Genomic DNA, 72,089 nt, shown 5'->3' on the forward strand with positions numbered 1-72,089 from the left:
AAATAAGTGGTATACATACACAACAGAATATTATTCAGCCATAAAAAAAGAGTAAGATGTTGCCATTTGCAACAACACAGATGGACCTAGAGGGCATTTCACTAAGTAAGAGAAGTCAAATAAAGACAAATGCCATATGATTTCACTTAAATGTGGAATCTAAAAAAATGAAACAACCAAAACAGCAGAAACAGACCCATAAACACATAGAAAAACTGGTGGTTGCCAGAGAACAAGGGGCAAAGGGACGGGCAGAATGAGTGAAGGAGAGTGGTAGGTACAGGCTTCCAGTTACAGAATTAATAAGTCACAAGACAGAAAGGTACAGCATAGGGAATATAGTCAATGGTATTATAATAGCATTGCATGGTGACAGATGGTAGCTACATTTGTAGTAAGCAAAGTATAATGTTGTCAAATCACTATGTTGTAAACCTGAAACTAATGTCACGTTGTGTGTTAACTGTGTTAACTATATCTCAATTTTTAAGGGTAAAAAAAATTAAATTGTAAATAAAAACAAAACAGCCAAAATGTATTAAATGCTAAACAAAACAGCTAAAATGTATTAAGCACAGTGTGCCAAGTTTTGTGCTAATACCTTTTCCATCATACTCTTAAGTGACCCTCTCACAACAATCTTATAAGGCAGCTTAAAATTATTTTACAGATAAGACCTTTAACGTGGTAGCCCCATTTTACAGATGAGAAAACTAACAAAATGAGTGGTACAAACATGAAACATTGCTTTGATATCTCAGTTTAAACCTTGAAAATAGGACACATATTTTGTCACTGAAAAGTTGATATAAAATATCTGAAAACCATGGAAAAAATCACCCCTACCCACAAACTAAAGATTCATTAACTTAGTTTCAACTGGACTTAGGACTTTGGGTTATCCCGATGCTCCAAATTCAGCTTTTCTTGTAATCAACTCTGATGATTATTGAAGATCTTGCACTTTTCTTAGTAACTCCTCTACTTTTGAACTTCAGCTCCTTGCTACAAACAGACTATTTCCTCTGAGTCCTGATATGCCATCTGGGTTTAAGATTTGTGGGGAGGGGTGCTTGTACAATTTGGTCCTTAGTTTTCTTTGAAGCAGAAGCAAACTGCCCAGGGACTGTCTCAGTCCTTGATGCACTCCCTTTAGCCATGCAAGCCTCTTTCTGAGTTCAGCGACTGAGCTTCCAGGAAAGCATAGCGCAGCTGACATCTTGTGGGCATAAACAATAATTACATCATTTCACCTAGATTCCAAGATTCTGAACTTGGCTACATTATCCAGAACACAATAGGCTCAGATCCCATCCTCAACCTCGGACACTTCACCTTTAAATCTGTGCAAAATTCTTAAATTTCTTCTGAAGTTTCATTTAGTCTTCTTTCACAGTGTTACAAGATATGTTTTTAATATAAGTCTGGTGAAAATTTTTTAAAATTCATTTTAATGTTTAAAAGAAAAAAATCACTTTCACAGATGTTTTTAATGACTGAAATATTGCTTCAAAAAATACAAAAAAAAACTCAGCTCTACCTCTTAGCATCTTTTCATATCCCCCTATATGTATCAATTTGAAGATAACAAGGCATAAAGAAAAAGCATTTCTTAACCATTCAACACATTTACTAGGTGCTTACCATGTCCCAAGCAATATGCTAGAACCAGGATAGAAACATGATAGACGATGTGGATCCAAATCTCAGAATATAATGCATATGAACCCATTCATCTCAAATAGTACATTACACAGTCATGCATTACTAATTCACATGTCACTCTCAATTCTATTCCCAATATCATCTGGGCCACCTACTAGTGTTATTGCATTAATATAACATTTGTAGTATAATTGGTAAAAACCATATGCTACATCCCATATTTTCCTAAAAGCTCCTGGCTGATGTGATTTCCCCAATCTCCTTGATTCACCTAAATATCATTCTCTTTCCAAATTAATTTCCTTCTCTGGAGAGAGCACTGATTTTACATATATATGGATAAGGGACAGAGGAAGAAGGGGAAAGAGAATTTTATGCAGGCTCCATGCTCAGCATAGAGCCTGATCAGGGTTCCATTTCACAACCCTGAGATCATTATCTGAGCCAAAATTAAGAGTCAGACACTTAACAGACTGAGCCATGCAGATGCCAATTTTTTAAACATTTTACCACTTTTTCCTCACATTAAAAAAATAAAGGTGGGGATCCCTGGGTGGCGCAGCGGTTTGGCGCCTGCCTTTGGCCCAGGGCCCGATCCTGGAGACCCAGGATCAAATCCCACGTCGGGCTCCCGGTGCATGGAGCCTGCTTCTCCCTCTGCCTGTGTCTCTGCCTCTCTCTCTCACTGTGTGCCTATCATAAATAAATAATAAAAAAATTAAAAAAATAAATAAATAAAGGTGTAATAAAAATAGCTTTGATTTTCAAGCACAAAGGTCTGGGTTCAAATTCTGACATGATACTGTGCACCACTGATGAAAGTGCTTTACCTCCCTTACTCTAGGTTCTGTCACCTATAAAAAGGGAGTATAGCAAAGCCAAACTCTGTGTCTTTATGAGGAAAGATTACACGTAATCAATCTGTAAGACTACCATAGACCCTACTATAAAATAGGCACAAAATTAACATTAATTATCCATCTTCTATTATTTCTCCACAATTTTAGCCCTTTTATTTGAACAAAATTCTCATTGGTCATTACAGAAGCTTACATAACATAGCAATCTCTACTTTTCAATGAGAAAATCCTATCACTTAATGTAGAAAAAGCATATTCTACATAGAGATAGGCTTCATCTGGTGAAATAAATAGCAACTCATAGTTTTTTATGAATTTATGCCTCATGCAGAGCTGAAACCAAAGGTATTTTTTATGTAATTACTTACCTTTAGTTACTCAATGCCAAATTTAAGTTATTTTAGCACCTCCGTATGTGGCTCAAAAACACCATTAATTGTTCTACTTTGAGGCAGTTCCACACAAGAAACATAGATTTCAATGTTTTATTTTTTTTTATTTTTTTTTATTTCAATGTTTTATAAAACTTGTTTCTAGGGAATCCTGGACGGCTGAGTGGTTGAGTGTCCGCATTTGGCCCAGGGCATGATCCTGGAGTCCCAGGATCGGGTCCCATGTCGGGCTCCCTGCATGGAGCCTGCCTCTCTCTACGTCCCTCTATGTCTCTCATGAATAAATGAATAAAATCTTTTTAAAACAAATGTGTTTCTGTACTATCATATAGTCATGAAGTGAAAGGAATCTTAAAAGGTTCCCTGGATAATCCCAAGCAAAATACCTCAAGTATTCAAAAGAGGCAATTTATAGTCTAATCAAATTTATTTATCCTTCTAGGCAACGTGTTTTTATATCTAATTGCAGTTAAAACATTAAAAAATGTCAAGTTTCTCTTCATAGCAGTTCTTTTCCAATTTTGAGAATTTTAAGTTTTAAATTTTCTTTCCCAAGTTAAAACATTCCAGCTCCTTTTGCTTCCCTGAGCTGCCCTAAGTTTTTCCTCTTTTTTATTCTGACCTATTCGGATTTCTTACCATTTTACTACTGTTTAAAAAATTATATTTTCTAGGCAAAGTACTAGAGAGACAGCTTAGTAGTAAAGCATTTTTTTTTAATTGTGAAAAGAACTGGTGAATCCTGTCCTCTGGAAATACTTGTGAGTTCATTAGACGTTCTGAGGAAACCAGATTCAACACTTGTGGAACAAGAAATAGGAGATTGTTGTGAGATCTTACCTTCATGCCTTTATTAAATCAGCAGTTAAAATTAATAAATGAAGTACACTTTGAGACTATGTCTATTCTATTTATTCATCAATATATTTTATTCACCAATACACATTTTGCACTAAAGTAAACAACATAAAAGGAGAGAAAAAATATCTAATTCCTGTCCTTAGGGCTTTTGTGATGTCCTGAAAGAAGAATCAGTTCTAGGAAGTTACATATGTTCAGGGAAAAACAAACACAAAAATTTCAAAAATAATACAATAAAAACTGAGTCTCTAATTTTTGGAAAAATGAAGAACAGCAGAATAATGAAAGTCAAATCAGATTATCCAAGTGCAAGCTTCTAGAATAAGCTCATTTTAAAGAAGTGGGAAATTTTTAAAGGTTATCTCGTCTATGCCCATTCTAGATGTTTCATCTCATTATGAGGAAAAAATGTATTGATTTTAAAAGTCTGTGCTGATATTAAAATTATAAATCTTCATCATTGCTTTCAAGATCAAATTGGCTTTCCTCTTCCCAAATAAAAAGATTTTCATCCTCAAATACATAAAATATTTCTACTGTATTTCTGTTACTAATATTTAAGGATGTTTCAACTTGGTAAAATAGGCAAGTCTGACCATGCATTTCAAAAAAGAAGTCACTACATTCTCTTACTACTTGGTTGAGATTTGTTCTTGAGTTCTGAAATCTGCTATTCAAGAAATTATTATTCTCATCAACTACTTCAAAGATTTCATTTGTCTGATTAATGGAGTCACGTGTATCTGAATTCCTATTATCCACAATCAACAATGATGTGTGCAAGAAATTCACACAAAACTTTTTCTTTAAATATAATTGAAATTTCTTTAAATTATTTTCTTCCTCTAAGCCCAATGAACTAATTCCTTTTAAATTTCTTAATTTTCTTTTATCCATCAAGTCAAATGTATCATCAAAGGCATTATCAATAAATGCTTTTCTAAAATTTGCTTTATTGTTAGCATCTCTAAATATGGTTTTGTTTGATGGTAGTAAATATGGATGTACTTTCATCCATAAATGGAGGCCCAAGAAATTTTCAATATCAGAATTTTTGCAATATGCAAATCCTCGGTCTTCCTCATTTATAGGCTGGATGATAACAGTTAGTATCGGGCAATGCTGTCCACAGATAGCATAGAGTTTATCCAGAGAGTCGCCTTCCTGAAGTGCACCATGAATTGCATTATTAACAGGCAAAGGTTGATTTTTAATAGTATCATCAGAGACAGGATGAACTTTGTTACCAGCAGATGTAAAGCCATGAGTTACTGATGTGCATACTCTTTCTGATTTATGATTAGCCTTCTCCTCTGCATGATGAACTGGTATTCTCTCCCTGGCACAAGTTTTATTTTGAACATCTAGCAAATCCTCACAAAAAGGCTCAGAATCACTACAATGAGGCATATTAAAATAACTGCATTTCAGTTCAAGGGGTTGACTCAATTCCTCCAATTCTGAAGAGGACAGCTCAGCCATGGTTGGGTCTGGGGCCAAATTTCCGAAATGGGAATATGGTACTTCATTGTCATTATTAAGTAGAGTATCCACTGATATGGTGTCTGCATTGCCATATAAGCCTGAATTTTCAGGAGATGATATTCTTAACAAATGATTTTCTTTCAGGAGCCACTTTCCTTTATCAATCAGTACTCCTTCTTCTATGTCTCTGATGATTCTGTTATGATCGTTTTGTTTTGTACCATGTCCTAAAATGTCTCCTCCATGATAATTGGCCCTCACATCATTAAAGTCACATTTATCTTGTCCTTCTTCTAGAAATTTCTGCAACATATATGAATTACTAGAGAGCTGTTCAGAAGAGCCAAATGACTGACCTTCAGAATCATAAAGATCTACTTTCCTAGCACACTGAAATTCAACAGAATTATAAGGACAAACCTGAGATCTGTGTATAGACCCAGAAAAAAAAGATGGTTTAATAATTTCCCCTTTACTGTAAAGTTTTTCTATTGTCCTTTTAACAAATCCTTTATTATAGTCCTTGTCTTGAACAATTTCCTCACAACTGCCATTGGGGCCATCACTGGATGTTTTATATGGCTGCTCATTCTCACTGCTTGGTCTAAATTCAGACCAATCAGAAGTCACTGGTCCTATGAAGTCATTTTTAAAATCAAGAGAGGACTCTGAATAACTTCCAATTTCCATGCTTTTCACCATCATTTTTACTCTCATTTTAGTTTCTCCTTCATTGAGGTCCTTTTCAGTATTTTGCTTAGAATCATAGCAAAACACTAAAGATGGTGGTGTTGCCAGCCTCCTTCGGGTTGCCTCGCAAATTATACCATTTCTTTCTTCTTCTTCTGTAATGTTCCTTCTGGAGCCATCGATCAATTGCAAATTTTTACTAGCCTCTAACTCTTTTTGGATCAATTCTTCAGCGGCCTGCTCTCTTGCATTTACCTTCATATGAAAGGTATCAGTGTCCTGGTTTTCTAATTCTTCAAAAGATTCCAATTCTGAAATGTTTCTTTCACTTGATGTCATGCTATTGGTTATTGAGCCTGGTTCTTCAGAAGTCTTGGAGTCTTCCTTATCAGAGGATGTATATGCATTTTTACCCTGAAATGTCTTTAATGAATAATTTTTCAATTCAGCTACAGAACTACGTTCCTTATCAAATTCTGGTTCAGTTTCATTTATGGGAAAGCTAGAGTAGCTTAAATTGCTGATATTCTGGTCTGATACCAATATATTAAAGCTATGTTTACACCCAGGGTCTGCCAAAACATTTAGATCTTTCTGAACTTTATTTATTCTTTCTAATTCTTCAGTCAATTCCAAATTATCAGTACATGTGTTTTCTTTAAAAATTAAAAAATCACTGGTGTTACAGATTTTGTTGGGAATGTAGGCCTCATCAATTGGGCAAGTTGCCTTACGACTATGGTTTTCTTCATGAGCACAAGCCCTGTGGGAAGATAGAGCATCAGTAAGTGAACAGACCTCTCCTTGGAAACAAGCCTTATTCATGGGGGTCTGATCAACAGTACAGCCATCACTAGGGCAAAAAATGTCACTGAGGTTACAAGTCTCTTTTGGAGGACAGGTCTTATTCACAATGCACATCTGACATGAACAAGTCAACTCTGAAACACAGGCTTCAGGGCCACAGTGCTCACTGGCAGAGTGGCCTCCACCTGAAGAGATTTTCTGTGTTTTTTCATTTTCAACGCACTTAGGAACTCTATGAAGGTTGGGTGTGGAACAATTTGCAGAAAGTCCTACTGGAACCATGTCTTGTTCTTTCTCAGTGAGTCCAAAGTGATTTGTGGTTGATTCCACTAAATTGGCAACAGCAGCCTTCAAATCATCAGCTTCCTCTGTGATGGCAGTATGCCTTAGGACCTCCAATAATCCAAGTATTTCTGAAGCTCTGTTGGTAGTCTTGTGAGCATCACCTTGACAGAAGCTATTTATACTTCCTTTTAAGGTTAGTACCAGAAGCCAAGCTAGAAGAACATTAGTATAAGACTTACATATTGGGGAAGAGAAGGGAATATCTGCAAGTGAACCTGGCATTTGAGTAATTCCATTCTGAGTCTTATGAATACTAGGAACTAAAGCTTGCAGTTGGCGAAGCAATAAGATTGGTAAAGGGTCTTTTGAAGTGTCTTCTTCTGTAAGATCTACTTGAATGGCAGCTTCTACGCTGTGCCTTTTTGTAGCTACATTTATCTCTTGGTAAACAAGGCTTATCTCTGGTCCTAATTTTTCAGCACATACCTGGATTTTAGTATTATGATCATCAATAGCTGACTGTGACAAAGCACAATTTTCATGCAAGGGAAGCAAGCAAGCATCATTCAGAGATTCAACCTGGTTCTCACAGAGATCTTTAGAAAGTTCTTCACTGTTAACTTTGTCAAAAAATTTACCTACCTTTTTACCTAGATTTTCTGTCAAACTGGCATTTTTAGTTATATACTTGTTACTTTCTCTAGCAAAATTATTTCCTTCTCCAGAACTTGTGTGGGACTTAGTTCCTGCAAAACCATTGTTGTTACAACTTACCACACTCCTATCCTTTTTGTATATTGGAGCTGATTTTCTAGATTGCAAAGCTGAATGTGGATTTGTGTTCTGCAACCATCTCTGTATATAATTTTGAACTGAATGATGGCTAATAGCCTCAGGAAAAACAGCTTTTTTCAAAGAACCTAAGGAATTTGCCCTGGTTGTAACTTGTTGTTTACTTACAGTAGTACTTGATTTTAACTTATCCCCTTTTTGTTTCTTCTGAGTTTTTAAAGTTATGTGTGAATTATTAACTTTTGAAACTAAATTTTTCTTAGTAATTCCTCCCAAATACCAAGATGCTATTTCTGCTTGGCCCTGTGGTCCACAAAAATCACTGGGTCTTTGCTCAAGGAAGTTAAACATAGGAAATACATTTTGATCTTCAAAATTATTTTTGCAATACCTAAAGTCATTATGGGGAAATACTTTATCTCCTTGACCAATTTCTCTTTTTGTAGGTCCTCCTAAACTTACTTTGGTTAGTGGTCTGGATTTTCTTTTAGCTAAAAGTCCTTGAAACTTCTTAGGATTCTGAAGAGTATTTAATTTATTTACATGGAAATTCTTGGAATTTACAGGATTGAGATCACTTTGGGAACAATAATTTGATTCAATTACCGTATCACTTACATGGAGGTCTTCCTCACAAACTACTCCTCCTTTAAGGGAACCATCTGAACCCTCCAATATGATTTCCTGTGCAATTCTACGTCCTGTGTTTATTCTCTTATTCTTACTAAGAATTCCTTTGGTTGCAATCTTCCGGATCTGATGCCTAGAATTTATCACTTGTTGCTGAGATTTCATCTTCTTTTTGCTGGCAACAGATAACGAAGTCTGCTTTTCATTTGCTGGAAATTTTGTTAAATCACACTGAGCAAATTCATTAATTAGTCTGTCAATTCTTGTGGTAACAGTGGAAGACTCTACCAAAGCTGGGATCTCAGAAACAGTTTTGTCAATTCCAGAGTCGTTACTTAAAGAATGAGTCGTATCTGCTAAAATAGGGCTGAATCTATCCCTGGTCCTACTATAAGGCCTTAAGATTTTGATATTAGTTTTGTTGTCTGATGTTAAACTATCAACTATAACTTCCCCCACAATTGAGTTTTCTGATATAGTCTGCGGCGAGCCATTATTATGAGACATCTCTAACATCTTCTGATTTGTAATTTCTACACCAGCACGTATTGCACCTGACTTGAGCAACCTGCTCTCCTTTTTCCTTTCTAAAGATGACTCCATCTGCTCATTGTTATTGATCTGAACAAGCAGTGGTTTGTTAGATACTGATGACATTTTACTGCAAGAATGTGTGAACATGTGATACTCAGATTTGTTTTCCCCATCTTCCCTTGCTTCACTATAGGAAAATTGTCTAATCATTTCCTCTTCAACTTCCGTTTCAGAAACCAAGGTCACACTCCCTCTCACAGATTTTTGTCTCACTCTCTTTGGTCCAGGTGTAGGGGGCCTATAAGAATGATGCTTTGCTTGATCCTGAGTCCCCTGGACAGTGTTTGTGTCCATAGCACCATTCTCCCAACTAACAGAAGTGCAAGTTTCAGTCTCTTGATCTGTTATTCGAGTGTTTATTTCCTCTGTCAAACTGACCTCTTGATTATTGTCTTTCTCCAGAGATGAGACATCTGCAGACAATGAGCATGCCGCAATCTTTAAATGAGATGACTGATCATCTGTTCTTCCTGGAAAACAGCCTACCTCACACTTTTCATTGTTATGAGAAAGACTAGCTCTACTGACAGTGGTCCACTTTATGGTTTCCTCCTCTTTTATCTTAAATCGAACTTTCATCTCAACTGTCATGGTGCCATCTTGATTAAAAATAATTGATTTCTCAATATCATCTTCAGAAGGGTATATCAGTAAATTCCGAGAATCATTTTTTTCCAAGGCCAAGTAATTTTCAGAAGCAAAAGAATGGTCTGAGTAGCAATCATTATTATGCATTTTGCCAGAAGAAACAGAATAAATCTGGGACCTTGGGCTTGAAGGCACATGTGTGCTCACTTTCAAGATTTTAAGAGTTAAAAGATGTCCCATGTCAAAATGCAGAAGACAGAGAAGTTATAAATATCCAATAGAAGAGGCAGCAAAGAAAGAAAAGAAAAAAATTAAGTTATTGGTAAGAAAAATATCATATTTTCTAAATTTCATAGTAAGATTTTTTTTTGAATACACTGTAAGTCTTTATTACAAACCAAACCTTCCTCACATTGATGCTAGGCAGCCCTAAATGCATGGATGTTTTATTTTCCAAATATCATCAGTAAATCAGCTGGTTTGAACTTGCAACACATTCTTCTGTAGAAACAATATTGTAAATCATGGTTTGTTTCAGAAACTTGTCTGAAAAACCCTATTGAAACTATAATGCAGCTCTATATCTGAAGTTAAAATCATACATAGTAAGATTACTAATATGTTTCTCACCTCTTATTCATTGGTTATTCAAATTCACTATAACATCTGGTACATTTCTACAAGCTACTCTCAAAAAGAAAACCTATAATCCTACTTTAATAATGAGATTCATAGAATTTTAATGAGTTTAATTAGGCAGTTTTAAGAAGGAAATTATAAAGTAGAAACTGACAAGGATTCTAGCAAAAATAAAGATTTTTGTGGAATTTTGTTTTGTTGTTTTGTTTACCAGTACTGAAACTGGAGTCTAAGTGCTGCTTACCTATGCAAACAAAGCAAATAATATAATTCAGTTATATTCATTTTCCTGCCTGTGCAAAGCCAAGAGAGACATCTATAGCATTATGAAAGCTAAAACATTTTTAGAATTTAAAAACATTAATTGAGTAATAATTACTAATTTAGCATTCACTTTGTATAATTAGTACATTTGACATAGGGCACAAAAAAAAAAACAGCTAGACAACAAGCCAACATATTTAGTTATTTTTTACTGTGTGTCTCTAAAGATAACTTTAGTATTCAAGCTTCTTTAATTCAATCAAACTCTTATTAACAGTTTGTATGGATTTACATATGTTTTGCATCAATCAAATACCTTCAACATTTCAGAGTATAAACCTAAAAATATTTTCTCTTATTTTTGTATGCATTTACCAAAATTGCCAATGAAAATGCCTCACTTAAAATTTTTTAAATTAAAACTTAACAAAACCCTCACATTCCCTAACACCATCAAAAATCATACTCAGCAGCCCATATCACAAAATAGTAAAATCACCTTAGTAAAATGAGCACAGTGAAATAGTACTACCATACACTTACCAGGTATTTGGCAGCTAATGCCTACAAAATAGAAACATTAAGAGATATCTATTGAATATATCATAACAGAGGAGTTTCACCCTCTTCAGCAGTAAGTAGAGAGATTAATACTACTCAAAGGGTTTATTATTCCACATCTAAATGAAAACCAAAATTTAAGTATAAATGGCAATAAATTCCTTAGCATAGAGCTAAAAAAGTGTGCACAATGAATAGAGATTAAAATATTGAGCACACTGAATAATAGAACTAACCATGCCTGCATAGAGAATTTACAGCTTATGCCACAGTTCTGAGCATCAACAAGCCCTCTTTCTCCCCAACCCAAAGGATTATGCTATATTGTGCAGCATTTCCTAAGGAATCATCAACCTAGATTATTATTAACCAGCATGAATGATCACATCAATTTTTTAAATAAAAAATGGATCCAAGGGCTGTGATTTTTACTGGAATAACTTCAGAAAGTGGAGTTGATATGTACTTAAGAGATTTTTAAAAACACAGTCACTCAATCTGCTGCGCTCAGCTATGATGCTGCATGGTACAATCTGGAGAAAACTCTACCAGATGTCACTTACACAAATTCCATAAAGCTCCTCTCCAAATCAAGAAATTCTGGCAATTTTTTTTATCTAGGTATTATATTACACACACACACACACACACACACACACACAAATAAAGGCTTACCACATCAACTTAATCACTGACTGATTTGGAAAAATCTAAAAAAAAAAAATCATACAATCTCTATGACTCTTTCCAACTATACATATAACCAATTTCAGTTTAGAATGTTTTTGATCCTCTCATTTTCTTTCACGTGATGAAGGAAATTGGTCATTTAAGCATAGACTGCTTTGGGTTTTGGGTTTGTTTTTGTTTTTTTGATGTTGTGGTTAAAAACAAAAGAAAAAAAAAACACAGAACTCAGGGCTAAAAATTTAAGTGACTTACTCTTTCTGCTTTCTGATCTAGTATTTCCCTTGATGTATACATGATGAGAGGTCCCTGGTAATCTTGCAGAAAGCAAGTACTTCTGGATGTCATAATTTCCTGGTTTAAATGGCTCCCTTCCTGCTGCCACCACAGCTCCAGAGCTCAGGATCACCGCCTGGAGACTGGGAACCTAGAAGAAACCAAAGAGTTAAGGTCCTTATATGAGCAACATGAAGCTTTGTTCTTTCCATATGGTAATTTTTTTAAAGATTTTATGATGTTTGGGAAGCCTGGGTGGCTCAGCGGTTGAGGTTTGCCTTCGGCTCAGGGCGTGATCCCAGAGTTCTGGGATTTAGTCCCCCAGTGGGCTCCCTGCGGGAAGCCTGCTTCTCCCTCTGCTTGTGTCTCTGCCTCTCCGTGTCTCTCATGAATAAATAAATAAAATCTTTAAAATAAAAAAGATTTTATGATTATTTTTTTTAAGTATCTCTACACCCAACGTGGGACTTTGAACTCACAACCCTGATATCAAGAGTGTGGTGGACTGAGCCAGCTATGGCCCCCTTTCCATGTCAATTTTATAGTGAATGGAATCAAAAACCTTCAGGGCTTTACAGAGATAATCACCAAGCATTCTTTTTTTTTTTTTTCCTTTTTTAAAGATTTTATTTATTTATGAGGGACAGAGAGAGAGAGAGAAAGACACAGGCAGAGGGAGAAGCAGGCTCCATGCAGGGAGCTCGATGTGGGACTCGATCCCGGGTCTCAAGAATCAAGCCCTGGGCTGAAGGCGGCGCTAAACCGCTGAGCCACCTGGGCTGCCCATCACCAAGCATTCTGTAGGCACCAATAATGTATACAAAATTACCAACTATCAAGGTGGGGGTGGTGAGACCAACATCATTACTCGGCCTGTACACTACCTGGTGACCAGTCTTCTGCCATAACTTAAAAAATATCTTTAAAAGTCAGTTCAGCCTCTGCCTTCCCCACCAAAATATCCAGCTGTAGCTAATTTCTACCATGAGCAAGCTGAGAAAGGGCCTGGTGGACAGGCTCACAGCTGCAGGGGGAGCTCTCCTCTGTTCCTCCACCTACCTACCTACCTACCCTCACACCAGCAGAGATGGCAGAAAAAAATGCTTTCTCTACCTAACAGTATCACTGGTGGCCACGGCTTTTCAAGAAATATTGTCGTGATAAGATTCTGTGCCAACCCATTATACAACTCGGTGCACAAGGAAGGCGAAAAAGGGGAGGGAGTGTGAGATTAAAAAGAGCCCCTCATGGCAATCGCTTCCTCGGATTCTGACCAGAGAACAGTAGAGCCACCCACACACGTGAGCCGGTACCCTCCCACCAGGGTGGGAACACGCACACACACACACACACACACACACACACACGTGCACGTGCACGTGAAGCCTTTCATTCTCCGGGGCCTCCACCCACATCCTACGTAACGCGAGCTCAGACGTGAGAAACGCCCAGAACACTCACCTTCCTTCCATCCGTGGCATACAGCTTGGTCACCGGGAACCGCATAACCTCTGTCAGGTGCTGCAGAAAAGCCTGGAAGCTCTGCGTGACCCTTCTGTTCATAATAACCACGCGCCTTATCTTCGGGTCGCCATTTCTAAAGACCAGAAGCCTTCGCGGGGCGCGTAGCATGCCGGGAGCCCCGGCGGCGCCTATGCTGGTCGGCGGGGAGCGCTGCGCATGCGCACTGATGGCCCGGCTGCTGAGCCAGGGTCGCGGGCGCCGGCGGGCCTTGTCGAGGTCGACCGGCTGCACTTTCCTACGGTGGGAGCACAGGTACGACGCGCCGTCCTCCAGCTCCTCCAGGCGTGTGATGCTGTGCCTTCCCCGAGGGGTGCTGATGTTCCTCACCCCGAAAGGTAAAGGCACCTTCCTTGATAAGTTATCGAGCAAAGCATCAAATGTCTTGAAGGAACGCGGGTTGACCACCACCTTGACCCCGCCAAACTGTGGGTCTCCACTCTTGTAGAAGCTGATTTTTTTGGCCACAACAGGATGCATGACACTCAGGTGGCGAGGAGGACCTTGACCTTCAAAAGACCGATGAACCATGGAAACACTAGTGGAAGAAGTTTCGCTCATTTTGGCTGCGAATGGGGGGGGGGGGGAGGATAATTATTCATCTCCGCAATGACGGCACCATAAAGAATACATGATAATGTAAATGCAATCTGATTATAGTTGTAGGTATCTTGGCTATTCCTAGCATTTCATTCATTCATTATTCCTGCCTATTTTGAAAGGGAACTTTAAGGGGCTTACAATAAAAAAAATAGAAACAATAAGGATATTTATAATTTGAAGATAAACTAAAGACACGAATAAAGGTGTCATTAAATAAATTATTATATATACACCCATGCCCTAGGAAGCTATGCAACCATTAAACATTACTTTAGAAGTCTATATTTATCAGCATAGAAAAATGATCATAAGAAAAAGGCAGTTTATAAAATACATATACCATGCCATTGCCAGCATATACATATTTATTATGCTAGTGGAAAAAAAATCCAGAAACACATATAGCCCTAATGTTGACGGTAATTATCACTGACTGGCAGAACTATGGATAAATACTTGTTTCTCATACATTGCTAAATTTTGCAAATCCTAAAAACTAAATAGGTATTATTGGACAATTAAAAAATAACAAAAGAGACACACATCAAAAGCCATCCAATGAGAAAAGAGTTTTGCAGTTGATCCCTTTAGTTCTGCATGTCCTGCCAGTGAAGGAAAAAAGGGGGAGACAGGAAAAGTTTATCCAGTTCGAATTGTTGGGTAGAACGAAATGAGTTCATCTGGAAGAAAATGTTTTCTGACATTAAATTCTAGAACAAATATATTATGTAAATCCTTAAATAAAGGCCATATTAAACTAATGTAAAATGTTTCCATTACAGATTATTAAAAATGCAGGTAGGGGCACCTGGGTGGCTCAGTGGTTAAGTGTCTGCCTTTGGCTCAGGTTGTGATCCTGGAATCCTGGGATCCAGTCCCGCATTAGGCTCTTCGCAGGGAGCCTTCTTCTCCCTCTGCCAATGTCTGCCTCTCTCTGTCTCTCATGAATAAGTAAGTTAAATCTTTTTTAAAGCATTCAGGTACACTGTTGGGGGCACTTGACGGAATGAGCACTGGGTGTTATGCTATATGTTGACAAATTGAACTCCAATATAAAAATATACCAAAAAAACGCAGGTAGATTATGCACCATTAATCCTTCTTTGGGAATCATTTCATTAAATATTTCGAATGAATGATAGCATTGCTATGAGCTATTGAAAGTGGAGGTACTGTTCCCATTGGTGGTTCTAAAGTTAAAACTTCAGGGCACCTGGGTAGCTCAGTGGGCTAAGTAAGCATCTGCCTTCAGCTCACTTAATGATCCCAGGGTCCTGGGATCAATCCCCACATCATGCTCTCTGCTCAGTGGGGAGCCTGCTTCTTCCTCTGCCTTTCCCCCTCCTTGTGCTCTCTCTCTGTCAAATAAATAAATTAAATCTTTTTAAAAATAATTAAATTAAAACTTCAGGAGGGGGACGCCTGGGTGGCTCAGCAGTTGAGCGTCTGCCTTCCGTTCCAGGCATGATCCCTGGATACAGGATCGAGTCCCACATCGGGCTCCTTGTGGGGAGCCTGCTTCTCCCTCTGCCTGTGTCTCTGCCTCTCTCTCTGTCTCTCATGAATAAATAAATAAAATCTTAAAAAAAAAAAAACTATTTCAGGAGGGAATTTAAGAGCCATTTTCAGCCACTCAGGTTTTTCCCCCCTACTTCATAAGTGAAACCAGAGTCTGACAAGTGACCAGCTCATGGAAAGGTTTGTCTGGTTCTGGATTCACTTCTCATTTGTAGCATACTGTGACTATTTTCTACTATATTTAAGTTGATGTAATTATTAGTGTCTTTTGATAGAGTAAAAATGCCCTGCAGCCTTAAGCACAAATTGAACAAACTAAATAAACGTGATCAGTATTAGATGAAAAAAGCATATTTGTCATTATAAATCAGCTATAAATTTGGCCCAAATCATCTACTTAACTGTTTGCAAACTGTTGCCTAAGATCCTTCGTGTATCTCCAATATGATTTGCAAATTTTATGTGTGATTTAGGAAAATACATTCAGAGATCAATCTAGAATTTATATATGTCTCCCCCACTCTCTTCGACAAGCAGTTTAAAGTAATTATAGTACTTAAGACAATAAAGGCAGCTGCAGCAGGTTTGTGCTTCAGAAGCTGGGAAATCCACCTTTGCAATGGAGTCAGCAAAACTGCACCTCTTATCCTCAGCTGATAAACTGTGGTCTGACCTTGGGCATGCTGCTTAATCCCCATGCCCTCACTAACTATAAGAGGGATGAATTCTTTCAATATTTAATAAAAACTTCAGGACTCTTTGCCTCCAAGTACTTTTTAGGTTGCTTTACTTACATACTTATTTTAAAATCATTTACATTAATAGTGTATGAATAAAACACATTTTCTCCTAATTTTGGAAAATTATATTTACCTACAAGCACATAGCAAGGCTTTTAATTGCAATAGTCTTCTGTCTGGATCTCACTATTTGGAGAGCCAATGACCTGGTTATCAAGTTAAGACACAGTTATGTAAGCTGATAGCCTAAGGGGTTTGCTTTTGGGAGGCTTCTTTTTTTTTCCCCCCTCAAATAAAAAAATTGAGATTTTGTGCTTGGACCAGGAAAGAGAACCTAGAAAATAAGGACAATTGGAGGGAAGAAGTGGCCCCCATTGTGCTATCCTAGCTGCCTGACCCCGAACTGAAGGTACCAGGTCCTGGGAAGATGCCATATGCCCAGCAATGGAGGGGCATTTATAGAGAAAGAACCTATAAGATGGTTACCGGGGTCCTTGAGAAGGAAGCTGTAGCAAAAAAAAAAAAAAAAAAAAAAAAAAAAGATATATATAGATAGATAGATAGATAGATAGATAGATATATATATATACACACACACACACACACACATAGGATCCTCACTGCATGTAAGAAGATCTCTGAAAATGCCTAGAAGTCATTGGTGGAAAGTGTTGACACTTTGTGTACATGCAAGTGAGGTTTAAGAGTCAATGGTAAGGTGGGCATTGTATGTGAAATACAGAACATGATGAATATTCAGTATCATTTTTGAATTAAAGGATCTGTGTGCATCCAGTGCACAATATCATTATTGAAGAAGAAAGGACAAAGCCAGATTCCTCCCAGAAGAAATGTTTCAATCTTTGCCTTGATATAATCATATATGTGTCCTACATTTTCTATGGGAAATTCACTGAGAAATTCAATAGCACAGTTAAGGAAGAGTAGGAGTGTCATGAGAATATCAAGGAGGGATCTCTCGTTGAGCCTGATAGATTGGCACTGAGGGTTGGAAGAAATGGCAGTTTCTTTTATTTATTTATTTATTTATTTATTTATTTATTTATTTATTCATGAGAGATGCAGAGAGAGAAAGAGAGGCAGAGACACAGGCAGAGGAGAAGCAGGGAGCCCGATGTGGGACTCGATCCCGGGACCCCAGGACCATGCCCTGGGCTGAAGGCAGGCGCCAAACCTCTGAGCCACCCAGGGATCCCCGAAATGGCAGTTTCTACAGGAGAGACTGCATAAAGCTGAGATGCCAGAGGCAGAATGATGGAGATGCCCTCCAGGAATTAGTACAGCTTCTGCCAAAGACCTGAGCAAGACCAAGAATGTGGTCAGTGAGTCTTGACAGTAGATTGTCCCTTTTTGTGAAACAGAGCTACCAGCCCCTTCACACCTTTTAGTTACCTTGTCTTACCCTTCTTAATTAGCTTTAAAAACTGATCAGAATGTAGATGGAAATTTTAAAATATCTCTTTTCATACTTTTTAAATAGTAAGGTTTATTCTATGCCCTCTAAAGTTGAATAAGGTAGTAATATACTTAGGGGAGGGAGATCTGGGGGGACAAAGTAGCCTGAAGTGGTCTAATTCTTCTCCCAGCAGGTTAGGCTGAAGGAAAAGTAGAGGTGCAAAGAAGTAATGAGGAAGCTAGATTCCTAAGGCCCTCCGTTTTTCTCACCGCTGACTTTTCCTAGAAGTAGCAAATGATCTGATAAAATCTCTTCCCCACAGCCCACATTATAGTGAAATCTACTTCCAGTGACTTGATAGCATGCTACCAGTATCTTTACCTCTTCTCTGCATTCTCTTCATTGCCAAAAGTCAAACTGCAGAACTATCATGATATTTGTATCAATTTTTAAGATTCAGCAGATGTTTTTAACACTATTTGGTTCACTGGTGGAAAGTGTTGGTTACCCATGATTATGCTTATCTGTGCCATCATTGTTCTCAATACCTGTACTGCTCAGATCTAAATAGTTGCTCTACCAAGAGGGCCATAGCTTCTTACCACCATTCACTTGACAAAACACACTGCAGAATTACAAGATGCACATGCATCATTTCACTAATTATAATTTTAATTTTCTACTATACACTAGGAATTCAGGCAGTTCAGAAAAAGAATTAAGTAGACTTCTACTTCATTGGTATATTCATAAAGTTAGTTCTATGGTGATTCAGAGATTTGACATTACAAGAAAAATTCATTCATTCCACAGTTTATCATAACTCTGTGAGGTGGGGTTAAGGATGGGAGTTCAAAAAGGAAATACACAAATTCTCCCCTATGGTGGTCACAGCATTATTGAATTAAAGCCAGCTTCCTTCTTTAATGGATTGCTCAGATTCCTCTAATGTGTAAATAGTGTTCTTATAACCAGGAAAAAAAAAAACCTACCCCTATTTGAATACACTAGAATTTCTTGATTTCTTGATACTGAAGTTCTCTCCTACTTCAATATCAGCAAATTATGAAGGTTTCTAGCCTATTTATTCTTTTTTCCTAATGGTTAAAGATAGAATACAAATATACAATCTAGATATAAAATGGAAAATAAAATACAGCTAAACACAGATTGCTTTCAAAATAAAGATTTCAAATAGTTTACTTACCAGAACTTGAAACGTCCCCTTTAAAGAAAAACCTGTTTTAAGTTGTTTATATAATTTATATAATGTTACTGGATATGTAACCTGCTCTTTTCATGCAAAGAAACTAATGTCTTTGGATTTATTCTTAGCGTATCCACCCAGGGATTGAGTAAGCCAATTAATTTAATCCAAAGTGATGCTAATCACCAGACAGAATTCACCTTAAGGAGACCACAGCCAGAAACAAACCAGTTCCTAGCACGCTCCACAGTCATGAAGTCTTCCTAATCAGTTTTTCTTGCCTTGTCTTGCTTACCCAGTATCACTCTCAGATCACCAATCCATGAGCTTTTCTCTCTCAGACAGTCTTAAATTCTCATTTATTTATGTTAAGGAGAAAAGACTGTTCTGCTGCTAAAAATGAAACAGTTTGACATTTTATCATTCTTTGACAAGTAACTCTGAGTCCGTATTTGCTCATGGTAGTCATTTAAGCACTCCTGTTTATTACTGCATCAATGCAGTTCTAATGAAAATGGCTGTAAATGTGAACAATTTGGCTGCTCAGCATAACACAAGACAAATAAAAGAGGCACCACATGACAAAGTGATTTTATGCTTCTGCATACATAGCACTCTTCCGCTTTGCTTAATCATGATGAGATTTGAGCATGTTTCAGGACTTTGTCACCTGAGGTGACACCTGCTGCCTCTAATGGCTACCTGTAGTCTAATCTGATTTGAAGTTACCCTACCTAATCAGATTTCCTATCAGGCTTCCTGCCTCAGCTCTGAACCACAAAAACAATGTAAGGGGTCCTCCAGGAAAAAAAGATCGGGTTCAAACATGTGCTCTCAAATGCTGTCTCCAAACAGATCACGAAAGGAAAAAGACTTTCGTGAAATGGCACACTCTGCCTGATAAATACCGACTTCATAACATGTCACCTACTAAAAAGTAAAAAAGAGGGCTCCCTGGGTGGCGCAGCGGTTTGGCGCCTACCTTTGGCCCAGGGCGCGATCCTGGAGACCCGGGATCGAGTCCCACGTCAGGCTCCCGGTGCATGGAGCCTGCTTCTCCCTCTGCCTGTGTCTCTGCTTCTCTCTCTCTCTGTGACTATCATCAATAAAAAAAAAAAAAAAAAAAAAGTAAAAAAGAGTAAGAGAGGGAAGGGAGAGAGAGAGTCACTGAGTGAAGGAAGGAAAGATGGAGGGAGAGAGGTGTAGATAAGAGAAACAATAGTGTTTAACTTTGATACGAACCTCCATTTATAATCATCACTGGGGATCCCTGGGTGGCGCAGCAGTTTAGCGCCTGCCTTTGGCCTGGGGCTGATCCTGGAGACCCAGGATCGAGTCCCACGTCGGGCTCCCGGTGCATGGAGCCTGCTTCTGTCTCTGCCTATGTCTCTGCCTCTCTCTCTCTCTCTCTCTCTCTCTCTCTCTCTGTGACTATCATAAATAAATGAAAATTTAAAAAAAAATAAAAAATATAATCATCACTGTTCACACAATGACATGGCTATTGACTCAATAAAGAAATTTATGTTTATATTTGTGTGGAATCAGAAAAGACCCTGAATAGCCAGGGGAATTTTAAAAAAGAAAACCATAGCTGGGGGCATCACAATGCCAGATTTCAGGTTGTACTACAAAGCTGTGGTCATCAAGACAGTGTGGTCCTGGCACAAAAACAGACACATAGATCAGTGGAACAGAATAGAGAATCCAGAAGTGGACCCTGAACTTTATGGGCAACTAATATTCGATAAAGGAGGAAAGACTATCCATTGGAAGAAAGACAGTCTCTTCAATAAATGGTGCTGGGAAAATTGGACATCCACATGCAGAAGAATGAAACTAGACCACTCTCTTTCACCATACACAAAGATAAACTCAAAATGGATGAAAGATCTAAATGTGAGACAAGATTCCATCAAAATCCTAGAGAAGAACACAGGCAACACCCTTTTTGAACTCGGCCATAGTAACTTCTTGCAATATACATCCACGAAGGCAAAAGAAACAAAAGCAAAAATGAACTATTGGGACTTCATCAAGATAAGAAGCTTTTGCACAGCAAAGGATACAGTCAACAAAACTCAAAGACAACCTACAGAATGGGAGAAGATATTTGCAAATGACATATCAGATAAAGGGCTAGTTTCCAAGATCTATAAAGAACTTATCAAACCCAACAGCAAAGAAACAAACAATCCAATCATGAAATGGGCAAAAGACATGAACAGAAATCTCACAGAGGAAGACATAGACATGGCCAACATGCACATGAGAAAATGCTCTGCATCACTTGCCATCAGGGAAATACAAATCAAAACCACAATGAGATACCACCTCACACCAGTGAGAATGGGGAAAATTAACAAGGCAGGAAACAACAAATGTTGGAGAGGATGCGGAGAAAAGGGAACCCTCATACACTGTTGGTGGGAATGTGAACTGGTGCAGCCACTCTGGAAAACTGTGTGGAGGTTCCTCAAAGAGTTAAAAATAGACCTGCCCTACGACCCAGCAATTGCACTGTTGGGGATTTACCCCAAAGAGACAAATGCAATGAAACGCCGGGACACCTGCACCCCGATGTTTATAGCAGCAATGGCCACGATAGCCAAACTGTGGAAGGAGCCTCGGTGTCCAACGAAAGATGAATGGATAAAGAAGATGTGGTTTATGTATACAATGGAATATTACTCAGCTATTAGAAATGACAAATACCCACCATTTGCTTCAACGTGGATGGAACTGGAGGGTATTATGCTGAGTGAAGTAAGCCAGTCGGAGAAGGACAAACATTATATGTTCTCATTCATTTGGGGAATATAAATAATAGTGAAAGGGAATATAAGGGAAGGGGGAAGAAATGTGTGGGAAATATCAGAAAGGGAGACAGAACGTAAAGACTGCTAACTCTGGGAAACAAACTAGGGGTGGTGGAAGGGGAGGAGGGCGGGGGGTGGGAGTGAATGGGTGACGGGCACTGGGGGTTATTCTGTATGTTAGTAAATTGAACACCAATAAAAAATAAATTAAAAAAATATAAATAAAAAAAAAGAAATTTATGTTTACAGGGTACCAATATACATGAATGGCATCATTACTAGCTTCAAATAAAAGGACACATTTTAAAAATTTGGCATGAGATACAACCTGCCCCTAAATAGTTACAGGCTAATGAGGCATTTCTGTTGACTTTATTTTGAATCCTACAATCCATGTCTGATAAACAACTCACATCTATCAGTTTTATTTCAACAGTGAAGGAATGTCAGCTAAAGGAAGTCTTTTGGGCACATTTAGGAAGAGTAAAATTTCATGCATCAGCAAGAAGGAACTCTCCTTCTCCAAGAATCTCCTGTAACACATGCTGCACTCCCAGGACTTCAGTTAAGAAGAGGGACCAAGTGCACCTGTTGCCCAATCATGCCATGATGCTATCTCCCTCGCATCACTTGTATTGGCACACAGCAGTGTGGGAAGTCCACACCACTGTTTCTCAAGCTTGAATTTGCAGATGAATCCCCTGAAGATCTTGCTGAACTGTAGTGGCTAAGTAGGTCTCGGGTGGAGCCTGAGAGCCTGCATTTCTAATCCCCTGTTGCTGATGCTGATGCTGCTGATGTTAGACCACACTTTGATTATATTAAGTCTGAGAAATACCAAAAGCCTCTATGGCACAGCTCATTTTAAGGTTCCTCCCTGTTAATGGATTTGATAGCCATGACCTCTGAGGCAACCTGCCTGACATGTCTAAACTGTTAAATTCTAGGTGGTCACTGCTGACAGAGTAGCCAGCTCGCGGGGAGTCCAATGCACAGTGGTTAAGCATACATGCTTTGAAGTAGGTCAGACTTCAGTTCACATCCTATCTGTTCCTTCCACTTAGCTGGATGGCCTCAGGCCATTTACTTAGTTTCTCTATGCCTATTTTCCTGGCCAGAAAATGTGAGAAAATACCTATCTTATAGTCTCATTGTGAGGCTTAAATAGGACAACACATATTATGTATTTGGCAGAGCACCTAAATGTCCTAAAAATTAATGGAAATTATTATTTTTTCCATGTTAATCTTTTAAAACACTCCCAAGGTCCTTGTAGCCTTTAGTAAAACATCACCACACCCTACCCTGCCACGCCATTTATGATCTGACACCAGCTTACCTTCCAATTTCATCTCAACCCATGTGTCTTACTCTATAGTTTGAATTACCTGATACTTCTTAAATGTGGCTCCAAACTTTTGCACATACTGCTTCTTGTACTTAGAATGCCTTCTCCTAGCCCAAACTCCCTGCCCTGCATCACCAACCACCTTTGCATCTCTTCCTCCAATACTCAGTTCATCTCAGAAACCCTTATGAACCCTTGTGTTCCCACTGCATAAAAATTCCCTGGTGAATAGATACGCTCCACTGTAATCTGTTATCTGTAAAAATATATGCCCTGCACATTTCATACTGCAATGCAATTGGTAGCTTCTTAGTCAATAAGCTCATTAAGCACCAGACATGCAACTTACTTATCACCTGAGAATTTCCAGAAACAGTTCAATGCCTTCTATATAGTAGACAATCAATAAATATTGACCAAACGAATGATCCTCTGCTTGTGTTTAATACAGTATGTTAATAGATATATATAGATACATAGATATACCTAAAGAACTCTGGCTAATCTTAACTGCTAGAATTTACCTCTCCAGGCAGGCCCAAGGAACCTAGGGCAGATATCAGACTTTATCAGGATGCATAATCATTTTATGCAGTTAGCATGGAATATAACCTTTGTCATTTCCATCCACTTCACATGGAACTCTGTATAGGGTCCATTCTGTTGAAATTAAATTACTGGTTGTTGAACCTGGTAGTCTCTGTCTTCGAAACCATTCCTCACATTACACTTATCCTGGACTTTGAAATTGAGATCTGTTTTAACCCACTGAGGCTACTATAACAGGATACTATAAATCGAGTGGGTTAAACAGACATTGCTTTCTCACAGTTCTGGAAACTGAGAAGTCCACGGTCAAAGTGCCAACAAATTCAGTTGCTAGTGAGGGCATTCTTCCTGGTTTGAAGACACCCAGCTTCTTACTATGTCCTCACATTGTGAGAGAGAGTGGAGAGAGAGTGTAAGAGTGCTCACACTTACCTGAGTGATAGAACTCACTTGTGTCTTTTCTTCTAAGGGCAGTAATCCCATTATGAGGGCTCCACCCACATGACCTATTTACTTCCCACAACCCCCATCTCCAAATACTATCACATTGTAAGATTAGGGCTTCAACATACAAATTTGGGGAGTACATCATTCAGTCCATAGGAGTACTGCCCTGTAGCCTTTGGGTTTCTCACATTATCTTCCTTATTCATTCATTTGTTCATTCATTCATTCTACACATATTTAATGCACACATTGTGCACTAAGCACACACAGAAGTGAATGCAACAGAAAATATCTTTGCCTTCATGGAGCTCACATTATCCATCAGACACAAACTATGAACAAACAAGTCTTCAGCATGTTACACAATGCTAGGTGCTATGAAGAAAAATGAAGCAAAGTAGGAATGGTAGTGCTGAAGGTCAGGGAAGACCTCCTTGAGAAGGTTATATATGAGCAGGAACCTTAAAGCAGTGGAGGAAAAGTATTTAGGAATCTGAGAGAAGAGTGTTCCTAGAGAGAAAGTAAATGCAAAGTCCTGAGTCAAAAATAGAGTGTGTGGGGGCGCCTGAGTGGCTCAGTCAGTTAAATGTCTGCCATTGACTCAGGTCACGATCCTAGTTCCAGGTTTGAGCCCATGTCGGACTCCCTGCTCAGTGGAGAGTCTGCTTCTCTCTCTGTTCATCACCCTGCTTGTGCGTGCGCACTCTCTTTCTCTCTCTCAAATAAATAAAATCTTAAAAAAAAAAAAATAGAGTGTGTGGGAAATATGTGAAGTACTTGGGAAGTGATAGGAAGGTCAGGATGGCTAGAGAAGTCAAGTTACATAAGGCCTGTACCCTTTGTAAAGACTTTGACTTAAACACAGTTTGTTTGACATGAGAAACTAAAGGAGGCTTTTGAGGGGTAATTTCAAAGATACTATGAAGTATTACTTTATTACTTTGAATATTGTATTAAAAACTGAATTTAAGGGGTGCCTGGGTGGCTCAGTCAGCTAAATGTATGCCTCTGGCTCAGGTCATGATCCTGGAGTCCCAGGTTCAAGCCCTGCATCGGGCTTCCTGCTCAGGGAAGTGTCTACTTTTCCCCCTCCCTCTATCCCTCCCCCTGGCTTGTGCTCTCTCTCAAATAAATAAATAAAATCTTAAAAAAAAAAATAAAACGGGAGTTAAACATAGGGGTAGATGAGAGGGAAGATAGTGGGGTAGAAAGTGCTAGGACTCTGAACACCTGAACAGCACATGCATTGGCAGAAACTGCCTGAAGCAACTATTTTGGAACTCTGCAGTCTGTTAGAATGCTTGCAGCTACCAGGGAAAGGTTTGGCTGGTAAAATTGTGGTCAATTTTTATCTGTTTCAGCTTAGCATGGTAGTAATTATCTATGTCTCATCCTCCAGCCCTGTATGGCAGCCAACTATGGGGGACAAGAGGCCGCATCCCTGAAGCAGCTTAGGGAAGCCAAGGTGGGTAATAATGACCTTGTCCTCCAAATAATGTGATTCTGTGTTCTAATGGCTGATTACTGCTTCTGGTCATGGAGGTGCACCCAGAGGTGGGTACCCATTGTTGCAACCCCTACTGGCTGAAGTGGCTAATAGGGTTTAAAGGAACAGCACCAGGACTTTTCCCCCTCCAGTCTTACTTTTTCCCCCTTTTAGGAGCAGGCATTCAAGGCCAGCATATTCAGAAGTAACTGTGTATGGGAAGATTTAGAAAGTCACCTTACATACTCTGGGAAAAACACGACCTCAGAAAAGACCTGAAAAGACCTTAAGCTCTCACCCTAGGCTGATCTTTGGCAAAGAGATGCTGTACAACAATTAAAAAAAAAAAAAAAACTAAAAATCCTGGAGGAGGAAAGAATTTGATTTCCAGAGTTATCAAAATATATGACTCATATGTCCAGGTTTCAACAATAAAAAAAAAATATGAGGCATACAAACAAACAGGAAAGTATAATCCATTTAAAGGAACAAAATAAATCAACAGAAACTATCCCTAAGGAAGTCCAGATACTAGACAAAGACTTTAAAACAACTGTCTGAAAGATGCTCAAAGAGCTAAAGAAAGACATCAACAAAGAAAGGAAATTGATACATGAACAAAATGAGAATATCTATTAAAAAGCAAAATAGAAAGGAAATAAAAAATTTTCGCACTGAAAAACACAATAACTGACATGAAAAATTCACTAGAGTGGTTCAGAAGCAGATTTGGGCAGGCAAAGGAAAGAACCAGTAGGTTTTAAAGATACGACAATTGAAATTATTGGGTCTGAGGAACAAAAAAATCAAGGAAAAGTGAACAAAACCTAAGGGACCTATAGCACATCAAACAGACAAATATATGCAGTGGGGAGTCCCAGAAGGAGAAAAGAGAGTGAGACAGACAGATAAAGAAAATATTTGAAGAGATAATGGCTGAAAAATTATTTTTTTAAAAGATTCTATTTATTTATTTGAGAACACAGGAGAGCAAGGCATGCAGGGGTGGAGTGCACATGAGCCTGACAAGTGTGAGCCAGTGGGAGGGGCAGAAGGGGGAATAATAAGGACAAGCAGACTCTATGTTGAGCCTGGATTCCCACACAGAGCTCAATAACAGGACCCTGCAATCACAACCTGAGCCAAAATGATAAGTCAGCCACTCAACCAACTGAGCCACCCAGGCACCCCGATAAACTTCTCAAAGTTTGTGAAAGACATAAATTTACAAATTGAAGAAACTCAATGAGCTCCATGTAAGATAAACTAAGAGACCCACAGCAAGACACATAATCAAAGTGTCAAAAGCCAAAACAAAGAGAATCTTAAAAGCAGCAAAAGAGAAGCAGTTTTTCACATTTAAGAGATCCTCAATAATTTTATCAACTGATTGTTCAACCCTGGAGGCTATAAGGCAGTGGGTCATGTATTCAAAGTGCTGAAAGAAAAAAAAGAAAACTCAACCAAGAATTCTATGTCTAGCAAAAACCACCCGTCAAAAATTAGATATTAGGACACTTCCAGAGTAACAAAAATTCAGGGAGTTAATTATCATTATATCTGCTCCATAAGAAATGCTAAAAGGAGTCCCTCCAGTTGAAATGAAAGGACACTAGACAGTAACTCAAAACCATGTGAAGAAATAAAGATCTCTAGAAAGGTAAAATGGGCAACTTATAAAAGCTAGTATTATTTTAATATTGGTTTGCAATTCCATTCTTTATTTTCTACATGATTTAAAATAAAAATGCATAAAAACTAGTATTAAGCAATATCACTGCACTCACAATGTATAAAAAACTAATTTGTGATGTCAATAACAGAAGAGAGGACAAAACTATAGAAGCAGAGATTTTGTGTGCTATTGAAATTAAGTTGGTATAAATTAGATTGTTAGATTACATAAATTAAATTATTAAAAAGAAATAAAAGTAAGGCCATTAATAGAGTGATTAATAATCCAAGCAAGAGATGAATGTGGCTCAGGTCAAGAGGGTTGCTGTGCAGGTGGTGGGTATGGTGAGATACTGGACATCTCCACTATAGCACTGACAGCATTTGCTGCTGGATTACATGTGGATTTTTACAGATCAACTGTGAGGAATGAGAGCAAAAGAACTATCAAAGATGACTAAGGTTCTTGTCCAATGAAACAGGAAGAATGAAATTATTGATTGTTCAATTAGAGAACACCTCAGAAGTATCAGTCTGGAGGGTGGGAGATGGTGATGAACATCATCTCAAAGAGCATATTAGACATCCAAGTAGAATTATCAAGTAGACAATCAGGTATATGTATACTAGAAGGTCAAGCTGATGGAAAAATTTGGAAGTCACTTACAATCTGATGGTATTTGATTAAGTCTAGATGAGAACTTCTAAGAAGTAAGTATAAACAGAGAAGAGAATGGTCAAGGTAAGAGGTTAGGACACTTGAGAGTATAACAGATACAGAGATGTGAAAGAAACCACAAAGGAGGTGTTGAAGAAATGGTTGCATCAACAGAGTAGTATCCTAGAAGCCATGGGAAGCAAGTGTTTAAAAAAAGAAGGTAGCAAGGAAGGAATTAAGAAGAGTACCAAGAATTAGGTATGGGCTTTAGCAGTGTAGAGTTTATCAGTAACCTTGACAAAAGCTGTTTTGGTGGAACAGAGTAGGTAAAAGCCTCACTGGAATAGGAGAAAGAGAAAACTGGAAGAAGAGGGATTTGAGCCAGAGTGTAGAGTTAATATTTTTGCTAATTTTGGTTTGATTTTCCTGTTCAATATCAGAAATACTATGCTGATGTACAAGAATGATCCAGTCAAAAGGGAAGATTCAATGCAGACGGCAAGAGGCAAGAACTGCTGGAGCAGTGTCCTTGAGGGATTAGCAGGGACATGGGATCTAATGCACAGTGGAGGTCACACCTTAGCAGGGTTTGCAGGGACGATCTTCCCTAGTAACAGTAATAGTGGGAAGTTTTACGTCTATCTGCAGGAAGGCATGCAGGGGTGGGGTGCACATGAGCCTGACAAGTGTGAGCCAGTGGGAGGGGCAGAAGGGGGAATAATAAGGACAAGCAGACTCTATGTTGAGCCTGGATTCCCACACAGAGCTGCAGGAAGGCAGGTAGACGTAAAACTTCCCACTGAGTACTTTTCTAGTATCAGCAACCTCTAATAAGAGGCTACCCATTGAGGGTGCAAGTGCGGAGGAAGTGCTATAATCTGGGAAGAATAGTGTGGAATAGTAATGGAGTAGAAGAGTAACTGAACAAAGAGGTATAGTAGGTTTGCAGGCTGCACCAGGGTTTGCACCAAGGTTTGGGAGTCACAAATGTAAAGTGATGCCAAGAGATGATAAAGCCTGGCTCACAGTGCACAGTACTAACCTGCTATGATCATAGAACAGGACCATTTCTTGGTCGGTACTCTTGATTTTTCCTGACGGATGGATGGATGGATGGATATATCCATCACAGCTCACTACCTGTATCCGGGCTGAACCTAGGCATTCCTGGCCCCAACTACAGAGCTTTCCCATACCTCAGCATACCTGTCTGTAACCTAGAGTCCTGCAAAACCAAGCAAAAGAGCCTGATCTCTGACCTGTGCTGGATCCTACAATGTGACGATAGACAAGGCAGGCCCAGCTTCTGTCCTCATGGTGCTTAGTGCCTAACAGGGAGACAAACTCAGCCCAAATATACTTAACTAACCAAAATGTTGTAGGATGGGATGCTTCTTGGAAGGGAGAGATAACTAGCAAAAACTTCAATACACACAGGTGTGGTATAGGTAGGGGGGCTAAGATAGTGGCATAGTAGGAAGATCCTAGGTTCATGTCATCCTTTGAACACAACTAGATAACTATCAATTCATTCCAAATACCCAGAAATCAACCTGAAGACTGATAAAACAAACTCCACAACTAAAAGGAGAGAAGAAGCCACAGTGAAGAAGATAGGGAGTATGGAGATGTGGTTTGGGGGAGAAATGGATCATGGGTGCGGTGGAGGGCAGGGAGCTCTGGTCATGGGGGAAGGGGAGAGACAGGAGAATGTACAAGGGATTACACAAGAACATTTCCCCAAAGCCATTGGCTGGGCAAACAAGAGGAACTGATTTTCGTGAGTTCTTGCAAGCAGCAGGGCTTGAAGACTGGAGTTTTAGCAGTAGCCTGACTTGGCTGGGATGGAGCCCTCAGGGTGCTGTCCTCCTCCTGGAGAGAAGGCAGGCAAACAACCCCAGAGAGGGGGGGCAGGGCAGACAGCCTGGAAACAAGGATCTGAAGAACACCTAGGGCACACAGCAGGGAGATTATTCCCTCTTCTTGGAACAGATTCTTCTCCAAGGACAAAGGAGCCAGCAGGAGCTATTTTCCTCTTCTGCCTCTCAGCATAAACACAGAGTCACCTGTGGTAGGTAAGCAGCATAGCATGGACACTAGATGCCTAACCTTTTTATACCAAGTCCCACAATCCTACACTGTGGTGGTGGCTGCCCTTCTCAGTAAATCTTGCCTCAGTCCCAGAGCAGCAGGCCCCTTCCCAAGATAACCACCAAAAACCCCTGCCCACATCATGTCTCCCCACCAGAGAGTTCTACAGGGCCTCAGCTCTAATGGAAGTAGTATCAGATCTCATTTAACAAGCAAACCAGAGCACACCTAGTTAAAACTCACCATATACTGACCAAGGACCAAACATTGCCCACTGCAGGCAAGGAGGGCCTCTGCCGATGACTTGACCAAGGGATAAAACAGCTAAAACACAACAGCAGAGTGCACAGAGCACATACCAGAGACACTTCCTGAAGCATCAGGCCCTGGACACCATATAACCTCTTCTTTATAAAGCCTTCACTCTCAGGGCCAGGAAACATAACAGGCTTTTCAAACATAATAGAAGAAGGCAGAGAGTTAGACAAAATGCCAAGGCAGCAAGTCATCCCAAATGAAAGAACAAGGTAAGGTCACTGCCAGAGATCTAAGTGAAACAGATATAAGTGATGTACCTGATGGAGAATTTAAAGCAGTAATCATTAAGATACTTGCTGGACTTGAGAAAATAATGGAAGACCTCAGAGTTAAAAAAGTTAAAAAACAATCAGAGATTTCAGTATACACAGATTATTGTTGTCATGATATTTGCGATTAACTTAGTAACTATGTATAAGACTTTCTAATTTTCGTTAAATTTCCCCCTATTATTTTTTTACCATTTTTTAATCAGATTTGCCTGTGCTGGACATTTCATATAAATGGAATCATATAATATGTGGTCGTTTGTGATATGTAGCTTCTTTCATGTAGCATAGTTTAGCAGTTTCTAAAGTTCATCCATGTTGTAGCATGTATTGGTACTTCATTCCCTATTATTGCCAAATAGTAATTCATATTATGGATTTTTAAATTTTGTTTTATTTTACTTATTCATTTACCAGTTGAAGGGCATTTGAGCTTTTAGACTTGGGTCTTTGTGGATAATACTGCTATGAACATTTATGTATAAGTTTTTGACGATACCATTTCTTTTTAAGAGAAGAAAATTATACATATCTACAATTTGAATATATTTTTGGTTTTATTTCTATTTATCTTACTTTCTTATGATGGGATTTCAAAGCTTAATTTTTTATAGTGAAAAGGATGTATCTTTAGTAAAACTCCATTATTTATCTTAGTAAACTCCATTATTTGCCTGTTTTATCATTATACTACTTCCTTATAGATCATGCAAATCAATACTCCTACATCCTAAAGCAGAGTGGCAAAAAAAAAAAAAAAAAAAAAGGTCAGATTACTTGATTAAAATGTATTATCCAGACCAGGAAAGCCTTGGCAAAGAAATAGAAGATATAAAGAACTAAATATAATCTTAGAACTGAAAATATATAATAACTGAAATTTAAAAGCCTAATAGATAGTCTCAACAGCATAATGGAGAAGACAGAAGCATCAGTGAACTTGCAGATAGAGCAATAGAAATTACCTAACCTGAACAATAAAGAGAAAATAGATTTTTAAAGAAATAAATAGAATCTCAGGGACCCACAGGATTTTAACAAAAGACTACTTCTTATTCCTCTTGCTAAGTACAACTAAACACCATGGTCATTATATATAAAACAAATACCTTGAAAGATACCAAGGAGGAGGCATAAGGCAAGGTATCTTAGGACCCAAGGACTGATATGACAATCTGTTTCCTGGTTTGTCTTTTTGCCTGATGCATCTAGACTGGTACTAGAGAAGCCAACAACCCAGAAACACCAATGGGAGCAGATTTAAAAAATGCTCCAACAGAAGCCAGCTCTCTCTAGCAAAAGTCCAGGAAAGGGGCAACCCTAGCAATGCAGAAACAATAGCTGCCAACCACAACCACACACCATGAGGGACAAAAAAACCTCCAACTGCCTTAGAAAGTCTTGACTTCTATCCCTTCCCAGCTTCAGTGTGGTATCCCTCCCTTTCCCATGCTGAGATGACATCAAGGAAGACCAATTAGGGACCCAGCACTTCCATCCCCAACTGGCAGTAAGGGATCCATACTGCTCCCCTCCTTGCAATGTCAGAGGAAGTGTCAGAAGGAATCCAAAAAAAAGCCAAAGTTTTCACCACCATTCTGGAGTAGTGAGGCCATTTCACCCTCCAGGGTCAGTGAGACCACACAGGAAACCTGAAATTCACCTCCACTCAGAAGTAATGAGGTTTCCCTTCCGCAGGGTGTCAAATGAGGCAATAGGGAACCTGGACTTCTATCTATACTTGTCAGTAAACAGAGGGTACTCCATTATGTCAAAGGAGATCTGCTAAAACACAAGTTTTATACAAGATCCACAATCTCATAACATAATACCCAAAATAAGATGAAAAAAAAAATTTCACCATACCAAGAACCAGGAAAATCTGAACTTGACTGAAAAAATACAGTCAACAGGATGGCTGGGTGCCTCAGTGGTTGAGCGCCTGCCTTTGGCCCAGGATGTGATTCTGTAGTCTAAGGATCGAGTCCCACGTCGGGCTCCCTGCATGGAGCTTGCTTCTCCCTCTGCCTGTGTTTCTGCCTCTTTGTCTCTCATGAATAAATAAATAAAATATTTTTTTAAAAAAGTGGAAATCCTAGAACTGAAAATATATAATAACTAAAATTTAAGAGCCCAATGGATAGTCTCAACAGCACAATAAAGAAGACAGAAGAAGAAAAAAAAAAAAAGAAGACAGAAGAAAGCATCAGTAAACTTGAAGATAAAACAATAGAAATTACCCAATCTGAACAAAAAATAGAAAATAGATTTTTTGAAAAATAAACAGAACCTTAGGGAACTCTAGGACTTTAACAAAATAGCTAACATTTGGGTCACCTGAGTTGCAAAAGGAAAAGAGAAAGAAAGTGGAGCTGAAAAAATATTCCCATAAATAATGGCTGAAAAATTCCCAAATTTTGTAAAACATAACTGCAGATTCAAGAAGCTGATTAAACCCCAAAGGCAATAAACTCAAAGACATTTACACCAAGATAATTCATTATCAAACTTAGAAAACTGAAGACAAAAATTTTTGCAAAGAGAAATGACACATTATCTGTTAAGAGAAAAACAATTTGAATAACAACAGATTTCTCATCAGAAACCAGAGAGGTCAAAAGGAAACTACAACTGTTTTTCAAGTGCTAAAATAAAAGAGCTGTCAGCTAGAGTTCTAATCCAGTGACAATATCCTTGAGGAATGAAAAGTAACCAAGATGTGCTCACAGGAAGGAAAGCTAAGAGAATTTATCATCAGCAGACTTACTTTAAAAGAATTAATAAAGGAAGCTATCTAATAGAAGGGAAATGATAAAAGAAGGAATATTGGAATATTAGGAAGGAAGAAAGAGCAACAGAGTACTGGGTGTTATCCTATATGTTGGCAAATTGAACTCCAATAAAAAAAATATTTAAAAGAGAAAGATCAAAAATATGAATAAATATAGTAGATTTTCCTTCTCTTGAATCCTTAAGTGATTTTTGACAGTTGAAGCAAAAAGTATACTATTGCCTTATATAATTCTCAATGTATGGAGAGGAAATATTAAAACAATTATAAATGGGGGAAGTTAAATGTAGCTTTCTACATTCAAACTGGTAAAATGTCTACATCAGTAAACTGATATATGTATAATGTAATACCTAAAGCAACCACTAACATACATAGAGAGATATGCTCAAAAATAATATATATAAATCAAAATGGAACTCTAAAAACTATTCAAGTATCCTACAAGAAGGCATGAAAGAGAAAATAGAAAAATGAAAAAACAGAATGGAAAATTAAAAAATAATATGGCATACCTAACCACTAAGATACCAAAAATTACATTAAATGGAAATGACTCACATACTGTATGATTTCATTTACATAAAATTATTGAAATGGTAAAGTTATAGAGATGGAGAATAGATTGATGGTTGTCAGGAGTAGAGATGGTATGGAGAAGTTGTTGCTGTTACCATAAAAGGGTAGCCCAAGGGAGATCTTTGTGGGAATTGAATAATCCTGTGTCTTAATTGTGATGATGGTTATACCTGTAATAAAATGACATATAACTATATATACACATTTCAGTCAACCCAGAAAGACACTTTGACCCCATTTACAGTTATTTCTCACTTCCACCCATAGCTCAAAGCAGCCAGTAATCTTTCTGTCTTCATAGATTTGCCTATTCTTGACATTTCATATAAACAGAATCATACAACATGGAGCCTTTTGTGTCTGGTTTCACTTATTTAGCATAATGTTTTTGAGGTTCGGTGATGTTTGAGCATATATCAGTACAACATTCCTTTGTATTCTAGTGTATGAACATACCATATATTTTTTTCCATTCACCAATTAGGGGACTTTTGGGTTTTATGACTAATGCTATTAGGGAAGTGGTCACAACAGTTTTCAGTGTGTCCATACAAGACAACAGGCAGAGCCCTTCACCTGGAAATAATTGCTAATGAGAAATACATGGGAACTAAATGGTGGGAAACCAGAATTCCCAGTGCTATAAGCAGACTCATGTCCCCATTTGTAAAACCTACAGAGTAGAACTGAACAGATACCAAGTTCCATGAATAGTATCTGTTTATCAACTCATCTAGCAGGGCTATAACAATGATAAAATGTATTGATTACTTATTTTGTGCCTGGCACCATGTTTAATTCCTTAAATAAATTATTTAATCCTCACGACAGCTCTATGAGGTATGTACTATTATTATCCCTGTTTTCCAGGTAGGAATACTGGGGTTGAGAAAGAAATAGTAATTTACCAAAAGACGGACAGTAAATAGTACAGCCTCTTAACCACCCTGCAGTAATGTTCTCCATTAAATGTTAAAACCTATCTGTGTGGAGGATCAAAAAATACCAGGCTAAGGAGTTTTGATTCTATTTTCTAGAACATGGAAATGCACTGAAGATTTTTGATCAGGGAAGTGACATCATCAGAACTGCACATTTCCCTGACGTTGCTAAGTCAGATAATTTGGAGGGAAGAGACTGTGATGACAGACCAGTGAGGTGGCTCTAAATATAGTTAAATCAAGAGTTCCTGAGAGCCTGACTTAGAGTAATGAAAATAGGAATTGAAAGGAAGGAAATTATTCCCCCCAAAATTTCAGAGGTAGACCCAAAATAACATAACAATAGGTTAATTGTGGAGGACAAGGAGATAGGTAATTTATTTAATCCTTTAAATGAATAATCTTTTGTAACTAAAGAATCCAGCACTGAGCACCATTCAGAAAAACTTGCATGAAGCAGGAAGAGCAAAAATGACGAGTTGGCTCTTACTAAGTGCTTGTGGTGGCCTTGCTTAAAGGAGCCACTCATATTTTTAAGCCTAGCAAAATTATAGTGTCATTAACAACAATTCTCACAAGAGGAGAGAATGCTAAGTCAGGAATTGCATGAATCCGTTCCATTTTAACATACTTACTAAGGTCATAGAAAGACATCCAGGTGGTGATGTTCAAAAAGCAGTTATTAATGATTGGAGATTAGGAGACAGAGGTCAGAATAAGCAAGAGATTTTAGAAGCATTCAAGTCCAGGATGTAGCCTGTGTCTTGGAATTGCTGAAAGAATTGTGATAAAAGAAGATTACTGCTCATGTAATGAAATGAGCAAACTTTAGAAATTATATATTTATAGTTGTGATATGGATATATTTAGAAATTATATATTTATAGTTGTGATATCTTGTCCTATAATGGACAAGATAATCTAGGTCATGTTAAGATAACAGAAAGATCCCAAATCACAGTGGAATTTCACATTTCCATTAGTGGCTGATCAGACGAAACTGATCTAAATGTACTCTAAATTAAAATTCAAATGATTCTGATTTAAATGTTTTGAAGTCTATTACAGTCTTATGGAGAAATAGTATTATTGAAGTAGAATCCTACATATCCCAAGAATTTAAGCTGTACTAAATTAAAATTTATCATCCCAAGAATTTAAGCTATTCTAAATTAAAATTTATCATTTGACAAAACTTATTTTTTAATTCAGGACAAATTATTAAGTTATAATCACTTGGTCAGAACTGAATGAAAAAAAAAATGGGCTTCTCTAAAAAATTTGCTTGTCGGAACACCTGGGTGGCTCAGTGGTTGGTCATCTGCCTTCAGCTCAGGGCATGATTCTGGGGTCCTGGAATTGAGTCCCACATTGGGTTCCCTTCATGGAGCCTGCTGCTCCCTCTGCCTATGTCTCTGCCTTTCTCTCACTCTCTCTGTGTCTCTCATGAATAAATAAATAAAATCTTTAAAAAAAAATTTGCTTGTCAGAGATAAATCACCTCTTCCATAAAGTCTTTAAGAGTGTTCAAAATATTGTTAAGGAATATATTTTATTTCCCATAAAAAGGAACAACTTCAGCATGAGTGAAAGAAAATGCAGTTATCCTCAAAATATGCATAACCAAGCTATGTTTAAGAGATGAATCAGTACACAAAATTATTCCTAAATACCTTGGCAGAACAATAAAGCAGTTTCTGCTTAAAATAATCAGGTAAGTAGACCCGAGGTTTATAATTTTCTCTCTCAATTGATAAGCAGTTCTTGGGATTTCAAATCAATTATTGGAAGCTGCCAGTGAAAAAGAGTGATTTGGTGTAAACTCCCCTGGTGCATTCTTAGCACCCTGCCACAGGAAGATATTTAGGTGCTTGAAGATTCCAATTTGCTATGAAACAATGACCCTGAAAAGTTTCAATCCATCCATGTGATCAGACTGTTAATTTTAAATGTTCAGAAGATCCTTATTGCTTAGAGGACACGGACATTTTTGAATAAAAGTACAATATGCAGAAGGATGTATTTAAGAGAGAAATAGGTTATTTTCTTAAGTGAGAAAAATACCTTGAAATTCTTTTAGACTGACTTGACATTTTTACCTTATGAAAAAAGGCATTTAGATATTGTCTCCAAATCGCAATTTTATTTTAATCCTTAGCACCAAATGCTATTATCAAGAACTTTCCTTTCCTATTAGAGAATATTTTTTAAAATCTCGAGCATGGTCTTTTTAACTCATTCTAAAAATGGAAATTTTTTAATTCAGTTTAAATTCCTAGTACACGTATCTTTAATGAACCACTTCCATAATGTTTAGTGTCTCTAGTGGCCCTTGATTTGTCTTAGAATTCTCTATTTCTGTTCTTTCCATCCTAGCACCCCTAATGAAATGAATGAATGTATAATCATAGACTGGAGTTTTAATCAAAGTTTGAAATTTAACTCTTAATTTTGCCTGAAAAACATCATGTCAAATTTATCTGTGTCTATACATGTCAAATTTATCTGTATCTATACTGTTTTATTGTAAAAATGGTTCAAATTACTTTTCATCAAATAAATTGAGATATATCATAATTGTCCCCCACAGTTTTCAAAATGTCCCTCTAAGCACACCAGAAGAGAATGTTTCTAACAAAAAGTGGAACATTTGTAAAGGTAAAGAAAAGAAGCAAGAGGGTGATGCTGCGAGTCCCTGCATGATCCAACACAATCTGGATGCCAACAGTGAGGTCCTATAAAGTATAGGCTCAGCCTCCCCAGTCTCAGACCAACAAGGGCCAAGGCTGACTGTCCATGGTCCTATCTGCTCTAGGGAGCCCTGGGACACCTGCATGCCCCTGAACTTCAGCCTTCCCTGTACTCTCTGCCCTGTAGACCAGTCTGTGTTTCAATCTGCTATTCTTGATCCATGCTCCATTTCTCATGTTCCACTTCTCAAAGACTCCACTTCTCAAAAAGGTTTATGCTTTACTTCCCCAAAAGACTGCCACAAGCACCCCATTGATTGGACTGAGCTAGCCCAGGCCTGCTTCAACCTGGTCAGACTCTGCCTGTTAAGAGTTCTACCAATGAGACTGTAGACTAAAGACAAGTTCAAAGTGAATAGTAACTGCCCTACCCCTTTCAACAAAACAGCAAGGAGGCCATCCTTTATTGAGAGCCTTCCCTGTATCTCACCTATTCCCTTCACAGTGAAGCCTCCTGCCTTTGCCCCATGAGCCCTGCAGTCTGTCACTCTGCATATAGTGGGTATGACAGCATGTACCAGATGGCCACAAGATTAGCTGGATTTGTGAGTGATTACCATTTAAGTTGCTGATGGGGAGAGGTAAACAGACAGCTAATGCAAGGAGCTGAATCCCAGGCTGAGAGATTGAGATTTACAAGAAAACTAATACAGATTTTTGAGAAGAAAAAAAGGACAAAAATGGCATTAAAGATGATACACTAGTAGCAGAATGTAATATAGACAGAGGATGGGAAAGACTAGAAAGAAATACAGCATGAAAACAGATCTGTAACAAACAAATCTTTAATAATTGGTCTGAATAAAATGGTAGTTCTGTAATGGAAACAAAAGATAAGATATATTTTAAAGAAAGAATCTCCCAATATTGCCACTCAATGAATTTTCCAAACACTGTTCTAAACACTGGAGAGAAAATGTATGAAGCAGGAACCATCTGATCTTCAGGAACCATCTCTATAAAGAGGATGATTAAGAATGTGAGGGGTATTGGTCATCACTTTATTCAACACACATTCTCTAGCTTCCTCCTTTTGTGCCTTCCTCAGAGAGATTAGATACTCACCTCCTAGTCTCTCAAGTTGGTAATCTAGGTGATCTTATTTAGGCTAAGACAGTGTAAGGGAAGATCTAAAGGGGTACTTCTAAACACTTTTCCTTTTTTTATAAAAGAAACAAACGCAGCTAGTGCCACCCCTTCCTGCCTGGAACATGAAAGCAATACATGGAGCTAGCAGGAGGCAACAGTGTGAAAAAAGAAGATAGAAGAATCCTTATAGCTGTATGAGCAGCTGGGCCAACCTGACAACCACCTAATTCTTGCTGTTACATGAGAAAAATTAACTTCATTCCTGATACCAACTGCTGGAAGAGAACTCTTTGTGGCAAAGCAACCAAATCTGACCCTGGAGGATTACAAAGAAAAGGAGTCTTTTAAAGAATATTGAGTAGGTCACAGGATCTATGAGAGGTCTAAAGAATGAGGTTCAAACTTAAGATTCCAGAAACAACATATAAAACCTTTCATAGAACTGGCCTAATGTTGGGGATCCCTGGGTGGCTCAGCGGCTCAGCACCTGCCTTTGGCCCAGGGCATGATCCTGGGGTTCTGGGATCGAGTCCTGCGTCAGGCTCCCGGCATGGAGCCTGCTTCTCCCTCTGCCTGTGTCTCTGCCTCTCTCTCTCTTTCTCTAAGTCTATCATAAATAAATAAATTAAAAAAAAAAAAAAAGAACTGGCCTAATGAGAGGCACCTGGGTGGCTCAGTCAGTTAAGCATCTGCCTTTGGCTCAGGTCATAATCTTGGAGTCCTGGGATCAAGCCCAATATCGGGCTCCCTGCTCAGCAAGAAGCCTGCTTCTCCCTCTCCCTTTGCAGCCCCCCCTTTCTCCTCCCCTTCCCTCCCCTCATGCATTAACGCTCTCTCTCGCTCTCTCTCTTGCTCTCTCTCTCTCCCTCTCTCTCTTGGTCTCTCTCTCTCTCTTTCTCTAAGAACTGGCCTGATGAAGAAATCACCTGCCTGCCACAGAGCCTGAATTGCCACAGCTTACATTCTTGCTGCTTTTCTACTAGGAGCACAACTATCCTGCAAATAAAACCAACCTAGGACAGTCACCTTTGCTGTCACTCTAACCAAAAAAATAAATTTCACAGGGAACCTGCTGGTCTACCTTGTTCACTTCCAACCTGTACAAGTGCCTGTGCCTTAAAGGGGGGAAAATGAAAAGAAACTATGTAGCTTGTTAGGTTCCACAGAAAGAAAGAATCTTTGCCCTATGAAGAGCCATAAAGTGGGTAATCTCCCAGATTCAAAAAGGGATTCAGATGCTAATAGGCTCGGATGCATTGCAAGTATACACTGTCTGGTGGGTTGTTTGCAAAAATGCTTACCAGCATGTATTCCTTCCCTATAGCCACACCCCATTACAATGTAATCTGTAAATCAAAAGGTGGTGTCTACTACCCACCCCTTGAATTTGGGCAGCTTTGATCAATAGAATGAGGCAGAAGTGACATTATCCCAACATCAAAACCTCAAGAGAACAGTTATACTCTGTTCTCCTGAGAATTCTATTATCCACTATATGAATAAACCTGGGCTGGCCTGCTAGATAATGAGAGAAACCTAGTCCAGGTGCTCTAGGCACCCCAGCCAACAGGCAACCAGCCCTCAGAAGCAGAGCCACCTACCTAACCATAGATGCATGAGTAAGCCCAGTCTAACCCAGAAGATCACTCACTTGAGCCCAGTCCAGCTGGCTCACCCAAAGATTTGTAAGTTCAGTAAGTGGCCATTTTAGCCACTAGCTTTGGGGTGATTATCTATGTAATGCAAAGCTAAAATAAGAAAAAAGAAGAAAATTATTAAATAAGATACTTTCAGGTGTAGAAGTGATTTGGAAAAGATAAAATAGGTTAATTTAGTAGAAGGTGATAAGGGTCACTCAATTTCTCAGGGAAGTCCTCTCTAAGAAGGGGACATTTAAGATGAAACTTAAATCTGAAGGACAAGAAAATACTATTCAAAGATATAGAAGAAATGTATTCCAAACAGAAAGGACAGCAAGTGCAAAGGCCCTGAGACAGAAATGAGGCTAATATGGCTGGAAAATATAAACAAAGTAGACAGTAAAGAAAGGTGACATCAGAGGAATAGAAAGAGATCAGATTGTTTACGTCTAGACCATGGTAAAGAGTTTGGAGTTTATTTACTAAGTAATCTTATTTACATTTTAGAGAATTCACTCTGGTTACTATGAGATGGATGTTAGAATTGCTGTAGAGTCTGAAGCCTTGTCAGGTAGTTACTACAGTAGTGATGGGAAGTCTTTGTACCTTCTGCTCAATTTTGTCATGAATCTTAAACTACTCTAAAAAATGAAGTCTACTTTTTAAGATTGGGGGAAAATGAAAGAATGGATCTTTAAGAGATCAGTAGGAGAAGGAGAAAGAGAAGCAGGCAGGGAGAAAGTCAACAGCACCTGACACTTAATGCCAAGCCCAGCCTCCAGAGTCATTGGGCCTCCGTAGGAAGCAGTGTTGTGGAATGGAAACAGTGGGGACTTCAGAATCATGCAGACCTGGAACTGGATCTAAAGGCTACCACATTTAACTGTGCACTACGGTGAATTACATACCCCTCTGAGCCTCCCTATCTTCTATAAAATAGAAATAAAAATAACTATGTCATAGGCTGCTGTCACAGTTCAATGAGTAGCATGTGAAAAATGCCTAGCCAAGTCCTTTTTAAATGGTAGACTTTTGAGAAATGTTTATTTAATTCCCTTACATTTTACTTCTCAGATGGAAGATCCAGTATCTGAATAAAAACTAAACACCAAGGGACATTGAAATCAAAGTAGACCTATGTTAGAGCTATTATAAAGTCGGCAACCTTCTTTCTTCCTGTAAATCTCACTTGATAGCCTGTCCCCCCGGTACTGTCAGTTACCTACACCTACAGGCTGTGACACTGACTTGAGACCTAACATTATAAAACTTCGGACTAAGCTGAAATGTCAGTTTGTGTCCTTTTCTGTCACCAAAGCCCATTATCCAGTTCCTTCTTGGGTCCTGCCTCCTGCCATTGTGAGATCCTAACACTGCAGCTACTTTCCTAAACTCCAGCCCAACTACTTGCTCTAATCTCCCGAAAGTGCTTCCTGTACCAGTCTGGATTCTGAGCCCACCCAGCTCTGAACCACAGTGCCATGATTAATGTTCTCTGGGTCCCTCTCAGTCCCATACTGGTCTCTCCTAATGCTTCTCCATTCTTGTATTTGCTTTTTCACACCCAACTTCCCACCATATGCTCAGAACCAATTGCACTCCTCTGTGACAGCCCATCCTGAAAGTCATGTCCACTGCAGATGCATTGTTTCTGGAAGAATGCTTCTTTAATCTTTACAGCACAAAGTATTCAGCATTGAATACTTTGGCTTTCCATCCCAGGGAATAATTTAAACTAAAAGATGCTCCATAATCTGCAGCTATATTCACAGCATAAAGTTACAAGCTGATCTGCCAATAGATATTAAATTCCTTATCAAAGGTGGATTAACTCTACTCTAAATGTAATTCAAAAATAGCAATGGCCATAACGCAACATGATGGGGACAGCTTTGCTTTGTAGGAGGAGAAGTTTGCAAGACAGGATTTAAAATGGACTAAACTTAACAGTATGAAATGGCATTTTTGCTGTAATTTTAAGCTTTGTAAGTAGAATTTATAAATGTATCTGAGGAGGAAAAAAAAAACCCTGAGAAGGCTAAAGAAAAAAAATACATTTGAAAATACAAAAAAGAAAGAGATCTTTCCATGGAGTCACAGAAATTAGAAATGGAAAACGTCCTTAGGCCAGCTTGTTCATTTCCCTGCCAGCATAGCTCACTCTCAAGGTTTGTCTAGTCTAATTTTAGATGACCTAAGAGTTTTGGCTTCAGGCACTTCATTTGGAAAACTATTCCACTAACAAACTTCCATAAGTTGTCTCCCCTTCCAGTTCTTCAGCCTAAATTTCCAACCTTCCAGGAGGTTCCAAAGGCTTTCCTTCCCTGGCTGCGCCATCTAGATAAAGTACTAGAAAGAGAATTTCTTCTTTCTTGTCAGGTCTACCTTTAAAATACCTGAGAAAGGTAAGAATGAGACCTCATCAAAACCAGGATCGGCATTCTCTAAAGATCCCTGTGCTAGAACAGGAGAACTCAAGTACTGGTTTCCCTGTTTTCATTATTACAAATCATACCAGAGGCTTAAGTATGTCTAAGTTACATTTTGCTTCCCACTGTCCAAATAGTTCATTGAAACATATAATAAACCCTATCAACTATTAAATGGCTAACACATACCAGTCATTAAGCTTTATATGAATTGGTTTATATGAATTGACTCTGACCTTACAACCATCCCTGCATGCACAGCAGTTAGTCCTCTCATTCTGCATACAAGGAAACTGAGACTTGTCTTGGGTCCCGTGGCCATTTAAACACACATTGGAGCCAATATTTCAGTTACCATCTGGCTCAAACCATTGCTTTTTCTGCAGCCCTCTGCTGTTACTGCTGCACCATTGTCAGAGAATATTAACAGCTGGTCTTGGGCTCTCCAAGTCTAAACAGAATCCAAGCAGAATGTGAAGATAAGAATGAAGCAGAACACTGCACTTCTCAGGAGATAGCCTGCCTCTAAGACTTCTGGAGACAGGCTCAGAGAGAAGTAGGTAAACATTGTAGGTCCATGTGTGCAGACCAATTTTAAGGAAGGGGTAAGTGAATGGAGTTAACTTGTTGGAACAAGGAACCTAGATTCAGAGGCTATGGGAATACCAGAGTATGGAGTGGCATCTAAAGTTCCCAGCTTCCCTAACTGGGGAGTGAGCAAGATCAAGGAGCAGCAGTTCCCGATACTTAGCAACCACACTTACATTGCTGATCATTCCATGGGGCTTCAGGATCCTGGATCTATCCAAGGCTTTGAATCAGAATCTGAACAGACTTATGGGACTGGGAAGCTGACCCAAACCCTAAGAGGAATAGTAGGATTCATTCCTGCAGCTGACTCAATAATCCCAAACACCCCAGATTAACAAAGAATGAAGATATGCCACGAGTCACCAAAGCCTTCCATAACCAAAGTGACAAGGGAGGAGCACATCTGCCCAAGAAGGTGAGTCAATAACATTTCCCTGCTCTTGGACCTTCAGAATTAGTCCTACATTTCAAATTATTGAATCTTTATGGGTAAAACCTGCTGACTAGACTCAACATTAGTTTTCTTAGTTTTCTCCTTCATTTGGAGGGAAACGTTGAGAATAATCAAAGAAGCCTGACTGTAACTACTGATTTGCAGCTGTGTGTCTACTGAGATAACACAAGTGGAAATCTGGACACTTCAAGCCCCTGACTTCACTTTCCTAGACAAAAGCTATGTTGATTAGATTGGCAGTTCTTGAAACAACACACCAACACAGCTCTTCAAACTTGCTGCAGATTTTGAATTAGAACTCTCATTAACTATATATCCAACCTTCAGAATAAAACATGGGAACAAAGAAAATTGGAAAGTTAATTAAAAATCTGTTTATTTGGGGAAATTATTTCATTTCCCTCACTTTTCAAGGGACAATAAATCTCTTCTAAGAAGCACATGAGCAGACATGAGTTGGAATCTCAGCCCTGTGGCTTATAGCATGTAAAACTTGTGTTGAGACATTTAACTTTGCTGGACTATTTGGTCGGCTGAAAAATGTCTACACTAATACCACACTCACAGTTTGCTGTGAGAATCAAAGGAGGTAATTTGCTTAGCACAGTGTCTCATGCTTAACAAATGCTAGAGTCCTTCGATTCATTAGGCAAAAGAACAGAGCAGCTCGTTTTGTGAAGCCATAACATAAGATACTTTTATTTGAAAGGAACCACAGTATCCTGGGACCCTTGTTAGAAATTTAAAAATACTTCACTTCCAGAGCAAAAATCCAAGGTAAAAGAAATGAAAACCAGAATTAGTTTTCTAAACTTTCAACTAATTTTTGTCAACTAATACTCTTTAAGAAAATATTTGATTCCTCTGAGCCATTTTTCACTCTGTATTTAGAAAATATTTCAATGCTTCCAACTTTTCCTTTCTGAAAATGTCTACCAACTTTCTCATCAATGGAATTTATCCAAGTCTGAGGTTATCAATGTACCATGTGAAAAGCCAATGGAGTACACTGACAAAAGTGCATAGTTTGACAATGGACACAACCTGGATTTGAGCCCCACCTCTGTGCTTTCCAGCTATGTGTCCTGAATAATTATACAGTCTAAGTCTCTACCACCTCATATACCATATGGTTATCATCATATCTATCTTATAGCTTTATTTTGAGGATTTATGAGATAAAATAGCATAACACTGAATAAGAAGAAATCATGTTAGCCTTAAGTAAGCAATTCATAACACATAGGACTGCTCCATAACATACTTACTATGTAAGAAGGAAATATGAAGTGCATAAATACTGTTTTATATCTGCTAAACTAAACTAGATAAAGCTATCAGAATTATAGCCATGATTGAAACAGAGATCTTATTATGAATATTGTTTTCATTATTAGATTCTAAAAGAGTACAGCAACTATAAGAGACAAAATGATGCTGGGCCATGAATCTCCTCAGGGTAATAAAATTCTATAGATTGACAAACATGCACACAGAAACACACATATATGAGTGCATGTAAAACTGGTGAACTATGATGAGCTCTGGGGATTGTACTCATGTCATTTTCCTGGTTTTGATATTGTACTCTAGCTATTTAAGATTTAAATGTTAAGTAACATTTAAGATGTTACTATTGGAGCACACTGGGAGAAGGGGACTTCTTTCTACTATTTTTGTAATTTTCTATGAATCTTTAATTATTTCAGATTAAAAGTTTTTAAAAAGGAAATGTGAGTTTAATAATACATTATTTGTTATTTTGCGTAAGCGAAAAAGTACTTATTTATATAAGGAAAACCACATAGACCATAAACTTGGAATGCAGATTCATTATTTCTAGCATTTATCTTTTAGTCACTCAAGGACAGTAACATTTTCTCCCTAACGTGGAAGTCATGTATGAAGGACTGACATTTTTTACACCAAAAATAAGCAGTTTTTCCCCATAACTCTGATAGTTTTCTTTTATTTAAAGTTTTCGTTTCATATTTAAAATTGTAGAATAGTAGATAGAGCAACTACAGCATTATAAAGAAATCTAAAACATATTCTGATTGATGAATGTAATCAAGACTGGATTTCAGAAGTGGCTATCAAATTTAGCTTTTGGCTATTGATAACACTGTCCACACCTAGGATTGCCTCACCACCTTATTCCTGTTGGCCAGAGCTGTAGGGACTCTTATCTAGGAACAAAGTCCATGAATTTCCGGACCCAAAGTGGAAAGAGATTAACTCTTGTTCTCAAATAAGTCACTTCCCCATGTTTTTACTTCCAGACTTTTAACATTTTCCCTGCAGTTTTGGATAGGACCAGACCTGTTGCATGTCTGTGACAAAGGTGATTTATTACATTCAGATTCAGTCAAAATGGGAACCCGCAGGTTGGAATCTCTTCCTTGTGACCTATATGACATCATTTTTTTTAATTTAGCTGACAATGATTCTGCTAATATCTAATATACTTTTGAAGAATGTCTTTAATGCATGAGAAGAGGACCAATGTAAATTAAATTGTCATTAAGTAACACGAGAGAAGTACAAATATACACTTCTGTGGCTGCTAATAAAGTTAAGTGAGCAGATGTTGCAAGGCTGATTATCAGCATTAATCAGTGGTAAGAGTCTAATGTATTCACTCATTTTACTTTTTTCCTTAGGACACATAAATAGCACATAGGCTGGGACCTCTCTAAGGCAGGAAAGAGTGATGGAGAAAATAGTGTCTTCCTTCTCCCTGCTTTTACCCTCGGGTGAAAAAGAACTCCTCTCCCACCAGTTAATCGTAATGCTATGGATTTGGACATTATCTATGCTTCCAGTGATCAAGTACCCTGCTGTTTCCAGACATCTCTATAGCTTTTCTGCATTTCAGTAGCTTTGTTATGTCAAGGAACAACTAATCGAGGACCCTTAAATTCCAAGTCATCATAAGACCATCGTCATGAAGTGAAGGAATTGCTTTTGCAGAATTCCTGAGTCATTACGCATTCACTTCTTCAATTCATCTAAAGTTGGATGACTCATTGGCTGAGGACAAGGTCCATAGCCCAGATGTAAGAAAGTTCTGATTCATTTTGAGCCAAACTGATCCACAAAATGTCCTCTCTTTTATCTAAGTTCTGTACTTGACAGCAAGGGGATGTTCAATGTAAATTGTGGAAATGTCCCCCAAAGTGGCCTTTGATGGGGAACCACTGGATGGGGGTAGCTGTTGCTTCAAATTCTAGGCAGGAGGGCAAGCACTAAACACAAAGGAGGCCTGAAAATAAGTGAGAGGGCCCAAACATCTGGTTGGAGTTTTTTGTTTTGTTTTGTTTTGTTTTGTTTTGTTTTAATTTATGATAGAGAGAGAGAGAGAGAGAGAGAGAGAGAGACAGGCAGAGGGAGAAGCAGGCTCCGTGCACCAGGAGCCTGATGTGGGATTCGATCCCAGGTCTCCAGGATGGCACCCTGGGCCAAAGGCAGGTGCCAAACCGCTGTGCCACCCAGGGATCCCTGGTTGGAGTTTTGAGCAAATTTCTAGTTCCTGGCTGAGCCAGCCTGGACTGCAAAATCATGAGAAATAATAAATTATTGTTTCAAGTCAGTTCAATTTTAATTCAGTTTGGAGTGGTTTGTTATGCAGCAATAGATAACTGAAATATGGACATACATTCAGAGTTTCAAATAAAACTTCATAGACTAACTAAAGCCCATTTCCAGGCTTCTTAAAGAACCACAAGACAGAATTTGAAATCTTTGGACTAGAACATTCCCAGGCCCCAGTTTTATAAACCTTGGGCTGCTTTTCAAATATTTGTCCTAAGTTATGATACTCTACAGTAGTGTCTTCTTCTGCCTATACAGTAGCACCACTTTTATGCTTCTCCCACACCATTCCCTTGGAATGCCATCTCCCACCTGAATTTCCTCTTTTTTTTTTTTTAATTTTTTTTTTAAATTTTTATTTATTCATGATAGTTACAGAGAGAGAGAGAGGCAGAGACACAGGCAGAGGGAGAAGCAGGCTCCATGCACCGGGAGCCCGATGTGGGATTCGATCCCGGGTCTCCAGGATCGCGCCCTGGGCCAAAGGCAGGCGCCAAACCGCTGCGCCACCCAGGGATCCCTGAATTTCCTCTTATCAAAACCCTAACCATCCTTCAGGCCCATCCTTGTGCCCCTTCCTCAAATAGGTCTTTCCTGATCTTCTCCCCAGTGATAGAGCCCACCACTGTAGTGGTCATACTTGGAGTGGGGTTCGAAATGGCTTTTGCATACCAGGATCTCTTCTTTCTCAGGCTCCCATTAGCATTATTTCATAATTTCTCATGGCACTCTTATGGTCTCTTTTATCATAATGATGTGTGTACTTTTTTCCTCCTAAAAGTACTCTGAGGAACTGTTTCCCTCACCTCTGCCTGCCCATTAGTGTGTGCTTCCGGTCCTCCTCCTAACTCCACCAGCACTGTCCTGGCGTAGCTGAATGATGCCATAGGAATCCATGTCAGAACAAGGCCTTTGTAGTAATCTGATTCTCACTCCTGCAAAGCTGTGTACAAAATCAAGACCCTGTTAATAGGACTCCAGAGTATTTGGAAAGAGCTCAGGGCTTGAGTCAAATAGTCCTGCTCCATGCATGAAAACTGAGTATACTATTTCCTAACTGGATGAACCTGAGCAGACTATTGAACTTCTTCCGTATTATTTTTTTTTCATGTGTAAATTGGAGTTGTTCTGATCTCATAAAGTTGTTTTGCTTTAAATATTATGTATGCTCAACATCTAACCTGGCCACTGATACCTAACACAGAATATAAAATGTTGGAATAAAATACTTTGATGATTGACTTATTGTTATGTTGCTGCAAATCAACTCTGCCTCATTGTAATGTTGTTGAGGGGACTTTTTTTTTGGCAAAAAGTAAGGTTCTGAAATCAGATACTATTTAAATGTAAATTGTAGCATTCTAAATTTGAGGGAAAGACTACTGTATTGAGAGTTTGTCTCCCTGGCTTCATATCAAAATCTATACTCCTTTCAAACATTAGAACTAAATTAATGAATCAATTCGCTTTCTCCCGAGGTTATTTTTAGTCGCAATTTTAAATGAGACAAAACACTGACAGTTGGGTCTCCCCCCTCTATTCGCATCCTTAAAACTGAATGCCCATTCAAGTGACATAGCTCAGTTAACAGACATTTACACCTCTTTTCTGTTTGCTTTGGAAAGACTGAATGGAAAGTAGGGTCTACGCCCCTCACTCAAGGCTTTATGTCTCATTTTTCTTGGAAAAAAGAAGAGTGATGACTGATTTATCCAAACATGGTTAAGACATCTGGTCTATTTTGTATCCTCCCTACAATAAGGGGTCACAGTTTTGTTACAAAATAAAGAAAAGGGATTAAGATACATTGAGCATTGTAAGAGGTAGGACAATAGAAGGGCAGAGCATCTAAAGATCCCTATTTATAGTAAAGATGATATTATAAGCAAGAATTTTTATGCTGAGATTATAAAGAATGAGTGTGTACACCCCAAAGGCTTGGTTACACTAGCAACAAGTAACTAAAACTCTAATCAGGTTCTTAAATATGTTATCAGGCACTCCTATAAATAACTCCTTAGAAAATTACTTATTTGGGGGATGAAAATGACACAGTCAACCCATGCAAATTCTAACACTGCAGACCCACTAACATGTGATCACTGGAGTGGGCCAGGGGAATAGTCCTCTGTTAGCAGAGGACATATGTCCTGTGTGCTGGTCTGTCATTTGCATGGAGTAGACAATGAGCACATAAAAGTAGATGATGGCAGGGACCAAACATCTTTCTACATTGAGCCTAGAACCACCTCATATCTACTGATGATAATGAATAGGAAAAGCGTTTCAACTATTGATTCCTTTTTATACTTTGCACAACCCAATTCCTTAGAAGACTGTTCTGCTTTTAACACTAAAAGAACTATGTAATCCAAAGAATGTTCCAGCCAGAAGAGTCATTGGCGTTTACTAATCCAGTACCAGAGCTTTACAGATAGCCCGCTGAGGTCCAGACAATTAAGTCACTTGCCTAGGGCCATGGAGCTAATATGTGGCCAAACTTGGATTACTTCTCATTTCAAAGGTTGGGTGACTTTAATTAAATTGTTGACAAAGTCACTTTCTCTAAATAATTGTTTATTGATCCATGAGAATAAATGAACTCTTGTGACTGCCCTTCTTGGTAGATATGCAGCCAAGTGGGTCTAATGTCAATCAGTTGAAAACACTAATGTGAAGACCATTTGCCAAACCTAGCAAACAAACTCCATTACCTGAGTGAACTAACCTCTTAATTTATAACCCAAGTTTTCCTCTGTCTTATTGTTCTTGCTCACAAAAGACAACAAATAAGACTAGACTTAGAAAATAACCCAACCTCCATATTCTAGGAATGGTGAGTCAGTAGCATCATCTTTCAACAGAGGGGACAATGTATTATGAACTGAGTCATTGCTATGTGCTAATTGTGTCCCCTAACCCCCAGTACTTGTGAATATGACCTTGCTTAGAAGCAGGGTCTTTGCAGATGATCACATTAGAATGAGGTCATTAGGGTGGGCCCTCATCCCATAGGACTGGTGTCCTCATAAAAAGGGAAAATTTGGAGACTGACATGTACTGAGGGAGAATACCATGTGAAGATGAAGGCAGACATCTATGTGATGTTTCCACACAAGCCCAGAAACACCAAGGATTGTCAGCAAACACCAGAAACTAGGAGAAAGGCAGGGAACCTATCCTTCTCTCTCTGCCCTCAGCAGGAACCACCCCTACTGACATCTTGATCTTGGGCTTCTAGTCTCCAGAACTGTTGAAACAAAAACTTTCAGTCATCCAAACCAAGCCTGAGGCAATTTGTTTGTCAGACCTAGTAAACTAAAACCATTGCTTCATCTGAAAAAAAGAGGGAGTGAACTAATTAATCTCACCAGCCCTTGGAAACTAACATGTCCATTCTACACAGGCATGGACAGAAGCTCCAAGTGCATGCCTTACCCTGGGAACCTATCCATGATAATCAGAGGGGAGGGGTTACATCTGTCAGACAATCAACAAATATTCACTAAGTGCCTATTACATGTCAGGCATCAGGCTAGGCATGGAATGCAGCCATGGACCAAAAGACACAATCCCTGAGACCCTGAATCCCAAGTCTCCCAGGGAAGATCAGCTCTAAACAAGGAATGATAACTGTGATGTGTGCTGTGAAAGTGCAGAGGCTGCCCTGGGAAAATTGGATTAGTCTGTGGGCCAGAAGAGACTTCCATGAGCAAAAAAGGAGAAAAGAATGAGGATGAGGGATTAGCACCCCAACAGAGAAAGGTGGAGTGGGAGGAGGAGTTGTTCCATTGATCCTGCATGGATCACATCTTGCACCATCCACCCTTCTCAAGGGAAGGGACAGCCTAGACAGCCAGAAGGGGAGAATGGAGGGTTGGCAAATGAAGGAGTAAATATGGCTCCCGTGATATAGCAATGGCTGTCAGTCACAGTCCATTGAGACCACAGGACTAAGGAGTTGATGCTCACAATAGTGGCAGTAGTGCCAGTTTCAAAGGAATCCTACCATCAAGAAGTCACCTACTATGTGCCAGACTTCAGTTATATTTAGATTTCTGCTGGGCTATTGGCATTCTTTCTGTTTTCTATTTTAAAATGGAGCATCGCAGGCTGAAAACAAATAGTGAATAAGCATGTGTGACTTAATCTAGACCACAAAGCCAGTTTTCCTTTTCAATGAGTTTTAGTCATTAGGTTCCTATGAGAGGGTGAGTTCTTATTTGTGTATTTACTTATTTATTGAAAGAGAGCTAAGAACACTTTGACAACTACTTTAAACAACATGAAAGGAAAGATACGCAGAACACTAAATACTCACTGAATTTTTTTTCTAACGTGTGATAAGAACATTCTGTGAATTCATGAGAGAGCAGGAGTCTTCCCTAGATTTTGTCCAATGTGCTGATTACATGGAAGAAACTGGAAAGGTCAGATCAATCCCATTTACCCTCAGAGCATTTGATTTTTATTTGATGGAACTTGAAAGCATTTGTCTCAGACTATACACATTCACACCTAACTTCTTGAAGAATAAAAGAACGCAAGGTTCTAACGTCCTTGCCCACAGTAAGTCAAGATCAGCCCAAGGTGTGTTCAGGACCAGCACTCTCTCTCCCAAATCCTATGTTTATTACACTGCAAGGTATGATAAGAAGCTTTCTACCCATTTTTCCCGACAGAAAATCAGTCAACAAGATGTCTCATATACACCGATTCTAGCCAATTGACCCAATTCAATTAAACAAATATTTTTTGATCTGTATATCAGGGATTGCTAGCTGTATTTCAAAATCCATTTTTCTTTATTTTTGGTAAAAGTATTCATGCACATTTTCCAGTGTCTGTTGCAGCCACCTGTGACCATGTCACTGTTTTAACCACCAAAGTGGAGACAGATGTGTTGTTTGATTCTTTCAGGAAGATTCACTAATAAAGAGGGGTTCCTTTTTTCCCTCTTCTTCCTCCTTTCTGTCCTAAACTATGGTTCCATGGCTGAGCTCATGTAGCCATCTTGGACCATGGGGTGATCCTGGGAATGGTAGCCAGTAATAGCAGAATGAAAAGATAGAAGTATCCTGAGTCTCAGCATGATAGATCCACAGTATCAACCCTGGACTGTATATTCACACTTTTTAATAAGAAAGAAATGCCTTTGTCTGTTTTTCATGTTTTGGTTATGTGCAGCAAAATAATCTGAGAGAAGCATCTACTATTTGCCATGCATTACACTAGAAACAAATCTCCCTCCACCTCTATCACCCCCAATACACACATACAGACAGAAAATAAATAGTTTGGGTATTTCAGCAAAACCTGATCTAATGAAGCAATCACAAATAGATCACACTGACCATAAACATTTCCTCTAAAAATTGTACAGAAATATTCAGAGGACCCTGAAATTTTGTGAAACATTGTCAAATCCATGACTTTTTAATAGATTCTTCTCCCAAACACAATGTTTTTTTTTTTTTTTCCTGAATCTACAAAGTAAGGTCTAGCTTCCCATTGCTTACTGAATTCAAAGACCATTACACTGAAAATAATTACCTCAAATCCAGTGGGAACATTTTTCCTTCTCCAACCTACCTGCTAAAAAGTAAAGTTCTGGAAGCCTGCATGCCTATATTTTTACTTTCCTTTTCCTCAGGAAGCCTCTTGATAATAAGTGAAATGTCTGTGACCTGGATAAGCTTTGAATTATGCTGCTAAAATAAAGCCTTTTGTAGTTTCCTGAAGGGTATTTAGATCTGAAACTGTAAAAAAATATTGCTTAGGCATTGATGCCCATATTATCGGCCCTTTTACTAGAATAATGGAAGTTCTCTACTCATTTTGCCAAGTGTAGGCATCCCTCTGTAAGCCTAAAGCCCTTAACTGATGAATAACAATAGTACATTCTGTTACTAAAGGGAAGTTTGACAAAATATGTCAAACAGGCATTTAGATGTAAGGAGACAAAATAATTGCTTATATTGAAGAGTTTTTCCTTTAACATTTATCTTTTAAAAAGCAAAAGTCAGATTGCCTTTTGAGCTACAGGGATTTAAGTATTCAAATCAACTGTAAGAAAAGCAGGGAACACCCAAGGCTGAGGGTGACCCCTGAGTGGCAGCCAGGGCTTGTAAGGGGGTGGGTCAGCTCTGTTTCCCCTATCCCCAGGGCTCCCAGTAGAATCCGACCAGGGGATGTGCAGGACCAGGTGAGCTGAATGTCTCACCTCCACCATTTTCCTCACAAAGTGAACACTCCTACTCTGTTCTATCAAATTCAGCATACTTTCCCTGGCCCTATAAGGTGATTTTGTCTCTGTGGCTTGTAGTAGTTGGTGATCTGAGCCTTTTGTAAATAATTAGTCAGCATTAAATCTCTTATCTTTTCCCTTTTTTTCACTTCCAGACAAGTGGGGTGGAGGCCAGCATCTGGGGAGATAGAAGAGCTCTGAGCTCACCTCTGGATTTTACTGCCCATTGACCACAGCTCTCTGGGGCCAGCCTCAGGTTACAAACTATCGCTCAAACAGGAGAGGCAAACCTAACTGAACTAAGACAGCTCTTAATGAGAAAGGCAGAACAAGGCAGCCACCAGATAGAGATTCTCAAACTGAATGGCTCCAGTCTGACCAGCACCTGTTCTGGCCAATACATCCCACAGTGCAGAAGGAAATGGGAGGGGTGGAACTTTGCCTGGTGAGGTCCTTCACTCTCTTCAGGGAGCATAGCCTGAAACATGTGAGCTTTCCTTTGATTTGGAAAGAGGAATGCAAAGGATCTATATTAAGTTTTAGCATCCTGACCCACCTCTAGGATAGCCCGGGGTAAACTCATTGCCTTCTGAAGTAGAGATTCAATCCTTCCATCTCCCTCTCTTATCAGGAGAACATTGATTAAGTTTGTGTTGAAAGGAGTCAAAGATTATTGTTAAGAAAAGGGAAGGCATAATGGGTTGAATTGTGTCCTGTCTCCACCCTCAAATTCATGTGTGGAAGGTCTAACCCACAGTCCTTGGAATGTGACCTTACTTGGAAATAGGGTCATTACAGATATAATTAGTCAAGATGAAGCGATATTGGATAGGGTGGACCTCTCATCCAATATGACTGGTATCTTTATTAAAAGAAGAAATTTGGATACGGACACGCACACATGAGGAATACCATACAGATATGATGACAGAGATTGGAGTGATGTTCTATAAGCCAAGATACATCAAATATTGCCACAAGCACCAGGCATGGAGCAGATTTCTCCTTCACAACCCTCAGAAGGCACTGACCCTGGTGACACCTTGACCATGGACTTTTAGCCTCCAGACTGTAAGGTAATAAATTTCTGTTGCTTTAACCACCATTGTGCTTCATTATGGCAGTCCCATGACACTAACACAGAAAGTGTCTATCTAACAAGATAGAGAGGTCCTGAATAACCCAGAGTAGTCAGGCCTGTTTAGAGCCCAGGGTCCTCCAAGCCCAGCTTCGAGCCCCCAGAGAATAACAGTGAAGGGCTGTGTTCCTCTCAAATCCTTAGCCACAAGTCTTCTGTTGATGGACTTTGTAAATGACATGTCTCTCATCATGACCATATAGGGAAAAATGAGGCAACCCTGATGACCACTCTCTGAGGCTACTCTTACTTTTCTCCCCATGTGACCAAGAAGGACACTGTGATTTTAGAGCTTGGGTACTCTCCTTATTTGTGCCATGAAGTGCAGGACTGCATTTCCAACACAGGCCAAGCTTGAGTTCCAGAGTCCAACCCTAACTCTGTAACAAATCATAGCAGGTACCTGGCGTTTGGTGGCATTCATTTTAGTGTTACCATCAGATCCTTGTCATGACTAAATTGGAGAAATCCTTCTAGTAGAGAAGCCTACTGTAAGAAAACAAGCTTCCACAAGTTGAAGGCCACTGCTGTAAGTCTTGAATGATATCTGTTTGCTGAGCTGACCAGCCCTATCAAGAATACTACGACAGGGATGCCTGGGTGGCTCACTGGTTGAGCGTCTGCCTTTGGCTCAGGTCATGATCTGGGGGTTCCAGGATCAAGTCCTATGTCAGCACCTGCTTCTCCCTCTGCCTATGTCTCCGCCTCTCTCTCTGTGTCTCTCATTAATAAATAAATAAAAAATTTTTAAAAAAGAATATTAGGACAGAAAGAAAAAATAATAATACCAGGACAGGGATGAAAGCTGCCAAGCCCTACTCAAAGGAGACCTGGACTGGAATGTTCTGAGGAGACTCATCATTTCTGTGAGGAAAAGCCACCATGGCTACCAAATCTATCACATCAGCATATCTTGAGGTAGCTCCTCCTGGGATATGTTTACCCACATTTGTGAAAGGGCCAACATTACTACTTGTAGATTAGTCCTTTTCTGCTATTTCCCTGTGTTAGACAAATGTATGGACTTTGGGGCCAGAAAAGTAAGATTTGGGTATCAAAAAATAATAGCTAACTCTTGTAAGGCATTTAAAATGCGCTGGGTTCTAAAATATCAAACGCCTATAAAAGAGGTATTTTTATCTACATCACATATATGGAAATGGAGACCTAAGGAGGTAAATGATGCCCTCCTGCACTGTACTTCTCTTTGAGAGGCCCATCCCAACAAGCAAGCATATCACAGGATCCAGATTTCCAGTACGACTGAGGGGACTAGAGGTCCCGGATCTCCTCCCTCTTGGCCTGTTCCCAATGTCTGATCTCCTTAGGAAGCCACACAGCAGCCAGAGCCAACCCCAAAGACTGGCCCTTCTGTTCTGAGCCTATTTATGCTTTCCTCATTCTTTCTTTAGATTTGATTTCCTTCCTTATCAGAGTGGTAAGACTTAGGGGCAGATAACAGGGCATAAACTTAAGGGGAAAAGACCACAAGCAGTACTGGGATGCCTTGAGTGTTATGAAACTTGGATTTTCCAGGGCCTTGGTAAAGAATGCTTCAGTGTGGCCTGCCTGACTGACTAGTGCCAGAAGCACCCATTCAGGGCAAAGCCCATAGAAACAGAAGGCATTTACCTGGTCCCTTGTTCTTCGCACAGAACCTTCCAAGACCTTTGGAAAACTTTTTTTCTTCTACGTCAAAGAAGGTGCCATTGTTTGGCATCTACTATGAAAATGCTTTTTTAATCAATTAATATTGAAATCTGAATAATTATAAATAAATAATACTTCACCAACCCTAATATTACTAAAAATGTTCCTTTTATTCCAGAAACCTGTTTATATATCATAAACAAATGTTACCATTTCAATATGCTCTTTAGAAGAGCCTTCTCAGAAACATCAAGTAACTTCAGATGTGAAGCATGCAATTATTTAAAGCAAAGCACTCATCAATGAGTCTTTATTTTCTTAATGGGCATAAAAATGTTACACCCATATTCACTAATTTTACATATGAACATAAGACAGGAAATTTGAAATTCTGAGCTTGAATCTTTCAAGTAATAGAAAAGCTGCTGAGTTTTTTAAGAAGATTCATTTTAAATTGCTTCATATTAACTATTGGGATCTCATCTTTCTCTAGGCAAGTTAGGGACCATCCATTCATTTGACAGCCAATCTCATATACCTTCATAGTTATGGTATTTTGTTGTGATGAGTGATATTTGTATTAATGTCCCTGAGGCACTATAAAACTTTGAAGTACCTTCTCAAAGGAAAACAAAAATTATTTCCATTCATACTTGACAGTACTTCCATTATTTGAGTATAGTTATTGTGTGCATGATATTCTGGTGTTCTGACATTAACTCATATATTATTAGGATCTGTCATTAATTGGGATTGGGCATTCACCAACCATGCATTGAAAGCAGAAGTGTACTCATAGAATGTAATAGCAATGATACTTGTTGTTGATCTTTTTTCTGTTTTCTAGTTACTAAAATTCTTTTGTGACTAATAAGTCAACCTAGAATAAAATAATCCAATGGCTGGAACTTAAACACTCTACCACTAATACCTGAAACACCACATCTTCTTCCTTTTTTATAAGCTGATGATCTGTGCTGTTCACTTTCTGTCTGACTTGACCAGGTAAGTCATGCCTGCCAAACTTCTCTAGCATTTGCTTGTACTGAAGGAATCCTTCAGCTGTGGTAATGCTCCAGTCTTCATTGTGTTTACGTTTCTCAGGGTGCTGTTTGGCTTTTATGTTATGTTGCTATTAAATGATTCTAAGATACTGAATAAAGTAAATATAAACAGAAATAAAACACCTATTGCTATGGGGCCAATGGAAAGTAACTTAGCAATCACTTTGAGTCAACACAGAATCTACATTACAAATTTTAAATACCTACATTGTGGCTTTCCAAAAGGAAGAAAGTGATGTTATAGTGTGCTCTTATGAAAGTATTATGACATTAATTTCAAATATACCAAATCAAATGAGGAGATTGGGGACTTATTAAGAAGCTTTCACAGCAAAAAGGTTTAGCTGGACTGGGTTTTCAGTCTACAGGGCCAGACTGACAGAACCTTCTTCTGAGGATCCACCTTCTGGGATAACAGGGCTCATCTAGTCCTGCCACTCCAATCGCAGGCAATTTCACTATGTGGCCCTCTCAAAATCAGCTCTGATCTCTCCAGTGTCAAAATCTTTTGTCATATGTCCTGAGGCTGTGGAATAGCCCTGTCTCCAATGCTGAGGGGAGCACAAGAGCCAGCCATGTGCCCACATTCCTCACATGGGGGCTCCAGCCCTAGCCCCACATAGAGCCACTGAAGGCCACCCACATAGGGATAACACCAAATATGATACAGACGGCATGGGTCTCCCTACCCAAATGATATCAGCATGTCAGACCCAGAATAAGTAAGATCTACCTGTTGATATATTGTGTGCTCACAATGTGCTAAGCCCTATATGTGGTGACCTTCCACAACCCTGCCCTTACTATTCCCAATTCACAGATAGAAACAGGAAGGAGGAGGTGGAATAACTTGCACAGGGTTGGAGGACTTGGAGCAGGCTTTTTGAGCCGCCACCTAAGACTGCCTCAATGCAGAGACCTCAGTGCCAGCCACTTTCGGGGCTTCTCTGTTTGCGTATCTAACAAATGCATTGAGACTGGTGGCCCTATGCAAAACTCCTTGCTCCAGCCAGCTCCAGGGCTGTCAGAACCGCTAGTCACTTAATTGAAATGAAAACAAACTTCACCTTGAACTGATAAGAAAAAAAATTAAGATAATAACTAACATTCATGCAGCACTTTAGTTTATAGAGTGTCAGGAACCCTGAGGCTCTTGCCTGCACGCCCATGGGTGGGCAGCAGCGGTGGGGGTTGGGGGTGGGGGGCAGGTTCCAGCTTGGGCCACTTGCTCTGGCTCCGACTCCTGTGAACTTGCCATCGTGCATCCAAGCTTCCCCTCCCAGTCTACCTGTTCTGCAAACTAGGAAGACATATGCAGCTTAAATGTTAACTTATTGAACACAAAAAATTGCGTTGCAAGAATATGAGTAATTAATGTCATCCAGGTCAGAAACCAAGTTGAGGGATCCCTGGGTGGCGCAGCGGTTTGGCGCCTGCCTTTGGCCCAGGGCGCGATCCTGGAGACCCGGGATCGAATCCCACGTCAGGCTCCCGGTGCATGGAGCCTGCTTCTCCCTCTGCCTGTGTCTCTGCCTCTCTCTCTCTCTCTCTCTGTGTGACTGTCATAAATAAATTAAAAAAATATTAAAAAAAAAAAAAAAGAAAGAAACCAAGTTGGAAATTTCCACGTTAGAAGCCATATTAAACTCCTTCTCCCATTCGGTGACTGAGTCCCTAAATATAACCCCCCTCTGTCTTGTGAATATTCTTTTCCTCTTCTTTAGTTTTAGCCCTGTCATCCCATATCAGACTATCTGGGGATATCTGGATAGCCTCCTAAGTGGTCTTGAAGCATATATCTAATCCTGTGCCACCATGAGCCACTCTCCTATTTGCCTCCATAGTTAATAAATGTGAGTTGTTATTTCTAAAAGCTAAGATTACTCACAATATTCCTCTGCCTTACACTCTCCAAGTTATCCCCAGGGCTTTAAGGATCAAACTCCAAGTCCTATGCTGGCCTGCAGGCTCTTGAACTTGAGGACAAGTGATCAAACAACTTCTCAAAACTAGAATATCTTAGAAACATCTGCAAAAATTATTTCATAAGAAAAATTAGTTCACTCACCCACAGCAGCCATGACTAAAAATTCTTTAGTTCAGGCTTTTCCTGCTTTCTTTATTTATCTTTGACATATTTTCCACACCAGTAAGCAACCTTCCTTGCTTAAATAAAAGTTAAAGATATCCTGCCTTCTAAAAATAAAGTTTTATAAAGGACACCTGAGTGGCTCAGTGGTTGAGCATCTGCCTTTGGCTCAGGGCATGATCCCTGAGTCCCACATTGGGCTCCGCTCGAGGAGCCTGCTTCTCCCTCTGCCTGTGTCTTTGAATAAATAAATACACATTTCTGTGTCTCTCATGAATAAATAAATAAAATCTTTTTTTTTTTTAAATTTATAAAACCTAAATTTTGATTACCATTACCTAACAAGAATAAAAAGGCCAGAAGAGAAAAAATCATGTATTTTACCTGTAACATCCAAAGTATATGCAGAAAGTCCTTTGTTACTTCCAGAATGTCTTAAGAGGGCTACAGTTTGGAAGAATCAGAACAAAGAGCCTGGAATCACTGAGACCTTATTACTCAGATGTTGCGTAGGAGTAAACCTGGCTTTCATTTGGGCTGGTCAAAGGAAAGAGCAATGTTTGCATCATCACATGCTTTACCTATAGCAACAGCAAACACTTCACATAACTCCCAAGCCACGCAGTGACAAAGGATAAAGCGGGAGTGAGATTCAAGACTGTTATTATGGATTAATGAGTAGATTCCTCTCATTCTGATTTAAAAAAAAAAAAAAAAGCACAAAATATAGCACACGTACGTGCTTTCCCTTATCTTTTTTTTAAGATTTTATTTATTTATATATGAGAGACACAGAGACACAGGCAGAGGGAGAAGCCGGCTCCATGCAGAAAGCCTCATTCCTGGGTCTCCAAGATCACGCACGCCCCTGGCCAAAGGCGGTGCTAAACGGTTGGGCCACCGGGGCTGCCCTCCCATATCTTTCCAGTTGCCTATAATATCCAGTAAATGAGCTATTCTAGATAAAATTCAATTTTATTAAATGGCCACAAAAGATACTATTTTGGTTTTTTTCTAATCAATGGATCTTTTGTGGTATATAAATATAATTTGATATATGAGCTTTTTTTATATGAGCTTTTTTGAGCTATGAGCTTTTTACCTTATTTTGAAGTTGATATTTTGAATATTTATCTTGAAAAATATGTTTTCATCTAGATACTATGAAGTGGAGGTCAAGTCCTCATAACAAGTGAGTTGTTCCATTTAAGACACATGCCTGCCAAAAAAAAGTCTGACTTCAAAGAGTTCACAAGTCAGGTACTTTTTGTTCTAGATGACTCCCAAATGCACATATTATCTCTACTTTCTCTTATTCTCTCAATACATAGAAGTACCTATTCTGGCCATGCAAAGATAGGCTCTGAGCAATGCAACCGCCCAAGGAGGAGGGGGCCACAGAAGGTCTTAAGTATATCAAATCACTTGTCATCATCATTACCATCATTTTGGTCACCAGAGCCCCTGGTTGAAAGTCTTGTATTGTTTTCTGGGGGGGGGGGGGGTGTTGGACAGTTTTATTAAAGTATAACTGATATACAAGGAACTGCATGTGTTTAATGGCTACAATTGGATAAGTTTGGACATATATAAACATCTGTGAAACCATCATCACAGTCATGGGAGCAGATATATCCATTACCTCAAAGTTTCCTTTTTTGTTGTTGTTGGTTTGTTTGTTTTTTAAGAGGAGAGATCTCGTGTTAAGTATTTAAGATCTATGATCTTAAAGTTGGAGTGCACTATACCATATGTTAATTGTAGGCACTATGTTGTACAAAGATCTCTAAAACTTACTCATCTAGCATAAAAGAAACTATAACCACTGAGCAACAACTCTCTATTCCTCCACCCCCAGGCCCTGGCAATCACCATCAGTATCTCTGCTTTTATGAATCTGACTATTTTAGTCACCTCATACAAGTGGAATCACGCATTATTTATCCTTCTGTGATCAGTTCATTTCACTTAGCATAATGTCTTCCAGGGTCATCCATGTTGTTGCAAAGTTAAAGCTGAATAATATTCTGTTTTATGTATGTATGTATCACATTTTCTTTTTGCTTTTATCTGTCAACAGACAGTTGAATGTTGCCATATTTTGTGAATAATGCTGCAGTGAATATGGAGTGCCAATATCTCTTTGAGATCCTGATTTCAATTCTTTTGGATAAATACCTAGAAGTGTATGGATAGCTGGCCTATATGGTAGTTCTAGTTTTAATTTTTTGATAAATCACCATACTGTTTTCTGTAGTGGCTACACCATTTTACATTCCCACCAACAGTGTACAAGGATTCCAATTTCTCCACGTCCTCACCGACATTTGTTCTTTTTTTTTTTAATCATAGCCATCCCAACAGATGTGAGGTGATGTCTCATTGTAGTTTTGATTCACATTTTCCTGATAATTAATGGTGTGGAGCATCTCTTCATATCCCTATTGGCCAATTATATATCTTCTTTGAAGATATGTCTGTTCAAGTCCTTTGCCCATTTCTTAATTGGGTTATTTTGGTATTTAGTAATAGTCTCATATAGTTTTAATGCTTAGAGCAAAGGCACAATCTATTTGTTTTTCATCTCAATGCAAAAATTATATTTTTTGTGACGTAGAACACACAGGAAACAAAGTTCCTTCAAATGTGACCACAGGGGATGCCTGGGTGGCTCAATGGTTGAGCGTCTGCCTTCGGCTCAAGGTGAGACACCGAGTCGCCAGATCAAATCCCACGTCAGGCTCCCTGCACGGAGCCTGCTTCTCCCTTTGCCTGTGTCTCTGCCTCTCTCTCATGAATGAATAAATAAATAAAATCTAAAAAAAAAATGTGACCACAAAATGTCAATTCCAGAGAGCAAGAAATTCTATCTAGAACCAGTGCATTTGAAAAACTTGGCATTTCTTGATAAATTAAGCAGCAGGGGGCAGGATGGTGCAGCAGAAAGATCAGAGTCTGGCTGGCTAGAAACTGGGACTGATTTCTCTCCTCTGCTGTACCTGTTAACCAGTCTGCAAAATAAGGAGCTGGGTTGGATAAACTTTCCTACACCTAGTATATTTTTTCTTTCAATATTGTTGCATACCTGCTATGTGCCAGACATTGTATGAGGTGCTGGGATACACCAATACACAAGCATGAAGAGAGAGTTCCTGGTCATCTAGAGTTCATGTTCTTATAGGAATGACAGGCAATTTACAAGTAATTTCATGAGTCAAGTTGTTTCAGATAGTGCTGAACACTACAAGTAGACCACCACTGGCCTTCTTCCTTACCAGTCCTCACCCTTTTAAGGGCTTTGCACAAGCTAGGTTGTTTTTTTCCTCCTCCTCAATTAAGTTTCAGCTCTAACGTCATTCCTCTGAGGCCACCGTGGCCAATACTGGCTCGCCTTCTCCCAGTCACTAAACATGTCACTTTGTTTTATTTCATTTGTGGTATTTGGCACCGTCTGAAAAAATATTACTAATTTACTTAGAAGAAAGTAATCTCTAAATAGCCAGTTTTTTTTAAACTGATAGTCAAGTTGGCAAATGATTTCATTTTTATCTTGTCTAAAATGTCCTGCCAACTATAGAACAAAGAAAATATTTCTGACCTATCTTCCAGGGATGTTCTGAGGAATATATTTAATGAGTGGTAGGTATTGAACATTTATCTATCTATCTATCATCTGTCTAATCTATTTGTCCATTTTACATCTTGTAAAAGAAATCACATATATGCATCAGGAATTTGTTTCTTTTGGTAAAGGAATCTTGATAATGCCCTTAATTTCTCTAACCCTCTATTTTCAAGTGGGGCTAATAATCCCTGCAGGCAGGATTTTTTTCTGCTTCTTAAACAGGATGATGAAAGCTCCCAGCAAAGTATCAATTATAAAGAGGGTATGCCTACTAGACCTTCATGAATTAGCTTTAGAGTTTAGTGAGTATTTGGAAAAGCTTCCATTACACGCTTCTGTGTGATCTGATACAAAGTGTAACGTTTGAATTCAGAAAACAGCAACCTGGCCTTAGTGATATGTCACAAGGAAAAATGCAATAGGCAAGTACATAGCAAACATTCCAGCCTGTACTTAGAACTCTATCAAGCAAAGAAACCACACAGGTATCAGAAAACATCACTCCTCAGCATCCAGTTACACAACAGCCCTGGCATTGAAGGTGCTGAGCCTCCCACCTCCAACAGCTCCAGGCAGCAGACAACATCACTGATGAGCTGGAAGACTAAAGAATAATGCAAGACAGAGGGTCAAAGTGAAGGGCCCTTGGTCTCATGTGTAGAGACATTGGGCCCAGAAAGATACAGCATTTTCCTGAGGTCAGACAACCCTTTAGTAGCTGACTCTGATCTCAAACTCTGCCTCTTGACTATTTAATTCACTGAAAAGCAGCTACTATATCCACGAGGTCATGGTTCATGATCTAAGTAAAGAATGGGACAAAGGAAATTATTTTCATTCCTTCACTCAACAAATATTTATTTAGGATCAGTTTGATTGGATACACACATTCTGAGGATTACAAATTCAGTGATCTCCCAAACAGATCTATAGAAGCTTCCATTCACCTCCTCTTGCTCTCTGCATAGTTACTAAACACCAGCCTGACCCCAGTCTTCACAAGAGGGGAAGGGTCCTAATGTAATCACAGGATGCACAATGATAATATTTAAAGACAGATAGAAGAGATAAAGCAATGCTCAGGCTACATTGTGTACTAAGGCTCAAATAATAAAACCTGCACAGTCTTATCACATTAAGTACTCATAATTCGTGCAGCAATTTGCTTCAATATATTTATATCAGAGAAGGGAGAAGAGAGAACAACATCTGTAAAAACATGGAAGCCAGGGATCCCTGGGTGGCACAGCGGTTTAGCGCCTGCCTTTGGCCCAAGGCGCGATCCTGGAGACCCGGGATCAAATCCCACGTCGGGCTCCCGGTGCATGGAGCCTGCTTCTCCCTCTGCCTGTGTCTCTGCCTCTCCTTCTGCCTGTGTCTCTGCCTCTCTCTCTCTCTCTCTGTGTGACTATCATAAATAAATAATAAAAAAATTTAAAAAAAAAAACATGGAAGCCAGAGAAGCTTGTTGCATTGAGGCAATTAAGGACAGTATATCAATGTGGCTAATGGTGGTATTAGGTTGAACTATATAAATTCCTATTATATACATATAGTGAGGCAATTAGGCTGCTAGAAAAAGAGGCAGAGACTACCCCATCATGGGAGTTTGGATTTAGACCACAGTCTACAAGAAGCCACTAAAGAATTTTAACAGAGTAGTGAAATTCTATTTTATAGTTACCATTCTGGTGAGATGGTTGAGCTTGAAGGCAGTGAAACTGAATATAAAGAAACCAGTTAAGTGACTATACTAATAGTTCATTAATTCAACACTATTTATTGATTGCTGTGGTAGGCAGAAGCATAGCCCCCAAAAGATATCCAAAGGGACTTTCCAAATGTGATTAAGCCAAGAATCTTGAGATGGGAGGATCATCCTAGGTCATCTAGGTGGGCCCAGCCTAATCACAAGGATTCTTTTCTTTTCTTTTCTTTTTAAGATTTATATATTTATTCTAGAGAAAGGTTGTGAGAGCACATGGTGGGGGGGGGCAGGGAAGGGAGGGGAAGAAGAAGAGAGAGAGGGGAAGCCGACTCCATGTTGAACACAGAGCCCTGAGACTGCACAGGGCTCATCTCTGACCTCAGAGATCATGACCAGAGCCAAAACCAAGAGCTGGACACTTAACCCACTGAGCCGCCCAGGCATCCCACAAGGATGCTTACAAGAGGGAGACAGGAGGGCCAGAGTCAGAGAGATTGGAAGATGCTATGTTTTAAAGATGAAGGAAGAGTCCACAATCCAAGGAATGTAGGTAGCTCCTAAAAGCTAAAAAAGGCAAGGAACTGATCCTCCCTTAGAGCCTCCAGTCCTGGGACACCTTGATTTTAGCCCACAAAGACCCATTTTGGGTTACCTCCAGAACTATAAAATGATAGATCTGTGTTGTTCTGAGCCACTAAGTTTGTGGTAATTTATTACAACAGCTAAAGCAAACAGTTGCCTACTGTGGTAGTGAATTTTATGTGTCAATTTGACTGGGCCATCAGGTGCCCAGATACTTGCTTAAACATTATTCTGGGTGTGTTTGGATAAGATTAACATTTTAATGAGTAGACTGAGTAAAGCAGATTGCACTTCCCCATGTAAGTGGACTTCATCTAGTATATTAAAGGCCTGAAAGGAACAAAGGGCTGAGAAAGGTAGAATTCACTCTTTCTGCCTGCCTGTCTTTGACCAGGGACACGGTCTTCACTCCTTCTCAGTCTTAGACTCAGACTGGAACTATACCATTGGCTCCCCTGGATCTCCACCAACTACAGATTTCAGGACTGCTTAGCTTCCATAATCACGTGAACCAATTCTTTCCAGAAAAAATAATTACATATATATGTATGTTTGTATATATATATAATCTCCTATTGGTTCAGTTTCTCTGGAGAATCCAGACTAATACATGTACCACATATAAAGCTCTGGATAAGAAGTATGGAAGCATTAAATTCCTGTGAAATCAGAGCACATCACCCTCCCTGCATATCCACGTTCACCAACCAGGAAAAGTGCTCCACTAAGCTTCATGTCCAGTGTTATTTACTGGAATTTCATTATATAGGCTTGATTGATTAAACTTTAGCAATGTGATTGAACTCAATCTTCAGCCTTTCTCTCCTTCCCAGAGGTCGGATGACTGGGAATTCCAACCCTCTAAACACAAGGCCTAGCCTCAGCAATCAGACAACAAAAAGACATTAAAGGTATTCAAATTGGCAAAGAAGTCAAACTCTCCCTCTTCACCGATCACATGATACTCTACATAGAAAACCCAAAAGCCTCCACCCCAAGATTGCTAGAAGTCATACAGCAATTTGGTAGCGTGGCAGGATACAAAATCAATGCCCAGAAGTCAGTGGCATTTCTATACACTAACAATGAGACTGAAGAAAGAGAAATTAAGGAGTCAATCCCATTTACAATTGCACCCAAAAGCATAAGATACCTAGGAATAAACCTAACCAACGAGGTAAAGGATCTATACCCTAAAAACTATAGAACACTTCTGAAAGAAACTGAGGAAGACACAAAGAGATGGAAAAATATTCCATGCTCATGGATTGGCAGAATTAATATTGTGAAAATGTCAATGTTACCCAGGGCAATTTACCCGTTTAATGCAATCCCTATCAAAATATCATGGACTTTCTTCAGAGAGTTGGAACAAATTATTTTAAGATTTGTGTGGAATCAGAAAAGACCCCGAATAGCCAGGGGAATTTTAAAAAAGAAAACCATATCTGGGGGCATCATAATGCCAAATTTCAGGTTGTACTACAAAGCTGTGGTCATCAAGACAGTGTGGTACTGGCACAAAAACAGACACATAGATCAATGGAACAGAATAGAGAATCCAGAAGTGGACCCTGAACTTTATGGTCAACTAATATTCGATAAAGGAGGAAAGATTATCCACTGGAAGAAAGACAGTCTCTTCAATAAATGGTGCTGGGAAAATTGGACATCCACATGCAGAAGAATGAAACTAGACCACTCTCTTTCACCAGACACAAAGATAAACTCAAAATGGGTGAAAGATCTAAATGTGAGACAAGATTCCATCAAAATCCTAGAGGAGAACACAGGCAACACTCTTTTTGAACTCGGCCACAGTAACTTCTTGCAAGATACATCCACAAAGAAACAAAAGCAAAAATGAACTATTGGGACTTCATCAAGATAAGAAGCTTTTGCACAGCAAAGGATACAGTCAACAAAACTAAAAGGCAACCTACAGAATGGGAGAAGATATTTGCAAATGACGTATCAGATAAAGGGCTAGTTTCCAAGATCTATAAAGAACTTATTAAACTCAACACCAAAGAAACAAACAATCCAATCATGAAATGGGCAAAAGACATGAAGAGAAATCTCACAGAGGAAGACAGAGACATGGCCAACATGCACATGAGAAAATGCTCTGCATCACTTGCCATCAGGGAAATACAAATCAAAACCACAATGAGATACCACCTCACACCAGTGAGAATGGGGAAAATTAACAAGGCAGGAAACCACAAATGTTGGAGAGGATGCGGAGAAAGGGGAACCCTCTTACACTGTTGGTGGGAATGTGAACTGGTGCAGCCACTCTGGAAAACTGTGTGGAGGTTCCTCAAAGAGTTAAAAATAGACCTGCCTTTGGGATTTACCCCAAAGATACAGATGCAATGAAACGCCAGGACACCTGCACCCCGATGTTTCTAGCAGCAATGTCCACAATAGCCAAACTGTGGAAGGAGCCTCGGTGTCCATCGAAAGATGAATGGATCAAGAAGATGTGGTCTACGTATACAATGGAATATTCCTCAGCCATTAGAAATGACAAATACCCACCATTTGCTTCAACGTGGATGGAACTGGAGGGTATTATGCTGAGTGAAGTAAGTCAGTCGGAGAAGGACAAACATTGTATGTTCTTATTCATTTGGGGAACATAAATAATAGTGAAAGGGAATATAAGGGAAGGGAGAAGAAATGTGTGGGAAATATCAGAAAGGGAGACAGAACATAAAGACTCCTAACTCTGGGAAAGGAACTAGGGGTGATGGAAGGGGAGGAGGGCGGGAGTGGGGGGTAATGCGTGACGGGCACTGTGGAGGGCACTTGACGGGATGAGCACTGGGTGTTATTCTGTATGTTGGTAAATTGAACACCAATAAAAAATAAATTTATTATTAAAAAAAAAAAAAAAAAACAAGGCTGGTCTTTCTGGTGACCAGCCACCTTCCCAAAGCTTTCTAGGAGACTCTGTGAGTCATCTCATTAGCATAACAAAGACAACCTGGACAATCAGAAACCCAGGACAAAGACCAGACAAATTCTTTATTATAACACAGTTCTTTTCATAGGAAATGTAGCATTTGCACTACTATAACCCCTGGAAGCTTTGGTTGATTTTGAATGGCTCTTAATAAAGGTATCCTTGAGACTTTTTCAAAGGTCATGCTTCATTTGTAAGTATGCAGGCTTAATATGGGTCTTAAATATATTTGTTACAAACATGACAACTACATCTATTAAAAACAGAATGTTTCATATTGCTACCTTCCTTTCTTGTTAGATTTTTTGAAAGCAACAAGAAAGCAAAGTTTATTTTTTAAAAAACGTTTAAGAGACAGTTGTACCAAAAAAAAAAAAAGAGAGACAGTTGTACCAATGGCTCTCTTGGACAGAGTTTTGGTTTTGCAAGATGAAAGCTGTTCTGGGGACAGATGGGTGTTGGTGGCACAACAATGTGAATATACTTAATGCCACTGCACTGTGCCCTTAAACGTGGTTAAGATGGTAAGTTTTATGTGATGTGTATTTTGCCGCAATTAAAAAAAAGAAAGCTCCCTTGGGTCACATGGGGACTAACTTAATCTGAGCTCAAGGAAAGAATCTTTTCCAGTTTAATCAATAGCTTCTCTTCTCCGTGCACTCACATAGCACCAGTGACAGCTGCCAGTGATGAAGAGGGAAAAAGGGAGGCACCTGGCTGTGCTCTCCTTGGGAGCTGCAAGGAGCCCTCACACAGGATCGGTCTTCTGCCACCCAGCATCACCTGCTGAAGATGCTCAGCTGTCTTCGCAGAGAAACCTGGTTTTCAGGAGTGGCCACTCTGGCTCAGAAGGTAAATAGAACTTTACAGCTAGAGGTTCTACACAAACTGGTTGGGCATCTGTCCAGTAAGAAACATGGTTAAATTTAGCTTACGTGTTGGAGTAGTGAGATCTTGGTTGGCTGACTTTTTTTCCCCTATAAATTGAGATTAGAATTTTTGGTGATAACTTTAAAACCTGAATTATCTCTCAAAAACATTTCTCTGCAGAATTTAAATGTGCTATTGCCTTTTCTCACCCTGCTCATGGCTTAAAGAGTTGTGTCTTCTTGTTTCTATTTGATGTTTTATTACAGTGACTGAATTTTTCATCTTTATGTAATAGCTGCACATTATGTCACTGTCCAGATGTTTCCTATTAGCATTTCCTCATGTAGTAACTAAAAAGCTTCAGGGAAGAACCTTTTATTTATCCTCTGAAGAACCTACATTTCAGGAGCACCTGGCTGGCTCAGTGGATAGAGCATGAGACTCTTGATTTTGGGGTCATGAGTTCAAGTCCATGTTGGGGGGGGTAGAGGTTACTTAAAAAAAAACCTATATTTCACATTCCATTTATCTGTGAAATGCTCAGGCTGATGGCCATTTGTTGAGCATCTATTATGTGCCATTGACTATGGCATATTAGCCTCTGGGGACAGAAACATGGTAGAGAAACGGGCTATAAAGAGTTCCTGCTTCTCCAAAAACACTTGACAACTAAGATGAGCTTATTTTCCTGATATAAAGTATTCTCTCATTTGTTCTTTTGAGCAGGTCTTAGGAACTTAGAATAATAGAATAAAACTGAATAAAGATTTATTTTTAGAATAGATAGTCTTCATTCTTTCAGCACACATCCAGACTCACCTACTTGTGAGTACAATTAAGTTGCAGTTTCCTAAGGCTTGCTAGCTTATAAGGCCTTACTTGAGTGGCTGTAGAACCTTAGTTCTTAGCAAGCTTCTAACTGTCCTCCTCCACGTTCCCTTGGGCGTATGAGGTGGGTCCAGGGTAAGGCTACACAGGCCTGAATCAATCCATCCCACTTCCTCATGGAAATCCACTGCACAGGAGCACTTGAAAGTGGTTCCTTCTGAGGCAGGGCTACTGGCTTTCTCTGCAAGGGGGGTTTCTCAAAGGACTATGGCTTATCCTGCTGGAAGCCTGCAACCTGCCTACTATCTTTGGATGAAAGGGAACTAAATGTCCTTCTCCCCAATATTGGATCACACATTATCAGCTGGGGACCCAAAGCAACACTTTCTCTTAGAAAACAGTTTCTTCAGCTCTTCTGACTACTGCTTGAATTTCCAGTTGCTTTGTGCCAGTTTATCAAGCCAGGCAAGAACAATACCTTCCTAGTTAGTGTTCATGGTGTGGCTCAGTTGGCAGGCCATCCCAGTTCTGCAACTTTGGGCAAATCCACTAGCCTCTCTGTTCTTAAGGATATTAATAGTAATTATTTAATTGGGTTGTTGAAGATCAAATTAGATAATTATATATCGTGCTTAGAATACTGCTGAGTGCATAGGGAATACTTGATAAATGTTAACTGCTGCTTTTATCATCATTATATCCATCAGTTAATCTCTCCCTACTGTGTCTGCAAGGCACACAAGCACAAAACTACCTCTGCTTCAGCAGTCCTCCCTCCATGTCATGACTTGATCTAGAAAAACCGATGTCATTTGACTCAATCTGCCTGAGAGATAGAAATAACATGTAGACAGTCATTTTCAGAAAGCACCTTATTGACCTGTTTATTTTAATTCTATGTAAAGAACCATCCCAAATGAATGTGCGAACTATATTCTGAAAGTTAAACTGTGATGTCAACAGATAGTGAAGGAATGAAGGAATGAATGAGTGAATACATTATCCTGGCAGTTTTTAACATCCTAAGAGTCACTTACCTCTCAAATATGATCACATTTGGCTCCAAGTGTCTGAATTTAACATTGAATAATAGACAGTTCGACAGCAAGATCTATTTTAACCCCTCCAGTTTCATTTCAAACTTTCACAAATATACCTCTGACTCTAAATCACACACATAATACCATCAAAAGTATCTATCCTTTCTCCTCATAATTTATACCACTTCTGTTTTTCCACTCTGTTTTGGTGACCTTACTTTGCTCCCTGATTTCCCAACCACATAACCTTTGAGTCATTCTTGACTCCCCTCTCCCCTTTCCTTCCTGAATTTTCCTTCCTGAATAAACTACCAACAAATCTGCTGCTACTTGTTCCAATGCAATGCCCTAGCGCAGGGCAACAGTGTAAACCTCTATTGTTGTAACCACCTTCCAGGGGGATTTCCAGCCCCAGGCATTCCTGAGGCCCCATGCAAATCTGCAGAGGGACTGTTCCAGCCTCTCACTGTCTCCTTTCCTGACTCATATGGAGAGTCAGCTCTCTGCAGAGCTGACAAGGGAGAGAAACAAGCAGGCAAGTGCTTCCTACCAGCCCAAAGTACCAGGAACTGGGGGCTTTCCCACAAGGCCAGGTCAGGCTCTAAGCTAAGGAATGTCCCTGTTCCAAGGCACAGGCTAGGCTGGAGTCTGTCACCACCCTTGCAAACCCCTTTGAAG

The 72,089-nt window shown here is 39.1% G+C and overlaps 1 protein-coding gene and 1 long non-coding RNA gene across 4 annotated transcripts; one reads left to right on the top strand and one right to left on the bottom strand.

The window, feature by feature from the left end:
* Positions 1 to 2,399: 2,399 nt before the first annotated feature.
* Positions 2,400 to 14,158, bottom strand: LOC144300639 (oxygen-regulated protein 1). Its single transcript, XM_077876926.1, has 3 exons — positions 13,538 to 14,158; positions 12,056 to 12,227; positions 2,400 to 9,855 (listed from the first exon to the last, which is right to left on the bottom strand). Exons 1-3 carry the CDS (start codon positions 14,156 to 14,158, stop codon positions 4,223 to 4,225), a joined length of 6,426 nt encoding a protein of 2,141 aa, XP_077733052.1. The 3' UTR covers positions 2,400 to 4,222.
* Positions 13,778 to 48,812, top strand: LOC144300643 (uncharacterized). Of its 3 annotated transcripts, none has more exons than XR_013367415.1 (3): positions 13,778 to 13,935; positions 25,645 to 25,710; positions 46,669 to 48,812. It is a non-coding gene; the product is annotated as an uncharacterized LOC144300643 (long non-coding RNA). The 3 variants fall into 3 exon arrangements; XR_013367416.1 differs by lacking the exon at positions 46,669 to 48,812 and adding an exon at positions 39,795 to 39,951; XR_013367414.1 differs by lacking the exon at positions 46,669 to 48,812 and adding an exon at positions 25,906 to 25,999.
* Positions 48,813 to 72,089: the final 23,277 nt, after the last annotated feature.

Source organism: Canis aureus, chromosome 28, assembly GCF_053574225.1.
Source record: "Canis aureus isolate CA01 chromosome 28, VMU_Caureus_v.1.0, whole genome shotgun sequence".
Taxonomy (NCBI): domain Eukaryota; kingdom Metazoa; phylum Chordata; class Mammalia; order Carnivora; family Canidae; genus Canis; species Canis aureus.

Excerpts from the sequence above, each read along its gene's own strand:
- LOC144300639 (XM_077876926.1), bottom strand. The coding sequence starts at position 14,158 with ATGAGCGAAACTTCTTCCACTAGTGTTTCCATGGTTCATCGGTCTTTT. Across the intron at positions 12,228-13,537 it reads ATGCCACGGATGGAAGGAAG|GTTCCCAGTCTCCAGGCGGT; the intron begins GTGAGTGTTCTG and ends GGTTTCTTCTAG. Across the intron at positions 9,856-12,055 it reads TAGATCAGAAAGCAGAAAGA|TGAGCACACATGTGCCTTCA; the intron begins GTAAGTCACTTA and ends AAATCTTGAAAG.